Raw genomic sequence first — 68,407 nt, forward strand, 5'->3', positions numbered from 1 at the left:
GCTGCCCTAAGTGATGAGGAGAACGAGGAAGGCCATGGTGGCATGCAGTGGGTGGTGATCAGCAAGGTTCTCTCCCCTACAACCTTGCACATCTTGACCATTGGAAGTGCAATGAGGCCGGCTTGGGGTAACCCGTTCGGTCTCAAGTTTTGGTCTGCCAAAGATAGAGCTGAGAATCTGTTCATCGCGGAGTTCGTTGATCCAGCAGACAAGAAGAAGGCGGTGGAAGGATCGACGTGGATGGTGGGGCGCCATGCTGTGGTGCTGCAGGATTACGATGAAACCCTAAAACCATCCGATGTCAATTTTGAGTGAATGGAGATGTGGGTGAGGATTCTAAATCTCCCTTTCGGCTGGATGAACGAGAGGAGGGGTGCTAGGGCTGCGGGCCTCATTGGCAAGGTAATCAAGCTGGACGTGGATTCAGATGGCAATGCAAGTGGACCATTTCTGCGCGTATGAGTTGCAGTGGAGATCGACAAACCTTTGCACAGGGATGTACTACTCAAAACGAGTAGGGAAGCGCCACCGGACTGGTTTGAGATCCAGTTTGAAAACTCCCCTTTTACTACTTTTCGTGTGGACGAATGGGGCATACCAAACTTGAATGCCCAACCCAGCAAGGAAGAATGCACTAAGGAAGCTCCCTTATGAGATGAAACTCCGAGCACCAGAAGAGAAGGTAGGAAAGCTGCAGAGTTTTGGCCAAGTTGCTGCGGAGCCTTTTGGCAACTCAATGTTTATGGAGTAGTTGTCGTCCTTGCACCACAGTTCAGCCGAAAGGTTGACAAATGATGGTACAACCAGGAGTACTGAGATGGGAGAGGAGGCTACCTCACCTTTAAAACCCTCATAGGGGGGCGGTGGTGGTAGGGCGGAGGACCAGAGGCTGATGGCGGCCAAACCTTTTTTCTAGGAACGCACAGATGCGAGGAAGACCTTTGTACCATGCAAAAGGAAGTCAAGCGGCAAAGGAGGGGCTACTCCAGACCTAAACTTGCCGGCCATTGAGGTAGCTGTGGTGCCGGTCGGGCTGGTTACTGACCGCATCGCTCAACTTGGAAATGCTTTGAACCGGGTTGAGGACAATGTCAAGGTACAGAAGAAGCAGAAGACTACAAACAAATCTCATGCAGGATCGCACGGGTCGTGGACCACAACCCCCACCGGGCACAATGAATCTGTTTTGCGTGAACTGCTGGGGCTGCGGGTAACTTGAGGCGGTTCAAGAGCTCCGCGAAGTGGTGGAGCAGTATAGGCCTGTGGTGGTGTTTCTGTCGGAGACTCGGTTGAACAAGGAGCACGCGATGGCGTTGAGATTTTGGCTTGGTTTTGCTAATGCCCAAGTTGTTGGTGCAGCTGGACAAAGTGGAGGTGTAGTGCTTTTCTAGCGGGGTGATGTCACGGTGGCACTATAGAGCATGTCCAAATCGCACATTGATATGCTTCTGTCGTGTGCGGTTTTGAATGTGCAACAATGGAGGTTTTAGTTTTTCTTATCTAGCGCGGTAGCTTCAGGTGAATTGTTACACTCACAGTCTGGCTATTTGGGTTCTTCAGGTGAACAATGCAGTAATTGGTGGGATAGCCATTGATGTCGAAAGGTTAAAAGGGATCCAAGAGCAGAATTCTGAGGCAAGTCTTCAGCAAATAGTCTGAATAATTCCTTACATTTTGCAAAAAAAAAACGTGTATGCTAAGATATGTTGTGTTAACATGTTTTCTGCAGGAAGATTTAAGAACTTTTGTGGATGGTTACTTGGGAAGTCTGCAACAAAATTATGAGCTGGCCAAGGAGTGTCTGGATGTAAATTTTAACGGCACAAAGGACGTTACGACTTGCTTGATCCCCCCTTGCTTGATCCCCCGTGCTCCTGTCCAATTCAGGAAGGGTCGTGAATGTTTCTTCACGGGTTACTCAACTTAAGATAACCTTAAGCACCAACCAAAACAAAAACTAATTGCACCAAACCAGACACTGAAATTTTCGCAAAAATATAAACTTGTGCAAAATTTTGAACAAATTCATTACGCAATCCTGTTCCTCTACGAGTTTTATATCAAAGCAACAAAACGAATAACGTTGTGCAATGCTTTTCTTTTCCCGGTTCATGTCAAACGAGGGGGTCATTAACGTGCTAAGCGACATCGACAACCTCTTAGAGGAGAAGCTCGACGAAGTAACCTGCGCCTTCCTCTGACCGACTTCAAGGACGGGAACCTGGCCGCCCGCGGCTGGCTGCCACCGCCGGTGGCGTCGGCCTACGCGGCGTCCAAGGCGCTGGTGAACGCCTACTCGAGGCTGCTGGCCAGGAGGCAGCCCTCGTTGGTGGTGTGCTGCGTCAACCCGGGCTTCGTGAGGACCGGCATGAGCTACGGCATGGGACTCGTCTCCGCGGAGGCGGGGGCCAAGCCGCCCGTCGTGCTCGCCCTGCGGGACGAGCCGGGTGACTCCGGACTCAACTTTGAGCTGTTTGACGTTTGCGACTTGCGAGTTCCGAGAAGGGTGTGGTGTGCTGGCATGTTGGGCCGTGACAGTCTGCTGTTTTTAATAAACACGGTTTAGTTTCATACTTGTGTTGTAAAGAAGCAAAAGAAACATGATTGAGGGCTGAACACCTGAAACAGTCGTGTAAACTGAGAGGATGGATCGAACTTTCGGATCTCCTTTCAGATCCCCTTTGCGTTGCTGTGTTGCTTGGAGTCGGAGAGCGCCCGTGCTTGGCCACGTGTTGGTTACCACGGCGAGCCGGCCGACCATGACGATGCCGCGCCCGGTGCCGGTCGCGCGGCCACGGCCACGTCAGCTAGAGCGGGAGGCACGGGCACGGCGCGCCAAGGGCCGCGTGGGCCGAGACTACCGCGCGGTCTCGGACTTTGAGCGGCCTACGGTCCCGTGCGCTCACTGTGGACGGTTCGATCCCGCAGCCGCCGGGCCATCCAATAAAGATTAAAGTTTATTCGTGTGGCATTCGAATATTTAGATACTAATTATATGGATTAAATATATGCTAATTATAAAACCAATTGCACAGCAAACTAATTCGTGAGACGAATCTATTAAGCCTAATTAATCCATTTGATAATGTGATGCTACAGTAACTATGTGCTAATCACAAAATAATTAGGCTTAATAGCTTCGTCTCACGAATTACCCTCCATATGTTGCAATTAGTTTTGTAATTAATCTATATTTAATACTCCTAATTAGTATCTAAATATTCAACATGACAGGGACTATAAGCATGCATTTGATTTTGGGACGACGTGGGTCGGGTCGGAGCCAACCCCTCCTTTTGTGGGTTAGAGTGAACTCAGCTCGTGTTTGGGGTGAGAGGGATGGTTTGGACCCAGTCTTTTAAGAGGTTAAGAAGGTTGGGATAGATGTCCTTTTAACACCGTTAGTTGTGAGCTCCACCTGTCATTCTCTTCTTTTTTTTCCCTCACTTCCATCTTCTTCCTCCTCTTCTATCTGGCTCCTTCCCGGCCGCCCCCACGCTGGCCCCCGCCTCCCCAGCCCAGCCACCCCCGCGCCATCTCCTCCCCGGCCACCCCAACGCCGGCCCCCGCCGTCTCCTCTTCCACGCCGCCCAGCCTCGTCCCCGCCCGCCTCCTCCTCCGCGCTATCTGGCGCCGCCCCTGCCTCCCCGGCCGCCTCTGCGCCACCCTGGCATTGGTTGCCACCTCCTCCCCGCTGGCCTCCTCCTCCCCGCGCTCGCGCCAGGCCGGTTCCACGCACGCGCGCGGACGGACAGACGCGCTCGCCGTCCATGCGAGTCGAGTGCGTCGCTCGTTTTTTGGAGGGACGCACTCGACCCACATCTACGAGGTATATTTTTCTACTGGGTCTGACTTAGCTCCACCTTCTTGAACCAAACATGGGTCGAAGTGAGTCGAACCCGTTCCAACCCAATCCGATGCAGTAACCAAACAGACGGTAAGAGCACGTCCAGGATACGTGAGTGGCCGAATCGCCAAGACAACTCAGCAAATATATACGTGGAAGAGAGAGAAAACAAGAAAGAGAAGGCACTCGGCGCTTGCATGAGCGACCAGCTGAGCGCGTCCTCCAAGACGCAGCAGCGCTGCTGGGTGGTTCATTTGCTCCAGCTTCTGGGGCCCTCGTGTGCATTTTTTTGATGGAGAGATGAGATAGCAGGGTAGCTGACGAGTGGGTCCATATAAATAAGAAAGTATGTGTTGGAATGTGGGAAGAGATTGGACTCTAAACTTATTTTTTGATGACTTGACTTGGCTATGAGCCAAGTTTATTGGACCTGCTCTAATGTCCGACTCGAACAGTCGAACTCATGTGGGGCCCAGGAGTCCAGTTCGTACTCAGTTTCGGCGAGACGTGGCGCAATAAAAGGCGAACCCCGTGCCTTCTCCACACGTACCAAAAAACGATCAAAAGAGCGGCGTTGCGTGCCCTAGTTCAGGAGGAGTGAGGGGGGAGCGCCGCCGGCCGCCGCCCACCGATCAAGCTAATTAAGATGGACAAGCAAATGGTCTCCACGTTCATGGAGATCACGGCCTGCGAGTCGCAGGCTTACGCCGTGCAGCACCTCGGCTCGTGCCGCTGGAACCTGGACGAAGCAATCAATCTCTACTTCAACTCCGGCGACGGCGGCGGCGCCGGCCCTTCGGCCGTGTCCGCCCCGGTCCCGCCCGAGGAGGAGGTGGCGATGAAGGAGGACGACGACAGCTACGACGCTGGCTTCGGCGGCGACGACGGCGTGCGCGCTCCTATCCCCTCGTGCGTTGAAGCATTGTACGAGGACGATGCGTACTACGGCAACCACGACGCCCCCTACATCGGGTTCGGGGAGGAGCCGTATCCGCCGCCGGTGCCGTCGTTTCATGCGCAAGCACTAAGTGAGATAGAAGCGACCGGGTGGGGAGTCGCGGCGAAACCCGGCGAGATAGCAGCGACCGGGTGGGAAGAAGCGGAAACCGGCGATGGCGGACACGTCGGAGCGGAAGACGTCGACAGCGGCGAGTTCCACGACGATGCGGAGCAAGAAGATAGCAGCAGCAGCAGCGAAGAGGACAGCAACCTAGACGACAACATGAGCTACAGTGACAACGAGGTCGACGACTACGGGTTCGAGATGGACGAAGACGACTCGTCGTACTACGCCTCTATAGAGGAAGACGGCACGGAGGATGCCGGGGAGCAACCACGGCCGGCGCAGCCGCAGCAGCAGCAGGACTCGCTGCACGCGCTGTACCAGCCTCCGGTGGACCTGATGTTCGTCGGATCCTTCCACGACGCCAAGGTACGCGCGACGAGGGAGGACCGGTTCCTGCTGGTCAACCTGCAGACGCTCATCGGCGCCGGCCACTTCCAGTCGATGCTGCACAACCGGGACTTGTGGTCGGACGAGCAGGTCAAGAATGCGGTGAAAGAAAGCTTCATGCTCTTCCTGGTCCAGAAGAGTAGCACGAGTAGCTTCCATTACTTAGACCAGTGCTCGAAGGTGTGTTCGTTCTACAGGCTCGAGGACGACCAACTGCCCGCCGTGCTGATCCTGGACCCGATCACGGGGCAGTTGCTGAACAAGTGGAGCGGCCCCATGACACCCGACGAGTTCATGGAGTACGTTGATGCATACACGAAAGAGAAGCCGAGCACGATGTCCGTGCCCAAGTTCGTCAAGAGGACATCCGCGCCTGCGGTTGCAGCTGGCGAGCAAGAACCGGCATCTTCATCTGCATCGGCCGCTGCAGCCGTCGAACAAGAACCGGCGGCGACTGAGAACTCTAAACCTGAAATTCCTAAGAACGCTGCCCCTGCCGGTGCCAGCTGCAGCGAGCAGGAGCCTGTACCGGCGCCCGAGGCTGAGCCACCCGCCGAGATGGTCGATGACGACGAGCCCATGGAAGGCGAGAAGATGTACAAGCTGAGGATACGGTTCCCCGACGGCAGCATGGTCCCCAAGGAGTTCGGCTGCAGGCGGAGGGTCGCGTCGCTCTTCGCGTTCTGCAGGTCGGCCGTGCGTGGCGGAGGGGAGGCGGCGGCGGAGCAGGCGGCGTTCCAGATCATGAGGTTCGCCGGCCGCGGCTTTGAGGCGGTGCAGGCTGGCGGCGCGACGTTCGAGGATCTGGGCCTCAACTGCGCGACCGTGTCGGTTGTTTTCGAGCCGTAGGCTTTTAGTCTTTAGAAGGGCAAATGATAATAGTCGACGGTGAAAGCTAGTACTTTGGTTCAATTAATATGCCCCGATGCATTGGCAGTACGATGAATTGTTTCGGGGCTGCTACCGTCCGTACATCCGATCCGGGTCGCTGGCGTCGAATGGCTGGGAAGTAGAAAAAATCCCACTACAACATGCGTCACGTCACATGTTACATGCAACATGTATAGAATAAAATTTCTAAAAATACAGTTCAACACATAAAAAGGCCCATGGCAACATTTGTGAATTTTTCAATCAACGTTTCATTGGAAAAATTCCTTTAATCCAAAACATCTCGCAACACCTTGTACAACATCATACATCATCTATTGCAACATCTCGATTTTGCAGTTGCAATATCCCAAACCCAGAATAAAATCATCATCAACCTTCGTCAAAAAAATCATCATCAACCATGCAACATAAAAAAAGTCACTGCTGTAACATATCAGATTAAATATTGTAACATCAAAAAATTGAACATAGTATAGAACATCTCAAAAATCAATCTTGCAACATTAGCCAACACTACTCAAAACATCTCAAAATACCTATTGCAACATCACAAAATCTTAATGCTACATGGATGATTGGTGCCTCTCATGGTGGAGTCTTCTTCCTCCTGGAGCATGATAGTGACCACCATGGAGTCTTCCCCGCGCCTGCCGCCCGCCGCTACCCTCCACGCACATAGCAACCTATGCTCACTTCACTAGCACCTACTTGCTGCCACCGCCACCAGCCTTGCCACCACGTGCCTCTGCCCACACGTGACTCTTTACTTGCTGGCTGCTGCCGTCGCCGGCCTCACATGCCGACGGCCCCACCGCTCGCGCTTGTGCCTGCCAGGCTCATGCGCCGCCGGCCCCGCCACGCGTCGTGCGTGGCCTGTGACGATGAGGCTCCGCGGCGCACCGGTGGCCCCTAGCCGCGGGGGAGCGGCGGCTGGCGCTCAAGCGGCCGCACGACGGAGCAACTCCCTCCGCAGCGGAGCAGCTCCTCCAGCCAGCTTTGGAGAGAGCTTTGGAGAGAGGGAGATAGAGAGAGCTCGTGTGGATAAAGAAGAAAGATCATGGGAGAGAGATGGGCAGCTATGTGGTGGATAAGGATAGGGTGTGGTGGATAAGGTTGAGTGGTGAGACCCGTGTCCGATTTTTTTCCCTCCGCTCGGATGTCTTCATGGTAGCATTACCGGAATTGTTTTCTGCTACATTTGTTTTCACTGTTATTCTTTGTGATGAATATTTATTTACCGGAATTGTTTTCTGCTACATTTGCATATTGGTGAGCACGGAGTTGCGCAGAACGCAGGATCAGAGACTGCGGTGTTGCTGATCTTGTTGAAGAGTTTGACTTTTCCCAAAGGACCGAGCAGAGACGTTGAAAATCTAGTCGAGTTTCCTAAAGTTTGGAACGTGGCCCACGTTACGTTTTCAGGATCAACCAATGCGCGAGGAAAGCTACTCGAGGTTGGCAAACTCAACTTTGGGAACATATGCGATGCGCTCATGCATGATGCTACCCTGGCCTTGAGACGAGACACCTCGGCGGCCTGGAATCAGCCTGCGCGCTGCCGGTTCTAAAACGTCAGACGGTCAGAGGCTCAGAGATGAAAGGTTAAGTGTGGCTAGAGGGTGTTTGGATTTTTAGTTTGGACTAAAATTATATCACTTCGGAGGCTAATTAGGAGGATTAAATATGAGTTAATTATGACTAATTCCCGAGATAAATGTATTAAGCCTAATTAATCCATCATCAGCACATGTTATTGTAGCACCACATTGTTAAATTATGGACTAATTAGGCTTAATAGATTCGTGTTGCAAATTAGCCTTCATCTGTGCAATTGATTTTATAATTAGTCTATGTTTAATACTCCTAATTAGTATTTAAACATTCAACGTGATAAGAATTTTAGTAGCGGCACCCTAGTGCTACTGACCCGACATCCTCTGGTCAACATGAGCTTTGCAAACGACCATCAGTACATGAACGAACCACCTGTCTGCTGCAAAAGTGCAAATGCAATCGTTTCAAGCCCAACCCGCCCGTATATATGCACTCGACTACCACTGCTCTTCTCCTGCGCCGGATCAGGCAAGATCATGGAAGAAGCGATCCCCAAGCCATCAGAGAAGAGGTGCGGGAAGAACACAACATAATCAGTCTGATCAGTGATCAGCAGCAGCTGAATACTGCATCTTTACTCCCTGCTGTCTTGACGTGCCCTTACCTATCGGCTTGTTTCCTTGGGGTCAGGGTCGCCCTTGTCACCGGCGGGAACAGGGGCATGGGGTTCGAGATATGCCGGCAGCTGGCGTCCAGCGGGCTCGCCGTCGTCCTGACGGCGCGGGACGAGAAGAGGGGCGCCGAGGCGGTCGACAGGCTTCGCGGGCTCGGGCTGCCGGACGTCGTGTTCCACCAGCTGGAGATCACGGAGCCCGCCAGCGCCGCTCGCCTGGCTGATTTCGTCAGGAACAAGTTCGGCAAGCTCGACGTATTGGTATCGCTCTCTTTCTCGGCTAACGCTGCCATGTACAAATGAACTACAGCTAGTCTCCCGTGCCTGTTACTCCTACTTCTGAAGCTCATCTTTGGTGTGCGTGTATGATTAGTTGCACGCTGGACGTGTTGCTCTAATAACTTCTTCACGTGCTACAGGTCAACAACGCAGGAACCATGGGGGTCACGATGGAGGTTGGCGAGGCGGCCGTCAAGGAAATAATGGTACGTGTATAACTGGACTAGCATGTTATTAGTCAGTACTTTTGGTGCTAAACACTGAAGAGCATGGTTTGGTTGCATCAAAACAGAGTTCAGGCAAGGACCAGAACGAGATTGCAGAATGGCTGAAGCAGCGGACCACGCAGAGCACTCAGCAGGGAGAGGAGTGCCTGAGAATCAACTACCACGGCACCAAAAAGGTCACCGAGGCGCTGCTCCCACTCGTCCTATCCTCCGCCGATGGAAGGATCATCAATGTCACGTCAGCGTTTGGGCTGCTCAGGGTATGTGCCCTGATACGACATCACAGATCATGACACTTGGAAGAGAAATATATAATCTACGAAAGAATCCAATCTCGATGCATCCTGCTCTTTCATTGGTCCAGTTTTTCAGCGGCGAGGAGCTCCGGCGGGAGCTGAGCGGCATCGACACGTTGACCAAGCGGCGGCTGGACGAGCTGTCGGCGCTGTTCGTGGAGGACTTGAAGCGCGGGGAGCTGGGGCGCCGCGGGTGGCCGGCCGACCGGGTGTACGCGGCGTACCAGGCGTCCAAGGCGCTCGTGTGCGCCTACACGAGGATCCTCGCGAGGGAGAACGCCGGGCTGCGGGTCAACTGCGTCCACCCGGGCTACGTCGAGACCGAGATGAACTGTAACACGGGCAACCTGACGGCCGCGGAAGGCGCCAGCGTCTCCGTCGCGGTCGCTCTCGCCGAGCGGGGCGGCGTGACCGGGGCTTACTTCGACCGCACGGAGATGGCATCGTTTGTCTAAATCCTGGAGATTAGCAACGTACTGTTACACGTATACTCCGTCCATCCCAAATACCTATTCATGTTAGTTTTTCTAGATACACTGATATGCACCTAAATATATATTTATGTTTTGTAAAACGAATAGTAATTTAGGACGAAGGGAGTATCTTGCTTTAGTATGCATTATTTAATATTCCCTCCATTCCAAACTGTACGTCGTTTTTTATTTTTTTAGATTCATAGATATTATTATGCATCCATATCACTCGAATTTTGTACCCTCCAACCTTAACCTGATGGCTCCTATTGTTTCTCCCTCTTATATAGCCACTCTTCTCTTCTTCCTTATAACACTTCTACCATGCCCTCACTCTACCGGGGCCGCCTCAGTCAGTGGCGGGCGCAGAATTTGGACTATGGGTATTCAAAATTGTAGATGGCAAGAAAATTTTTTGACAGCCTAAATTATAGTTTTATAATACAAAATTAAGTGGTAGTATCATTGATTAATAAAATTGATCACAACTTGAAATTGTCCAGCTACTAATGATCAACATATCAAAGTGCATTTTGCAAGTTGTTGTGCTAATTGCTATCCCAATTTCAGAAACAATTGGAAATGGCGAAATGCTCACCTCAATTTGACAATTTCACAAACAATCAGAGAATCAGGACCAATGGAGAATGGACCAGAGCAGGACATGCCGACGCGGTCAGGGATGGGGAGTTGAGAAGTCTCTTGGAGTCGGGGACGGTGGTCCAGTAGCGTCAGCCTGGCGCCGGCCGCCCGGCCGTCCACTCGTCCCAGTCTAGTAGGTGGCGGCGTGGCGCGGCTGTCGCGGTGCCGCCGCGTGGCGGCGTAGGCCTCCGAGCTCCGGCGCAGTGGCGCTCTGCCCTCCCCCTCCCCGCTGCCAAGCTCCGCCCTTGGCCTGCCTCGCCGGCCTCCGGGCGCCACCGCCGGCGGTGGCGGCTAAGGCTAGGGTTGAAGGCTTGAAGCAGCGCCTGGCCTAGATGTGGCGTGCGCGTGCTGTGCCTGTGCGCCTGTGTGGCCTACTGGCCTGGCCTGTGCGTGCAATAGGAGGATGGGAGGCCGAGTGGCGAGTGGGCCGAGTGGTGAGTTGGGCCAGGAAAGGGAACGTGGCTCTCGGTGGGCTTTTTTGTTTTGTTTCACTGTGTTAGCTTCTTTATTTTTATTTTTCCATACATATACCTAAAATACACTATATATATATAAATTTTTTTTAAAAAAATAATGGGTATTCAACTGAATACCATTGAATACAAGTGGGCCCGCCCTTAGCCTCAGTCATCTGTGATCAGGGATCACCTCCCGCGCTGTGCTAACCTCTTAGGGTGCGTTTGGCCGAGCTCCCAAAGTCGATTCTCTGCTGATTCTAGCAGGAGCTCGACCAAACAGTTTTTCAGAGATAAGGGTCTGTTTGGTAGAGCTCCATCTAATTCTGATTTTCTATGGGAGCTGATTCTCTTGTAGAAGTGATTCTATGGCTGAAAGTGATTCTTTTTTATTCTTTATCATAAACTCTTAAAATAAGGATGGAGAATGACTTCACAAAATTAGGAGAATCTACTTTTTTCCAACTCCCAATCTCTTAGTTCATTTCAAAAAATCACTTCACATAATCAGCAGAGAATCACTTAGGTACGTTTTGCAGAGCTCCAGAGATGATTCTCTTCTGATTCTTGCAGTAGCTCTACCAAATATTGTCCGAGTAGAAAAATCGCACAAGGCACTAATTACATTGAAATTTAAATAAAATGGGTTAATCTGATGATGAAATACACTACTCTCTAGAAAAAAACTCTTTAGCAAGTTTACAGAGAAAAGCCAAATTACTTATATAAAGGTTTGCCTAAAAAATTATACCTATATAAAGATATAAAACAACTAAATCGCTTAGTCAACGAGCATACGAGTGTTTGAAAACACATGAAACACGTAGGTGTTCAATGGTAAGAAAGTGACTTGTGGCTAGGTATTTGAAAAACCGCCCAATGCGCTGATTTTCTGTAATTTTCCCAAAGCAAAAAAAAAATCACATATATCATACGCATTTCAAAGGAGAAAAAAAAGATCACACAAAACGACAATAGCACATACATTTCTCTCTGTCAGGCCGTTAGGCTCTCCATCATCCGAGCAACTCCCGAGCTCAGGCATAGGTCGTTTAGATCCCCAAATCCCCTCCAAATCCAGTTCAAATCACCTCAAATCGATCGCAGCGGAATTGGAAGCGGTGGTGGTTAGGGCTGCAACAGTGGGTGACGGCCGGTAGGAGTAGCGGCAGGTCGGGCAGTGGCTCAGCCGTGGCCGGTAAGCGGCGGTCGGGGCGCATCCGGCGGCCACTTGAGCGCGAGATACTGAAGGAGCCGTACGCGGTTAGGCAAGGGAGCCGGCGGCGAGAGTGGGAGGACACGTAGGCGAGCTGGCCACGCCTCGCTCCCTGCGGCTTGGATGTGCAAAGAATCCTTGCGATCCATCTGGACCTGATTGGTTTCTTTCATTTTCTAATTATAATCTCAGCTTTGCCTATAGGGTGGATTTGTTGTTTGGATGTTACCAAAGCTCAAATCCAAATATTTCCTCCTCTCCGTTGACCAGCTCTCCAGGGGCTGGTCTAGGAACAGGGCAAGGGAGGTGCTGACTAAAAGAGTAAATGTAAACCATTCTGTTAGATTTTTTTTCTTTAATCATACTTATTCAAATTTTAATCAAATTATTGTCCATGGACCAGTTCTCCAGGGGCAGCTGTTCGTTACACATGGACGGGATCGCACAAAGCCTACCAGGAAAAGAGTGAGTATTTTCCTTCTTTAATTACAGACATGCTTGGCAATTTGTATTGAATTGCATTTACAGAACATACAAGGGTACCGTGATGACTCTAGTACAGTTTCAAATTCCCTCTTTGTGTAACATATAATTTGTATGTGTATTCGCGATATTTGATAATGTCATAATTCTCCATTTTTTCCCAGGATTGCCTTGGTCACAGGAGGCAACAAAGGAATTGGGCTGGAAATATGCAAGCAACTGGCTTCTAGTGGAGTCACGGTGGTCTTGACAGCGAGGGATGAGAGGAGGGGCATTGAAGCAGTTGGCGCCCTTGGAGCGCTCGGGCTATCCAACGTCGTGTTTCATCAACTGGAGGTTAGTGATCCGTCGAGCGCTGCACGTTCAGCTGATTTTATCAAGGAGAAGTTTGGCAAGCTGGATATACTGGTGAGTGGTGAGTTTTAAACTTTAGCTTTCTGTGATCTATGCATGGTACTCCGGTGGCCTGTAATACACTGAGGTAACAAATGGTATAGTAAAAGAAATACAATGAGGAATATATTGTTGTGTACTAGGCCCAATGTCTACTTTTAGTTCCATGCTAGAAACTTTGTGAATCTCCAAAATGATAGTAGGATAATCTGAATTTTTAACCATCGGAATACAGACGTTTCAATTCATATGCTTCTTGCATCTTTTAAATATCCAAGATGCATATGCTATTTACCCAATATCTGCTTTTAGTTACAGATTACAAGCATATGCCAACCACTCTCAGATCACAATTGTGATTACCTTCCTGTCACTGTACTGCATAAAAGGTCGCTTTTAGGTAATTATAAAGAAAAGGTGCTACATATCCTTAGCAATTTTAATGGGGTAAGGGAACTTTAAGGGGGCTACATTGGATTTGCTAAAGTAGATCCCCAATTAGAATATGATGACCAGTGAACACCACAATTTGTTGTCCAGAACTGTAGAAGCACATTTACTTTCAGTAAAGATATGAATTGGAACTTACACGTCAGAAGTATCAGAAACTGCATGTTCTTGAATAAGATGTCCAGTGAAGTGAAAAGATTGAGTGAACTGATGATAGTTTCACCTACAAGCACAGTAATGGTATGGGAGCTGCTTGAATTGGACTATATCATTTACTGCCTTGAAACCAAATGAAACTGTCACTGAGTTCTGGCAGGACTATATTGACTTGCAAGACACTTCCATTTTTGAACTTAGTTTATGAAACCAAATTATGATTTGTCATTTGAAGGCCGAAAATAGTTTATGGATTAATGTGGTTAGTTCATGTGAGATGTTACCAGAGAAGCAGATCATAAGTTAGTGCTTACTTTGATTTGTGGCAAGGGAAAGCAGTGGGAATATTGGTCTGGTTTCATCAAGCAGCTCATTCGTGGTTCTTTTTTTACTTATTCCCAAATCTACTCCTAGCCAATAAATTAATTAAAATAAGCATGACTAGGTGGCCAACAACTGACAGATGTGAGAGTTTTGTAAGACATTTTTTTGTCAGTCCAATCATAATACTTCATTTAGCCTGTACTCCCTTTGTTTGCAGTGTTTGTTCATATTTCTAGCTCAACTTTTGCAAATGCGAAATCTGTAGAGAGGGTTATCATAGAATGACCGATCATTTCCAGTGAACTTTTGCTGACTAAACATGTTTCATCTTGAAAACATCAGGTCTCGTATCCTGCAAAGTGAAGAACAGACAATAAACTTACTTGGAAATATGTCTCCTGTTGTAGTGCAAACTGAATAGAAAAGGTACTGTTAACAACTTCAGATTATTAAAAATTCTATGCAACCCAGCGGAGGAGTGGGAATTTAATCTTTGAAGGAAAAAATGCTTATCGAATTAATCTATTAAGATCAAATACTTTGAAATACATTCACCATTCAAAACAAGAGACAACCAATATCAAGTTGTGCCTAGAGGTTTGCTGTCTGCTTGAACTAACAATAATATGTTTATAACTTGAAATAATATTCTTACTGATCTTTATAGATTATTAAAAAGTTTACTGATCTGTTTAAGCTAACTATAATCCTTTGATAATGTTCCCCGACAGAGCCATTTTACGTGTGCCACCATGGCTCTGGTCCTGGGAGAACTTTACCAATGGGAACTGAAGGAAGATATTGGTCAGTGGCAACCATCCACTGAATGAAAGCACGAAAGGTCTACTGTCGACAGTGACAATAGCAACATGATTGATTTGAACAATGGCCAAGAGACAATAAGACCTTCAAAAAATGCTCTCTTATATATAGAATAAGCTCCAGCTTCAGCTAAAACAGAACCATCTTGATCACAGCAAAAAGACCCCCTGATTTCTTGCGTGTGCAAACTGCAACTCTAACTACAGGCGCCCACCTGCATTGTTGGAAAGCATCAAAGAATACCCTGAAGAAGAGGACAGCAATTCATACGCTCCCAACTGCTTTCACCCATCTATTTACGCTCCAGTACTCATCGACATACCAGTTTAAATAAAAAAAATCTGAAGTTGGCCGGGAAACCAATAAGTTCAGCTTGCAACTAGATACACATCCATCATCGGGCAGTCCGATGCGTTTGGACAGAACAGAACAGTAATGGCCATACTATCGTATAGGTGATCTGACATTTGAAAGCTGAAAATAGCTTCAGGATTGATGTGGTTAGTTCATGTGAGATGTTATCAGAGACTCAATGATCAGCAAAGCGACATAATTAAGAAGATGTGATGATCAGGAATTTCTGTGTTTTTTCAGTAACTGAAGATTCATGTGCTGATTTCATCTTGCATCATCGGTCTTCTTCTTTTGCAGGTCAACAATGCCGGAACTGTTGGGACGACAACAGAGATCGGCAACCCAGAAACCTTTTGGCATGAGGTAACTTCCCAGCAATACGCACTTATCATCTAACCTTGTTCCTTCAAAGTTTTAATATACATATTTTCCAGGAAAACAGAAGTTTCACTAAAAGAGAGCACCTAGTATCTGTTTCTTATTATTTTTCGTCTAGAAAATAGCTCACACGTTTAAAGGAGACATTTTCTTTTTGCATGAAAACAGCTTGCAAGCATTGATCCCGTGGAAAGGCTTGAATGGATCAGAAAGCGCACCACGGAGCCTCATGAGAAAGCAGAAGAATGCTTAAGGACAAACTATCATGGGATCAAATTTGTCACAAAAGCACTGCTTCCTCTCCTCCTATCTTCATCCCATGGGAGGATTATTAACATGTCATCTCGTTATGGACTACTGAGGGTAAACTTCCTTTAGAAAAATGACAAGTAGCCATCTTTAAAATAGAATAAAATACAGTATCTACATTTGCATCAACAACTTAATCCCATCGTTAAACAATTGCAAAACACTATTCTTTCTATCTTGCTCCAGTTTTTCCGTGGTGAGGAACTTAAACAAGAGCTCAACAATGTCGACAACCTATCTGAAGAAAGACTTGATGAGCTGTCAGAATTGTTCCTCAAGGACTTCAAGGATGGCCAACTAAAGCCTCGTGGATGGCCAACGGATGGAGGGTACAGTGCGTATAGAGTGTCCAAGGCTCTTATGAATGCTTATTCCAGGATCCTTGCCAAGGAGCATCCATCACTCTGTATCAATTGTGTGCATCCTGGCTATGTCCAGACGGACATGAACTTTCAAGATGGAGATTTGACGGTTGAGGAGGGCGCAAGAGGACCTCTTATGATGGCCCTCTTGCCAAAGGGAGGAATGACTGGCGCGTACATATACTGCACAGAGGTTGCATCCTTCATGTAATGCGTGCAAGCTACTCGCACCATTTTGTTAGAAAAGAGTGCTGAGTAGGCAGTAGCACTAAAATTTCATGCAGCTTTGCATTTCCACCGGAACTGATCTTACACTTCTGTACAAGAAAAGAGTTATTAAGAAGGTTCTCTTGACTATTCGTTACATGGTTACTGCTCCATTCGTCCCAAAAAGAATGCAACTCTTACGTCTCGAGGAGTAAAATAATTTCAAATTTGACTAAATTTATAAAAAATACTAACATTCACGTCTTCAAATAGATTTTGTATGAAAATATATTACATGATTAATCTATTGATATTTATTCCGTACCATAAATGTTAGTATTTTTTTGTAAATTTAGTCAAATTTAAAATTGGTTGACTTTTCAGAGTTGCATTCTTTTTGGGACAGAGGGAGTACTTCACTATACGTGGTGGCTTTTGTCGGTTGTCTGTGCAAAATCAAGGTTGCTACTGTCTATCAGGAGAAAACTTCCCTTCGGAGAGAATGCTTTTGGCTTTTTTAAAATTCCTTAGACTTCTCAGATTTTTATCCACTTTTGACTATTCAATGCATGGCTCTATGCTGGTGAATTTTTTCTGTTGTTTATGCAAAATCAAGGTTGCTACTGTCTACTGGGAGAAAAGACGTTTACTTTCGTTTGGAGAGAATGGTTTTGGCTTTTTTTTTAATTCCTTAGACTTGTCTCAGATTTTCATTCACTTTTGACTATCAATACATGGCTGCTACTTCGCCATACGTGGTGGCTTTTTCTGTTGTTTATACAAACTCAAAGTTGCTACTGTCTGCTTGGAGAAAAGACGTGTACTTTCGTTTGGAGAGAATGGTTTGGCATTTTTTTTATTCCTCAGACTTGTCTCAGATTTTCATTCAGGTCCCCAATTTTTCAAACTGCAAATTTGAAGCATTAAATTGGTCCTAAATTTTCAGATAGAGTATGGACCAGACCGAGTACCTTTTTGATAGGCCATCGACACCGTTAACAAATATTTGACAGTTTTGCACGGCACGTGATTACAGGGTGGTCAACTTTTCTAGGATTGGGGATACCAATGGCGCGTACCTGTGACGGTTGGAGACTCGGAGGAAGGGCACCACGTTGGTGTGACGGTGACTCGCGTGATCCTGCTTAGCAGAACCGGTTCGGCGTTTCTTAGATCAGGCCTCCTTCAGAAAGCTAGAATTCTTTCTAGCAAGATACCACTAAGCACATGTGACGGAAGCGGTGACGTCGTCCCGGCCCTACATGGTGATGTTCAGCGGGAAATATTTTTTCTTTCAGATCATCGAGGAATAAAACTTTCAATGGAAAAGCCATGTATAGGTCAAGAAGATGAAAGCGATACGACCATACTGCCAGAGTGCCAGTGACGAGAGGGGTGACCTCAAACAGGCAAGCAGAGCCTCGAAACATGCAGACCACCGGCACCTATATATGTGGACTGGATCCTCCAAGTTCAATGACCCAACTCGCGTCTCATCCACTCTGTAATCTCTACTACTCACCTGGCTTTTAACATCATCTTGGCGCAAGAATCAGCTCTCCGTTATTGCACATGGAAGGAAACACCGGCAACCAATCTGTTAAGGAGTGAGCATCAGATCTCTTTGGCAGTAGCACTATATAAGCAACGTCTAATTCATTTATGATTTTTTTTCACATGCCATTTGTGATCTTGATGTGTCGTTTTTTCTCTGTTTTCTAGGGTCGCTGTGGTTACAGGAGGGAACAGAGGAATCGGGTTGGAAATATGCAGGCAACTGGCTTCCAATGGAGTCACGGTAATATTGACAGCAAGGGATGAGAAGAGGGGTGCCGAAGCAGTCAGCATCCTTGGCACGCTTGGGCTATCCAACGTCCTGTTTCATCAACTGGACGTCAGCGATCCGTCGAGCGCTGTGCGTTTAGCTGATTTCATCAAGGAGAAGTTTGGCAAGCTGGATATATTGGTATGGACGTATTCTTGCACTGCAATCAATATATGTATAGTTCATACATGTGCTATATACAGAGCTTGTGATGGGGATTTAATTTCTGATTTTAGCTTTGCATTACTGGTGCTTGTCGGTTTTATGCTTTTACAGGTCAACAATGCAGCAATTGCTGGGACGACAAGTGAGATTGGCAACCCAGAAACTTTTCGGCAAGAGGTTAGTTAAAAGAGAAATTTTAGTATGGTAAAAACCAGTAACTTCTCAGCATGCAATCCTCAAACTGAGTTTTAGTGTACATATTTACAAAGAAAAAAGACAAAGTTTTACTATCTGAGAGTAGTACCTAACTGTACAAGAAACGAATATTTTTTCTTGTGTGGAAATAGGTCGCCGGCATGGAACTCAAGGAGAGGGTTGATAGAATCAGAAAGCACATGACGGAACCTTACAAACAAGCAGAAGAGTGCTTAAGGACCAACTATCATGGGACCAAAGCTGTCACAAAAGCATTGCTTCCTCTCCTACGGTTCTCATCCCATGGAAGAATCGTTAACATATCATCTCGCTATGGACTGCTCAGGGTAACTACCTACAAGAAATACAGTTATCTTAAAAACTCATCTATCTTTAAAATATAATCAAATTCATCATTTATATTTGTAAATGAGGATAAGTTCAAAACATTGCAGAATAGAACAATAACGTTTCCAACTTTCCATCCTGCTCTAGTTTTTCCGTGGAGAGGAACTCAAACAGGAGCTCAGCAACATCGACAACTTGTCTGAAGAGAGACTGGACGACTTGTCTGAATTGTTCCTCAAAGACTTCAAGGATGGCCAAGTGGAGCGTCGTGGATGGCCTACGGAAGGAGGGTTCATTGCATACAAAGTGTCCAAGGCTCTTATGAATGCTTATTCCAGGATCCTTGCAAAGGAACATCCGTCGTTGTGCATCAATTGCGTGCATCCTGGTTTTGTCCAAACAGACATGAGCTTTCAAGTTGGAGATCTCACAGTCGAGGAGGGCGCAAGGGGAGCTCTCATGATGGCGCTGGCGCCAAAGGGAGGCATGACTGGTGGTTTCTTGAACCGCACAGAGGTCGCGCCATTCGTGTAATATGCTTGCAACTACGTGGATCATTACAGGCAGTAATATTGGTAATCAACCGGAAAATGATGCTATATACGGCATTGGTGTGGTGCTACAATTCTTTGCAACTAATGCATGTTATTTGTGTTTATGTATGTACCTCCCTCCAGTCACAAAAACTTGACGTTTCAGAATTCAGACCAGCAAAGCAGTTTATTTTTTACTTCCTCTGTTCCAAATTGTAGGTCGTTTTAGCTTTTTTAGGTTCATAGATATTATTATGCATCTAAATATAGTGTATGTTTAGGTGTATAATAATATTTATGAACCTAGAAAAGTCAAAACGTATAATTTGGAACTTGGAACGGAGGGAGTAGTGCTTTTCTGAACGTCAAGTACTCAAGCATTATTGACTGGAGGTAGTAAACTAGTAATTATATATTATTAGTAAGGAGTTTAATGTATGGCACTTTTGACTGTTCAAATACTTGGACCGCGCTTGCTACTTTGCTATGTGGTGTTTCTTGTCAATGTAAAATTAAGCTAGACTAGCTACTTTAAGAGAAGAGATGAACTTTCTTTTGAATAGACTGGTTTGGTGTTGATCTTTTTTCCATGTACGTATTTCTAGTCAACTTGATAAATTGCATTCACTCTTTTACATAAGTAAAGATATTAAAAAATAGTGTCTAAAAGATCTTCAAAAAAGGTTATGGTAAGCCTCCTCTCTTTCATCAGTCGTTTTCATGGGACATCAAGCAAAACCTCGTGCAATGGAAAGAAATGGACTAGGAATGAAGAAGAATCTTAACACCAATACTCTCATTTCATCATCATGAATCGAGAGCCTCATCATATAGTACAGAATAAGCAATTCAACATGCATGTGTTACAATCCCAGACTGACAAAAAAAACCAAGCTGTCAGAGGCAGAACAAGTGAAGAACATATATTTGCAAACTACTAGCTGAAAATTGAGGAGATCGCGTATATAGGGATGGTTCTATTTTTCTTTGCTTCACAGGTAACGGTTGTTCTATGCCGCTTGTGGGGGGCGCTTCCTACTCCGCCACCCCTGCATCCGCCGGTGCCTCCGGCGGCGCAGCCTCCGCGGCCTCGTTCTTCTTGGTCTGCGCCGTCTGGATGAGGTGGTTGTAGCTGCCCTTCTCCTTGAACAGCTGCGAGAAATGGATCTTGCAGTAGAGGATGCCGTTGAGCGCGGCGTAGGAGGAGGTGGTCAGGATGCAGCCCCCGTGCGAGCACTTGAAGCAGCTCTTGTGGTACGACTCGCCTTCCAACGTCATCTGAACACAAGATGATGAGGTGTGCAAACATTAGTTGTTGTTGTTGTTTTCATGGGATGAGGACTGTAGGAGAGGAAGCAATGCTTTTGTGACAGCTTTGGTTCCATCAACTAATGTTTTTGTGAGGACCAACTACAGCAGGCAAGGAGCCGGCCTGAACTTTATATTGAAATGCGAAGTTGTTGCATGCGTATTTGTGAGGGTAGGGTAAAAGAGAGGGAGAGATTTCATCAGATAATGAAACTGATTTCTTTTACAGATCTTTGACAGCCTGATATCATGTGCTGCTTTGTCAGAGTAACAGAACATCATTTCTGTACCTTTTCTAATGGATACACAGTTTTTTGGCACGCTGCGCATTTATCTTGAGTTCCAGAGAATGCAGACGATAGCTTGCTCGGTGCTTTTGCCTGAAGAAAAGATTCGATTTCGCAGTGTAAATATTATTCAACTACTACTGATGATGAGACCAGAAATGATTCTAGAACTTGTGAAATTTGAATAATCAGTATAAGCAGAATTTGCTGAACCGTACCTGGTCGCTCTTGTTCGAAGACCCACCGCCTGAATGACACAAGAAAAAAATATCAGAATGCTCGAGAAGGTACTCTGTTATAGCATTTGGTTGAATTGTTTTCTGATTTCTGTTACGGCATCACCTTGGAATTTCTTGGAGAATGTCCCTGTCTCCTTGAAGAGCTGCTCAAAGTGGGTCTTGCAGTACAGGACACCATCCATGGAAGAGTAGCTGCTGATCTATAGGGGATGCAAGCGTACATTTTTTAAAAGAACACATAAAAAGAACTGATTCTTTCTAATAATGCAAATGTACTAGGACAGAGTTTCGGCCATGTATGCAAACGTACCGAGAGGGTGCCCTTGCAGTGGCTGCACTTGAAGCATGTCTTGTGGTAGGAGACGCCGTCGGCGGTGAGGAGGTCGATGAAGTGCACCGTCTTGTCGCAGGTTTTGCACTTGTCCTGCGTGCCGGTGAAAGACATGGCGACCTAGCTGTCAAGACGCCGGCGAGCAAAGCCTCTCTCCCCCGGCTCCTATGCCTGGCTTGCCTCTCGTTTCAGGCACCCGCGTCCCCGGCCGGCTGGCGACGAGCAAACGAACGACGCGGGTGGAGGAGATAAGAGAGGTTCGCTGGATCCGGAGAGGAAGAAAACGTTGACGTCTCGCGAACAAGATGGAGATGAATGCTTTAAAGGACAGGGCGGGCGTGAGCTCCGGAGCAAAGATAGGAGGTGCGAGGGCTGTAAACCGCACGGACAAGGTCAAAGCGAAGCTTGTTTTATTTAGCTTGGGGACAGGGTGGTGATGCCCTCGTACGTGCCATCTGTGAGAACCTGCCTCCTGGGCGTGTCCTCCCTCCTATTCTCATGGGCGTGTCTGGACGGACGAAATGCTCTTTGTTCATTGTAGCCTTGTACAGGGGGTGTGCGAGCCACGAAGACGACGTGGTGAGGTGTTCCCGCTGCTGCCACCGCCGGTCGTGTTGGGCGGTTCTTCCCCCCGTTTCTTTATTTTGCGGCAAGATAGGACAACGTTGGGCCGAGCGTATGAAATGGCCCTAACAAGCCCAGTAATCTTGTATGGGCCGCCAAATGAACTCTCATAAACTTTTTATTAGATTTGCGAGTTTTTGCTAATGGCCCGGTCCTATCCACGGGCTCTAATTCAGCCCCAAGATTGCCTAAGAGAAACCTGCAACGATTTTGTAGCATGTTGATTTACTTACTCTCCCTCCATTCGCTATGTCGTTTGTCCATTATAACCTTAGACCAAAATGTTCGTTCACTGGCGGATGAATTATAATTCTCATGGCGTATGTATGGACGGTCATTTCGTGTTGACTTTGCCTGGAATAGTATTTTCTTAGTTGGGTGAACATGGTGTGCTATGAACAAACATATTGAGAAACGGAGAGAGTATTGTGAAACGGTTTTATCTAAAATACACTATTGAAACAGTTTGGTTAACTGGGTTTGAGACGATACAAAACCAAACTTATAAATGGAGGCAAATTCACTAGCTTGTCATGCACTCTCCCAAACTAGAAACTATGCATCCCTATGTGTCATCGTCTTCAATGATAACCGACGTGCTCATCAACAAATGAAACATCTATGATTTTATCAATCTCAAAATCTGTTAGTCTAGCATCGCATAGACGTTCGTAGAGACAAGGTATGCATAATGCTTGCGTCCATTCATATATGCAAAAAAAACTACACAGCTGAGGCTTATATCTTTTTTTTTTTTGAAATTGTGGACCCGACAGAGATTGCTGGGTTTGTCTTAATTAATAGAGAAGAGAGTTACATGCCTAGGTCGGAAAAGCCACAAAAGACGAAGACTGTACAGAAATTAAAGCGAATTTGCTTTTACAGAACAACCACTCCTCGATGTGGCAAATATCGCCCAAGTGTCGTGCCCCCGCTAAAATCCAACATCATGTTTCCTCCTTGATTTTGTGAAAGAGTTGGTCCAAACTTTTAAACTTCCGCTGAAAGATTCTTTCATTGCGCTCCTTCCAAAGTTCCCATGACACAAGGATGATAAGGGATCTTAGACCCTTAAGAGGCGCACCAGGCATAGACCCTAGTTGCGTCCATCATTCGGTGATAGATGAAACATCAAACCAGGCCGGTCTGGGTGGCACGTGGGTGGCCATCCATTCAAAAATTTTATCCTAAAGTCGAACTGTGTAGCGGCAGTTTGCTAGTAGGTGCAGCAGTGTTTCATTGTGCGTATGACAGAGCATACATACTCTTTGATTCGGTCATCCTCTCGTAATTAGTCGATCTCCTGTCCATAGCCTATTTTGGAAGGCTAACCATGAGAAGAATTTGCACTTTAGCGGCGCCCACGTCCTCCAGATAAGTCACTCCATGTCGGATGGTGCTGAATTTTGGAATTGTGCCCTATATGCTGATGCCGTCGTGTACTCGCCGTGTCGAGTAAGGTTCCATGTGATAGAGTCTGGCACGTTCGAGTTTAGTGGGACTGCTCTCGTTCGGTCCCAAAGGATAGTGAATTCCGCAAGTTGTGTTGCCGATGATAAATTGGCCACGTTTATGTCGGATATCCATCTGTCGTTCGCTAAGGCGTCCTTGACTGACTTTTATTATTTCTTGAAATGTTATATACCGATGGCGCAATATGTTTCGGTGCCTCCCCCTGTAACCACACCGATTCCCAAAATTTGGCCTTCTCCCCGTCTCCTAGAGTGATGGTCGTTGAGGCCGCAAACAAAGCCTTATCTTTTTCGCTGCACGGAGTTGGCATGCCGGCCCATTGTTTCCATGGTTCCTTCCATTTATTCCAAAGCCAACGGAGTCGAAGGGCTCTTGCAAACTTTTTTAAGTGTAGGATCCTTAATCCACCCAATTTGGTTGGTTTGCACGCTGTTGGCCACGCCACCTTGCACTTTCCACCAGCAATTTGGTATGTGCCCGTCCATAAGAAGCGTTTCTGTCGTCTATCAAGTTCCTCCAGTACTGATGCTGGAGCATTTAGGGTGGAGAGGTAATAAATCGGTTGTGAGGATAATACAGCCCAGACTAGAGTTCTTCTTCCCGCTAGGGTGAGTAGTTTGTCGGCCCAGCTCGCTAAACGTGCGTTTGCTTTGTCAGATAAACTTTGGAAATTAATCTTCTGTAGCCTACCCAAGGATAGAGGTAGTCCAAGGTATTTAACCGGGAAGTTGGTTCTAGCTGCTGGGAAGGAAGTGAGGATGGTGTTTAGGTCGATCCTGTTGTAGTGTATGGGCGCCACCGAACTTTTTTGAATGTTGGTGCCTAGTCCTGTGACGCAGCCGAATTTATCCAGTAGCTCCTTGGTGTTACGAACATCGGCTTCTGTCGGATTGATGAAGATTACCGCACCATCTGCATATAGCGAAAGTCTTAGGCGAGCATATTGGCCTCTCAGTCTAGATAAGGCCCTCCTTTCGGTTTCTAAATGTAGTAGTTTCTGTAGTGGGTTGATTGCTAAGACGAATAGCAGGGGTGAGAGCGGGTCTCCTTGCCTAAGTCCCCGACCATGCTGAATGTCCTCCCCAGGCACGCCATTCATGAGAACCTTAGATGTGGGTGTGCTTAGTAAAGTCATCACCTAACTTCTCCACCTCGGGGGGAAACCCCGACGCTGCATGAGGTCTAGTAGGTAATCCCATCGTATGGAGTCGAAGGCTTTGGAGATATCTAGCTTGAGCATGAGGGAAGGGGTTCTCGAAGTGTGAAAACGTCGAGTGAGATTTCTAACATACATGAAGTTGTCGTGAATTGCTCTTGTTTTAATAAAGGCACTCTGGCTCTCCGATATCAGTGTGTTCATAAATGGTTGGAGCCTTAGGGCCATCATCTTTGTTATAATCTTCGCTATAGCATGGATGAGGCTTATTGTCTAAAATCTGTAATGGAATCCCCTTCCTCCTTTTTCAAAATTAGCACTATGTTGGCCGAGTTTAGCATGTCGAAGAAGTCATGGCGCAGGCTGTGAAAGGCATTGATCATGGCCATCAGACCAACACTTATAGAAGAAGTTTATCATAAATCCATCTGGTCCCGAAGCCTTATCTTTGGGCATGAGTTTGAGCACTTTTCTGACTTCTTCCTCTGTGAATTCTATGTCCAGGGAGGAAAGGTCGATGGATGGCCAGGAGAACAACTCCCAGTTGAAGTCAATATGTCATGTTGGTGGCTGTCCCAGGACGTTAGCGAAGTGTGTATTAGCGATGTCGGCTTTATCCTATTGCGTTGTCGCCCACCCGTCATCTTTCCGGAGCTTGGTGATGAAATTCTTCCTTCTTCTGGAATTCACCTTCAGATGGAAGAAGTGAGTATTTGCGTCTCCCAGTGATAGGTTGGTTATTCTGAAGCATTGTCGCTTTCGTAGTCGTTCCAAGATGGTAAGCCCCATTTCTCTTTTCTTTAGTTTTGAGCGTAGGGCTGCCTCGTTGTCAGACAATGTTCGAGATTCTTGCGCAATGTCCAGTTGAAGTATGACAGACTGTGCCATGTGAAATTGTAGCTTTGATTTTGAGAATAAGTTCTTGCTCCATTTTTGCAAGGCCAGCGACGTCTTGGCAAGTCTGAAGTTTAATCGATGCACTGGGTTTGTGTGAGTGTTCGAGGAGGACCAAGCATCTTGGACCACTTGTTTGAATCCTGGCATAGAAAGCCAGAAGTTCTCGAATTTGAAGTGGCGCGATCGCAGCGGGCTTTCTTAGTTGGATAGCAGCAAAGGGCAGTGGTCGGAGTGCGAAGAGGAAATTGCTTGTAGCACATGCGTCGGGAAGGCCAGGTCCCAAGCATCATTACAGAAGACTCTGTCTAGCCGGACAAGGGTTGGGTTGCATCGTTCGTTACTCCAAGTAAACTTCTTGTTCTGTAGATGAATTTCTTTTAGGTTGGAACTATTTAGCATGTCTCGGAAGCATCGCATATTATTGATGTTTAAGTTGGTGTTGTTCTTGTCGCTAGCCCTGTAGATGAGGTTGAAGTCACCCAAAATTATCCACTTCACACCCGGGTGTGGTGCTAAACTTCTTATTTCTTGTAAGAAGAGTGGTTTGTCACGTCCTCTCATTGGGTCGTAGACCACCAGCAACAAGAATGATATCACCGTCGCTCTTATGGAGACGGTAGCAGATAGTGAGAAATCACGCTTGGTGATCGAGTTGATGTTGAGGACGTCGCTATTCCAGAGAGTCAAGATGCCACCCCATGTACCTGAGACTCCTTCTGCCGGCAAGAAGGTGCAGCCACGTAGGTTGTATCCTCCCAGAGAAAAAACTAGACGGTCATCGATCGAGGATAATTTGTTTCCTGTAGACACGCAATATTGCACGACACAGAAGTGAGGACTTGTTGAACTATTTGTCTACGCGCTTCGGAGTTGAGTCCTCTAACATTCCAACATAAAATCTGAATGTCATTCGCTGCCATTTGTAGACAATAAGTAGCGTTGTCGTTCTGGGGAGGTAGAAAACCAAGTAGCAAAGCATGAAATAGTGAAGATTAGCTTAACAGGTAGCAAGTAGATCACAGGGCCTACAATACCACAAATAGTGAGTGAATGGAATTGCAGCAAGTAGATTACAGGGTCTAAAGTTCCACAAATAGCGACCGAATGGAGTCGGCGAAGTTTGCAGTACTAGAGAAATGCAGCTGAAAGCCCTGCACAGAGGGCTGCATTGGGCAGGCAAATCAAAGACCGAGGATAAAAACATGGTAGAGAAAGTGCTCTGTAAATTCTTCAATTTAGGCATTGTTGATGTCGTCATGCGCTTCCATCGCTTCTGTGCCTCCTAGCTTGATGAGATCGTGTAACAACCTAGTTTAACCCAGCCGATTTTAATCTTAAGACAAGCCCTAATCTGGTTGACTCAGTCTTCTTGAGCTATATCGGCTAAGTCTGGTTTTCAGCCCAACCTAGCACCTTAGGGAGGGTTTATCTTTGGAAAGTGAGCAGGACACCAAGAAAACCCTTCATAAAAGTTGGAGGGCGAAGTCCCTGCTTTAGCTTTGAGTGGACCTTAATCCAATTCGCCTCCGAAGGTTCCCAAATCTGCAGCTCAAATCGGCCCCGACCCTGAAACCGGCAAACTGCCGTTTTTCTCTAAGTCCCGAAACCAGTGTTCTTCTGAACTTTGGAGGTTTGGATCCCCAAATCCACTACGTTTTTGGACTTGGTCCAATTTCAAGAGTTGGACCTTGGCCTGAGTTCTACAACTCTTGTTAAGAGAGTCAGGTGGTGTAGTTCAGATTTTGGGAGGTCAAGGGACTGGAAGATGGACCCAGAAAAGAATCCCACGGACGGGCCAAGCGCGCCAGAGCAAGCGCGCGCCCTATCTTAGAGCCTCTCCGCCGCGTGGCGTAACCGTGCCGACGAGCGCCGCCTCGCCCAGTCGGCGGCCGCGACAAGATGGATCAGCACGCCCCTTTCGCAATCGCGCGCGGAAGCGCCCTGCAGACCTTTCCGCCTCGTCCCGTCTCGCCCGAGATCTCGCCGGCCGCGCCAGGAGCCCTGCCGCCGCTGCGACCGAAGATTGGCCGCTGCCGCGCCAATCCGCCTCGCCTCCTGCGCGTATCTCCTCACCCGGATCCCCGGCCGCGCCCCAACACCTTCCGATCTTTCCATCATACCTCAGTCGCGCTTCCCACGCGCGCGCCCCGCGATGATACCGTCTTCGCCAACCACTGCACCGGCGGTGACAACTCCTTTCCCCCGACTCGTCAGATCGTAAGTTTTTCCCGATCCGACTGTTTTATCTTGTTCTCTATCAACAGAAGCTTGGGAAATTCATCTTAATTCGAGGAAAAATCCGAAAGTGTGAAATCCTCTTTCTGAGTAGAATCCAATAAAATGGGTTTCACACCCTTCCTATAGTTTTGCTACAGTTTCTGGGCTAAACCTTACAAGTGTTATTGAAATAACCTGTAACAACTCTACCTAAATTAAGTGCTTTTAACCATAAACCAGTGGTTAATCCCTAATTAAAGAGGTAAAGTGACCATTATAACCCTGAGAAGCTCTTTTTGGAGTTTGAAATAAAACTTGGAATTTTATATACAAACTTAAGTTTCTTCCCAAATAAGAGTTGTAAAACTTTTTAATTCAAACAACTTTTATTAAAGGTACTTTGACTAATTCGGAGTGGAAGGAAGTTAAAAACAACAATCAACAGAAGAATACTAAAGAACTCTAAAAACCTCTCAAGTCCTGGAATTCGAGTTTTCCTCCATCTTTGCAAGCTTTTATCTCACGAATTCCTATCTAAACTCAATTCAGGCTCTTAATGAAAGTTGTAGTACCTTGAGTGCTTTCCAACTTTGTTACACTCACCCAAATCCAAATCGGGACAGAACCTGTTTAAAACCTCGGTCAAAGTGAGGTAAAATAGTCAACTCACCCCTAATGCCTTAAAATCCTAAATTTGGAAAACTGAGCAGAGTACACCTCTTGGCGAGGGTGTTCCTCCAATTTTCTGAGCTAAGCTCAAGAAATACCCTAAATAAAAGTTGAAGTCCTCAGTTTGTAGAGCAACTCTTTCATTAACACCTTGGTCTAATTCAACCTGGAAGCTGCCCAAAAATCGACTCAAACATAGCTAAGTCCCTGAAATCCTACCTCTCCGGCCAAATTTGACTAAGTCTGGAATTCCAGATTTTTAGCAAACTTTAGCACGAGATATCTTAAATTCCTTTCACAATCTAAACCGACACCTTAAACAAAGTTTGAAGAACGTCCAGAGTTGAGCAAGTTTGTTTAAAAGAGTTTTGGAAGTTGTGTTGAAAAATCTGGAGAAAGATCTCCCCAAAGCTGGTCGGGCTTGCTACCCGAAGGGAGCCTCGACGTCCGCACGCCAGAGCACGTTCGCTCATGCACCGCGTGGCCGCCGGCCACCGGCAGCTCGCCGACGCCCTATCACCGGCGCGACAGCGACAGGGCGAGGGCCACGGCGCCTAACCCGCGCCTGCGATAGGACGGGGCGAACGACGGGCTAGCCAACCGCCGGCCGCGCGCGTGTCGTCTTCCTCCTGCCACGGCTCTGCTCCGCCAACCCCGTTCCACCCGTCCGCCGGAGCAGCTGCTACGCCAACGGCATCCCGCGCCTCCGCGTGCTCGCCCAACCCCCACGGTAGCCCTCCGTCTCGCCCGCCCGACAGATCGGAAGCCCCAGGCGCGCGTCGCCCAAGGCCAATCGCCGCCGGAGACCACCCGGAGCTCCGCCTCCTCTGCCCAATGGCGCCGCTGGCTAATGGCCGCCTTGCCCACGCACCCGCCGCTCCCGGCCTTATCCCTCCCCCACCGAAGCCCCACCTCGACCCTCCGCTCCACCACGGCCCTATAAAAGGATCCCCCTCACCGGCAACGCCACCCCTTTGCCACCGCCCGCACACGCGCCACCGCTTTCTCCTCTACGCCGCCGCTAAGCTCCCGTGGAGCTCACCCCTCCGCGCCACCCCGCACTCCAACGACTTCGCCGCCCGCTTCGTCACCTCTCCGCGCACGTCTCCTGCACCGCCGCAAGCCAAGCTCCGCCGCCGCCACTTCGTTCCGCTCCCCACCGGCCATCTCCATCGCCCTAATCCTGCCAAACCGAGCTCAGGTGAGCCCCCACGCCCTCCCGGCCACTTGTTGTCCCATCATCGCCGGCAAACCACCGGGAATTTTCCCGCCGCCGCCGCGCGCGCCCCGGGGGACCACATTGCTTCATCCCTATTCTTTCCAGGGGCCTGGGCGCACAACTCAGGGACTCCTGCATAGTTTAACCTTAAACCTAGGGGCTAGCTTGCAAGTCTGCCACGGCTTTTCTTTTAATAATAGGCAGAAAAAGGCTTTAACTTTGGAAATGCCCAGTAAATCGTAGAAAAATCACAAAAATACCAAACCACTTTTGTTGGCATACTTGATCTGTCTAGTTTCTAAGAAAAATAAGTTGGCTCATGTTACTATGGTAAATAATATCCTATGCTTTTAATCCTTGTTTGAGCCTTTTAAATCCTAATAAATAGAGGAAAAGTAGGAAAAATATGAAACCAACTCTGTGATGCTTGTTTATATGTGTAGAAGCTCAAAAAAAATGGTTAGGGCTCTAGTCTAACACTTTAAGTCACTGTTTTGACTTTAATTTGGTAATCTCAGTATAAATCTTCCTTTTTGCATAATAATTGTTCCAGAGCTCAGAAAAATGTGAAACTAGTTGGATTAATTTTGTTTTGCTGAGAAGTTTGCAGGAAAAATGTAAAGTGTTATGCAAATCATAAAGAAAAGCACCTTCCTCATTAAGCATGTGTAATTACAAAGGAAATAGAATAAATAGTTAATCTCCTCCAAAAATTTTGAAAATTCACCAATGCTCATGTAACCCACCCTAAATACACTGGTTAAGTTTCACCCCCTGTTGCACAGTAACTTTAAAGATAGAAAAAGTTAAGTTCATTTTACCTTAAATAATGAAATGCATATAACTTCTTTTTAAGTCATTGCGTTGGCCCTCAAACTTTTACAGTGATATAGTAATGGCTTAAAAGAGGTGCTGTAATTTTATCAATGCCTTTAAACTACGGTTTGACTATGAAGTCATTTTGGTTAATTAATCCACCTAAAAGAATAAAAAGGAAAACACCAACTCTAATACAATAAATGAGTGGAAATTGGAAGAGGTACATAAAAACATTCAGAAATAAGTAATTAAGATAATTGCACCCAAACCACCTAAACACGACCCTTCACTCTCTTTATGCAACTCTAAAATGCGAGAAACTATATATGTACACAATCGCCATTCAACCCAAACTCAAGTTTAAAGCGACCACTTCCGTTGAAGTTAAAAGAAAGTAAACCTTGCCTTGTTATGGCTATTGTAACTCTTGTTTTCAGCCATGCCTTGTGTCGTTGATTAAATGCACGAGTCCAACTAAATGTTTGCATGTGCATGTCGTATAGAAGCAAACTTCGCCGACGGAACTTACGAGCTCCACCCGGCACCGGAAGAAGACCCCGCTGTGGAGCTTCACCCCTTCTAAGGCGAGCCCGAACTGGAGCAAAACCCCAAGGACCCACTAACTTTTCCTGAAGACAAGCCCCGAGCATAAATTCCTACCTTGAGTTCATGCAATATTATTGATTACTTGATTGCGTATTTACGTTTCTAGGAGTTGTAATGAAACCTTAGATGCATAAACTTAGTACCTTGTTTGAATACTAGCTGCTAAAGTCACGTAGTTGCAATGCTTAATAGGTTCCGGTAAAAGTCGAGTGATTTCCTGTCACTCACGAGTTATAGGAGTTGAATGTTTTATTTATGTTGTAACTATAAGGATGACGAACGGGGTCGGGCTTATGTTCGATACTTGGTGGTTTTCCCCGTCTGTCTAGATGAAATTTATCTAAGGTCGAAACGTGTCGGCGTTCGTGATCAAGTGTTTGAAAGTACTAATCTCATACCTAGTATGGGATGGGGAAGCCTAGTACCTGATTGAACTAGGGCGTGGCATACCCTCCGGCTGTCCTTGGAATGTCGTTCCCATGGTACATCATGTGGGTGCAAGTGCGGTCATAGTACGGCAGAGGCCGGGATTATGGAGCATTGCATGCCAAAGGCAGTTGGCCCTGACACGTGCCTAAGGGATCGATGGGGACGACTGACAAATGAAGCGACCCTTCGTGGTGCGCGGATGTCGTGAGATTAGGTTCACCATGCATGGTTAATAAATTCGAATCGATTCATCTGCCTCTCACAGTTTGGGACTACTTGATCGCTATTCTGCATTGAGTAACGATGAAACATGATTACAAGATTAAGTTGATGCTTGTTATTTAACTGCTTGGAAATCATGCTTGTTTAGTATAAGTTGCTAATCTAGACTGGATAAAGAACGTAGAACTTGAGCTAAAATATTGAAAGTAAGGACCGACTTTAGACGCTTTTGGCAAAGAAACTCCAGAGCCAGAAAGCCTTGCATGTCTAGGTCTTGGTAGAGCTTTTCGCCCGATGGGTCAGTCTTGCTGAGTATTAGTTGCTCAGCCTTGTTGTGGCTTAATATTTTCAGGTGATGTCAATAGTGTGGTTGCTGGTACCACTTGGCCTACCGAGCTCCCTCCGGGCTGGACAGTCGAGTGGGATCCCTCCTCGGACGGCGAGGGAAGGGATTTTTGATGTCATGATCGGCTTCGTCGTGATGTCATGTATCGACGTTTAGCTTCCGCTTGTTTTATTTGACTTTTCAAACCTTGCAACTTATTTTGAATTTCAGAACTCTGATGTAATAATTCGAGAGACTAAGCTATGTGATGGAATGTTGTAATCTCTATGCTACTCACCTTCGCGTGAGCGATGCTTCTCGATCCTGTTCAGGTGGTTAATCGGATGAAATCCGATGGTCGACCAGGTTGACTTGCTTAAAGTGCATAATCGCGTGTCAGGCGACTTCAATGCATTTTAGTCAGGTTAATTTGGGCGGTTCCGCCACATAACCATCTAAGCGTCTGACCCTTGCATTGCATTCCGTGTAGAGCTGAACCTCGCCGACGGCATGTACGAGCTGCACCCGGTGCCCGAAGACGGAGCTATAGCCGACCTGCCGCCTGCAGGAGCTGAAGCCAAGAGCGTCGAAGATCAGTTCGCTTCCACCCCGCTCGAAGGCAAGCCTCGGAGCATAACCCAATCTTTCTAAACTTGCACATGCCTTCATTTGTATGTATGTGCATTTACATTATAGGAGTTGTTTGAAACCATAGATGCATGACTTAGTTCCCTTGATCTGAACACTAGTATGATAGGCCAAGTAGTTGCGTTGCTTAACAGGACTCGGTAAAAGTCGAGTGATTACCTGTCACTAGCGAGTTATAGAAGTTGCTTGCTCTCCTTTTTGTTATAACTATAAGGACGGTGGACGGGGCAAGGCTCTGTGAACTATTTTGGTGGTCGGTGGATTGCCCCGTCTGTCTACATGAATTTGGTTAAGGTCGGAAAGTGTTGGTGTTCGTGATCAAGTGTTTGAAAGTACTAATCTCATACCTAGTATGGGATGGGGAAGCCTAGTACCTGATTAAACTAGGGCGTGGCTTATACCCGTGCTGTCCCTGGAACGAGGTTCCCATGGTGCATTATGTGGGTGCAAGTGCGGTAACAGTACGGCAAGAGGTGGGGACTGTGGAGCATTGCATGCCAAGGGAAGTTTGGACCTGACATGCGCCTGGGATTGATGGGGACGGTCGACACAGGAAGCGACCCTATATGGTGCGCGGATGTCGTGAGGTTAGGTTTGCCATGCATGGTTAAGAAATTCGAATCGATTCGTCTGCCTCTCACAGATTGAGACTACTTGATCACTATGCTACACTGAGTAAAGATGGAACATGGTGATGATGTGAACCTTGATGCTTGTTATTTAAATTGGTTGGAAACTATGTTTGCTTAGCATAAGTGGCTAATGTAGACTAGTTAAAGAACTTAGAATCTGAGCTAAAATATTGAAAGTAAGGACCTACTGTAGTCGCTTTTGGCAAAACCAACCCCTTAGCCAAAGAGCCTTGCGTGTCTAGAAGTTGGTGGAGTAGTTTTCCCACCGGTCGGTTAAGTCTTGTTGAGCTTAGCAGCTCAGCCTTGCTTGTGGCACATCTTTCAGGTGATGTTGAAGCCCCTGAGTTTGCTGCTGTTGGCACTTGGCCTCCCTAGCTTCCCTTGGGTGGACGGTCGAGTGGGATCCCTCCTCGGACAGCGAGGAGAGGGATCATTGATGTCCTGATCGGCGTCAGCAGTGACATCCGACCCCGGCACTAGCTTCCGCGATTTACCTTTTCTCCTGCTTAAGAACTCTGTAAAACTCTGATTTTCGGAACAGTGTTGTAATAAATTATTGAACTGGTCTAATCTTGGATGGTCTGTTGTATTCTCTGGAACCACTCACCTTCGTGTGCACTCTACTAATCCGGTCCTGAATAGTGGTTCTATCGGATGAAATCCGACGGACTGCCGAGTTAACTTTATTAAAGCATCTGATTGCGTGTCAGGTGATTTAACCATGCTTTAGTTAAGTTAATTCGGGTGGTTCCGCCACAGATCGTTAGTTGCCCTAGCGATGTCGTCGTCATCAAGATGGAACAGAGCCGCCATGGCCTTGGTAATATATTGCGTCATGGGGCCTTGAAAGGTGGCGACGAACTCTCTGATGGCTTCCTCCACCGGCGTGATGTCATCTTTGATGTAGCCGAGGCGGCGGCAGAGGACGTGATTGGCCTTCTCTTCGGTGGAGAGGTGCCTGATCTTGCTGCAAGCTTGCCTCTTGCTGCGGCGTAAGGTTGCAATCTCCACTGGTTGCTTCTTGAGGTGACGTCCTCTCCTCCTGGCACAGCAGATGGCTGTTGGAGGAGCCCCTGGTCCAGCGTGGAAAACAGTTCAGCAATTTCTCCATGAGATGCAGGTGAAGTAGTAGTAGCCGGAGATGGCGGAGGAACCTATAGCATGCGGTCACCGGTCGTGGGAGCCCCCTGCACAGGAAGCACATCTTGGTCGCCCCTTTGGGGCCCTTCCGCCATCGGTGGTGCAAGTTGCTAGAGGTCATCTACGCGGGCAGCCTTGGGGACTCCCTTGCCGCACGGGGGCGGGAGCAGGACCTGGGTGGCGCAGGGTGGTCGTGCTGTCCCGTCCGTTGGCCCGGGCTCCTGGACAGCCAGGGACATCTGGGCATCTACCAGCCTAGGCTCCAGAACATCCCCTTAATCACGTGGGAGTGGGGGGAGGGGGAGTCAATGTCCCCGACCATCAGCAATGTCGCAGTCTCCTCCCGATCCACCTGTAAAAGCGCCAACACCCTGTCAGCCTCCCCTGACTGGGTTGCTCCGTGGACACGGATGATGTGGCCGGCGTCGTTGTTTCCATCAGCTTGCTAGGTGATGTGTTGCCGCTCCGTGCTGTACGCGGGTGCCGTCGTCCACCTCCTGCAACCTAGCAAGGGTGGCATCAACCTCCTGGATGAATGGAGACGTAGGAGGAGGGAGAAGCTTCCGCTTGATACGGTAGAAAGCATGACGTGCAGCAATTGTAGAACTTCTGTTCGTTACCTTGGGGCATTGCTTGGACCAGGCTTCTTCCCCAGGGGTGTCAGCCATCTATGCAGCCTTGTAGAAGAGTTGATGAAGAGAACGTGGCACGGGTGTGGCGTGCACCGAGCGCGGCGTGGCCTACAGGTTGAGGAGCTTGCTGGCTGCCTCCTCCATGGTGGCTACTTTGAGGGAGAAGAGCAGCATGAGCTCCCTCTGACTGCGCGCTTCTAGGTCCTCCGGCATCGTTGGCTTCTCGTCATCATTGGCGTCGTGTCGACGGCGCCCACCATAGGTGCCTGAGCTCCTGCTCTGGTGTCATGGGGAGCGTGAGCACTCTCTGCGTGGCGCATCATGGTGGCGGCTGTTGGTGTCGTGGCGCCGGGCGTGGCCACGGTGACCGCGTGGCCATTGATCGTGGTCGTCGTTGTCGTCATCATAGTCATTGTCGTTGTAGACGTCGTGGAAGCTTGGGTGATCGTCGATGCAGTCACGGCGCACACGATCACGCCGGTCCTCCTCCTCCCGCTCATTCCGCCTCTCCTGTACGTGTGGTGGGGGGGTGCTGGAATGGCTCGAAAGAGGCTGTTGGCACCTGGTCGCCGTCCCGCACGCCCCAATACCACGGGAGGCGCCACTGCTCTAGCTTACCCACAGCAACATCCTGGGTCATCGTGATTTGTGGACACCTTAGAGAAGTCGTGGACTTCCCATATGTGGATGATGACCCAGTGTTTGATACCTCGCTACAACTACTAGGGGGTGTTTCAGTAACCTGCACAAAGGAAGATGAAGCATCCAATGCTCTAGTAGTAAAGATTAGTCACATAACCTTCAGAATCCTGTTGGGGTCGTCCATCCACGCCCACAACTCGATGCCACGAGTGTCTATTAGATGTAGCAGGTCCGTGTCGACGCACTGGAGTGAGGAGGTGCGGCCGACGATCCGTTCGACGAGCTCCAGCTGTCAAGCATGCCTCGGGATGCCGTCGAGAATGAGACGCACTCTATAGAAGAGCGTCGCCCCAAGAGCGCCCGTGAGGCTCCACCATGGGCAGACACACACCTCCGCACCATGGCACTTGAACTTGCCTTTAGCGTTGACTTCCTCACAGGTCCGCCTGTTTTGGAAGCAGATAAGAAACGCTTCTGGTGGTGCCGGGTGATGTCAACGTCGCCCGAGCGCAGCCTAAACTCCGCAATGAGAGCCTTCTCCAGGTGGCGCGCAATGGTATTGGGAGGGACACGCATGGCCCAGGTGACAAGGGCGCATCCCTCCCAATCATGCAGCTCGCGCTCCAGCTCGAAGGAGGTGGAGACATGAAGTCGGTATTCCTCTGGCTTGAGCGCCGGGTCACCGACTCTGAAGTTCTTCATCTTTGCAGGGTGGCGGAAAGAAGCAGGAGGTGACAGGGAACGCCGGCTTGGTGATGGGCTTTGCTTGCTGTGAGGCGCGGTGGAACGGTTCTGTTGGCACGGTGGAGACACTGTCGGAGCAGAAGAATGGTTGGTGCGGAGGGTGGCACGGCAGAAGGAGTGCTTGTGCCCCTGCTGGAGACAACGGAGGCAGCGAATGGGGTCCCTGCACAAACGGATGCGGTGGTCGTGGGAGAGATAGCGGAAGCAACGCCCCTTCGTGCGGAGGAGGAATTCAGCTTTGGATAAGGGGGGGGGGGGGGGGGGCAGTCTTCCTTCTTGAAGCTTCCTGTGCTAGGGGAGCAGCGGAGGTGGGTGGGGGAGGATGGCGCTATCTTGAAGGCTCAGCGCGCATAGGCGGGCTCTCCGGCCTCGTTTTGCGCCTCCAGCGCCTGACCACGCGGGTCCAGCCTGGCTCCTCGCCACCCTGCACCGTTGTGGCCGGAGCATGGTGCGGAGGCACAGGGCTCGATGGCATGGCGTGGTGCGAGGAGCCATCTCTTGGAGCATTGACGCCGTGACCAGGCAGGTAGGTGAGCGGTGGGGAAAAGAAAGCTCTGCAGGGGGTAGTAATGGTGGATCTTTCGGTGCGACGCAGCGGATTCGCACGGCCCGTTGAGGTGCCGCTGACAGAGGGGGGGAGTGATTCAGCATTGTAGACCCTGTGGTGTGGAAAGGGTACCACGGATCTGAGGGGGCGAGTAGCGAATCTGCGGGGTGGATAGTGAGGGTCAGAACTTGGACTGGGAGGAGCTTGCAGGGCGTGGTAGGACGCGTCCGCCAGACGGCGTCAACGTAGGACGGCAGATAACAGGTGGAATCGAGCGTGGCAGGAACGATGAGGTCGTTGGGGTGGAAGTGGGCGACGGATCTGGGCGGCGGATCTGGTGGGGTGTCTCTCCAGAAGGAAGCGGTGGGAGAAGCGTGGGTGGAGGAAGGGAGCGAGGCAGCAAGAGAGGTGCGGGGGGCGGACCAAGAAGCGTGGGGCGAAATGAAAATAGGTGGCTGGGGGTGGCAGAAGAGCTTGGGTGGTGCCGCTAGGGCTGGCGGCGCCGGGGCTGGTGCACGGAGCGGCGCTAGGTGAGGGGAGGCCATTTTTTGTTTTGGTTCTCTTGGTCTCTTTGTGCTGAGGCTTATATCATTCTCGTGCGATCATTGTCTGGAGAATACTATTATCAGTCCAGTACAGATCACCAGTTAGTCAAAAAGAGTGCTACGTCAAGAGAAGAGATATCACATCTACCTGAAAGTATAAGAGAGATCCCAGAAGGAAACGACGCCAGCTAACCAGAGCCTATCAACCAGAGTGTGGGCAAAGATTTCTACGTTCGTCATAATTTAATCCTCGTACAAGAACTTTCCGTGATTAAAACGGCCTACCAGTTAGTACAGGAAATTGCTTGTTTCTACCAGCAAAGTGATTAACGGCCACGTTTGCATTTCATAACCGACAGCTTGGGGTCTTTGCGTAACTGTAAGCAACAGTTGTGTAACTTTCTGGAAACCTTTTGGGTCGTCCAAAACTCCAAATGTAAGCACAAGTCGTTAAAAATAATTTTCCGGACGGGTAAAACTGAACTGTCTGGCTAGTACCTGGTCACTGTTCTCTCTGACTCGGCGAGAGGTACATACCACCCGGTATTTTGTAAGTACGCCAAGGTAGTCGGTATATATACAAAGGTGAAATCATTTTCTTTGACATGGAGAAATAAAGCAAGAGAGATGTATACTGGAGTCGGTAGAATCACCGGCCAGCGACTGGAAGCAGTAGACAAATCATTCCTTCCATCAACTGTGTTTAACAACAACTACTTGATGGTGTGTAATACCCTCTCGGTCCGTTTCAAAGCTTACTATAGTGGAGATTTTGTTCACCGCCTGACGTTTTGCATGCATGATATCCTCATACGTTTTGCCGTATAGTACTATCTCATAGTTGATTGTAGTGTGTTTTGTAATGGCCCTAACCGTAAGAAATATGGGGCAGATGAGATGAGAAACAGATTAATTTATCCTAGCTAGTCACATCAGCTCTTTCAGAGCGCAGTATGCATGGTCCATTCAGTTTCCAGTACGAGATACAAAACCAAACAACTTGGCTGAGGCCGTGTTTAGTTGGGGAATTTGGGAGGTGCCAAATTACTGTTACAGCACTGTAGCACACTGTAGCGTTTCGTTTGTATTTGTGAATTATTGTCCAAATATTGACTAATTAGGCTCAAAAGATTCGTCTCGCAAAGTACAACAAAACTGTGCAATTAGTTTTTAATTTCATCTACATTTAGTACTCCATGCATGTACCGCAAGTTTGATGTGATGGGGAATCTTCTTTTTGCATAGTGTCAAAGTTGGAAGTTGGGAGTAACTAAACATGGCCTAACTAAACATGGCCTGACTTGAGATGCTGCATCTCGGTCCAAATAATATGCAGCATGCATGGTACGAATCACTCTTCATCTCATTAACAACTCCAATTATGGGAGCGTTTAGGTAGAGCCTGCAATTCCAAAGTCCGAGTGGTACTGCAGCGGTCAGCGTCGCAGTTGTTACTTACCTACCCAACCGCCCGGTTCCGGTACTAGGTATACACATGCATATTCCAAGATGATCTAGAGATTTAACAAGAGACCAGCATTTCTTTTTGGCTTTTTCTAGTATCCTTGCTATTACCATGCTGGGCGCAGAATGCGATGGTTTGATGCACTGGAATTTTCATGGAGTTGTGCAGTAACTTCAGGAGCATCGATGCCTCACGACCTGCAACACATTTGGTCACACAGGGAACACACACAAGAAGTCAGATGGAACAAGCAAAGTGTCACCAGGTCGACGTGGGCCAGGGATAGCTTCAAGGCACGGTCGTCCTGCTGGTCCAGGCCGCTTGCAGTGCAGCACGACTTGAGATAGCTGCTGCTACAGCAAGAGTCCTTCTCCCTCCCGCCTGTCCATCTCACACATCGCAATGGGTCGCGATGGATGGAGTGCAGTGCTAGCTGGGCCACACGACGGACGGAGATCGTCGACAATAATTGTTGCTTTGATCGAGCACGTCGCAACACTAAAAAAATCACTCGGTTCTTCTCTTCAATGAGTGTGGTTTGAGACCGTACCTCGGTGAGACAGCACGCAACCTCTCAAGTTTGTCGCTCGTTTTAGTTGTGCGCCACCAATCATCGGCTACAGTCGCGAAAGAACCGGCTGCGTAATGAGGTTTGCCTGTCGCTGCATTTCAGGCGAGGCGAGCTGCACCCACAATCTTTCTGCTTTTTTGCGGAATCTGGAGAAGCTATAGTGCATCCATTCATCCAATTAATTATTACAGAATTAGTACGGAAGAAAATGAAACCAAGATTGCAATTGAGAAGGCCATTTCAGCTTGACTATCACCTACTGGCGCAACTGATCAGTACCATAGATTCATCGACTAGAGATAGGCAAGGACTTGTGGAAGACCACAAGAAAAACATGTACTAGTAGTCGGTGGATACTGAACAAACATGGCTGAAGTTTTGTTTTACATGTCTTTCGTTCCATCATCTAATAAAGGTACTGAACAGTGAACAAGTATGTATAGATAGATAATCATTCTGCATCATATATAACAGCCAATTACTAGTGGTCAATTTGGACGAACTTGAGATTATTTTCTCCCTTGCTCATGACAGGCGCGCAACTTGTTAATCTGCACAGTCATGCATGAGCAACGCAAATAGCACCTTGTCCACAAGCTTATTAGGTGAGAAATCAGCAAATTAATCCGACGGCCGGGGGCTTCAGAGTCTGTCGTCTTTATTAGGTGAGAAATTTTCCTACACACTTGCTGGTTAGAGGCGTGTATCTCTGCATGCAGCAGTTAATTTTTAAAAAATAGTTACATGCATGGACTAGCAATTCTCCGTAGAGAATGCCCATTTGGTTTATCAAAGCGTGGCACCTGATCCACGAGCTTATTGTTAACTTCAATTCAAGCACCAGTCAGCAGATCCAACAGCTTCATGATTCGTCGCTTTCCCCTGTCAAAACCTTGCATGCCGGGGAAAAGATGCGTGGGTCTCGATCTCAACCGACGACGACAGTAGCATTCCACTGTGTTTTCTTGTTATACAAGTTGGAACACGCACGATGCATTTGCAAAACTCTTTTTTCTTTCCTTATTGTGCTCGTGATCTCACTCTACATAGAGAAAAGGATGCTGGTATGTTTAGCTCGTTGTCCGCATACGCACATGGGAGACAATAGCCGGCAGAAAATGTGTTCCGTAACAGATTATTATTGGTGTTTAGATCCAATAACCTACCGAGAGAGGTGCCTAAGGTAGTGTTTTGGTTAGTAGGGCTTGTCGAGATCAGGAACTCGAAGGTGAACACAGACACACGATTTAGACAGGTTTAGGCCGCTAGATTGTGTAATACCCTACGTCTTGTGTGTTGGTTGAATTGAATTGTTTTGGAGAGGGTCCCTACCTCGCCTTATATTGCCGGGGGTAAGATTACAGGTCAGTTGTTTACAATAATACTAGTCGGATTCGACTAGGCGAGTCCTGTTCTGATTGCTACGGGTGTTTTTCCTCCTCTAATCCTCGAAGACTAGTTCCTGTCTTGCATGTAAACTACGTCGTCTTGCGCCATAACCTTCATGTCATATACGTCTCAGTGTGCAATCCACTATCCAAATCTTCTATTGGGCAACTATTAATTCTGATCGTTAAGAGTATCGTTCAGATTGTGATAGTATACTGCACATGTCCATTTCTAAAGATACCTCATGCTGATACTCATTTGCATGTCTTGCAAAGAGTAGTACAAAACTACAAAGGAGTAGCTCAACATGCTCCAAGAGGTTTGCTCCCTGCAAATTTTGAAGAATAGGTGTTCAGTACACGGACAAAATTCTCTGAATGAATGATTTGGGCTGGCGTCAGTACGTGTATATGTATGTATCTAGCTTCAGTGTCAGTATATTTCCATCAGTGGTTCGGCGTTGCCATCAGTTCAGTTAGCTCTTGTCCTGGACGATCTGGTCATCGAATGGTCTGTCTGTATGTGTGTTCGTTGTCTTAGAGTATACTAGTTTGATACGGACACTGTACCCTACATCTACGTCAAGGGCTCGCTGGCCCATTAGCTGCCTGCCAACGCTGGATCCATGGAACGGATCCTGCTGGAGTTCGCGTGTCTGTTTCAGATGTTGTTGCAATTGAAACCTCCCCGGTTGACTCTGCAATCTTATATAAAATCAGAACAAATGAAAAAGAAACTGGCGCTTCATCAGTCGCTCCACCACCAATATCTCAATCTTTCGCACAAATGTGGTCACAGATTCACATTTTGTTTAGTCTTCGAGATAAGATACAGATTGATTTAATTTAGTCGGCTTTCAGTTTTGGTGGGGATTTTAAGACAAGGACTGAGGTAAACATTGAGTTCTTTTCTTGACAAAACATATGGTCCTCGTACTCGGAGTACAATATTTGCGGCATGCTTATAGTTAAGTAGAGATATTTGTATGGAAACAAGGAATCTGAAGTGTGATGGACAAACGGTATTGCACCATTGGTAGTCAGAGAAGTCCACGACTAACCTGAGTTAAGGTCCCGTTTGTTCTTGAGGAGCTCCTAGAATTCCTGTCACATCATATTTAGATACTAATTAGGAGTATTAAATATAGACTAATTACAAAATCAATTGCACAGGTGGAGGCTAATTTGTGAGATGAATCTATTAAGCTTAATTAGTCCATTCGTGGCAGTTCAGAAATGATGATAGGGAAGCTTCGATCTTGTACCATGCATTGGCTGCAAGTACCATTCATTTCTATAGCTATCTGTAGCCGCATCTTTGAAACAGTGTAACGATCAAACTCTATTCTGCGGTTGTACTTGTTCTCAAAAAAAGAAACGCAGAAAGGTTAGCTCCAGTACTATGTGAGAGGCCACTTCGCATGCCATCGTAAACTAGCTAGCTAGCAATCATGGATGAAAACTTCACTAGAGTGGGATGGGCTTTGTTCTCAGGAGCAATCATGCAGTAGTGGTGGCTACTGTACATGTTGTTAACATGCGATAGTGGAAGGTAGTGGTCATATACAATTCCAAAGTAGTTGAATTATTATATATACAACTTGATTTAACTCTGCATGTGGGGGGAACAAATGGTTTACCCTGCTATTGCCAGTGATAAACTGAAACATGTTTGAGCGGTTGATATATGTCATTAATTAGTAAAAAAAATACTAAGCACGGTCCAACACTCATCAGCCACTATTCAGATTTTTGTGACTTCTTTGGTTTGTGCAGATACGAACAAGATATAGGTGGACAACAAGTACTATCAGACAGGTACAAAGCACATAACGAGCAGTCCACTTTCCACCATGTCATCACTTCCTTTCACCGGAAAATGTCCGCGTGGTGGCGATACGACGTGCTACGTACACTGCTAGCAACGTCGGGGCGAGGCACGGGAATCTTCCTCGGAAAGCGTTACGCGCTAGAAAATAGAGGAAGGGCGTTATCGCGCGTTCCATCAAGTAGAAAAATCCAATGCATGGGCGGGGCCACGCTGCCCCTGCTGCGTGCTGATGACAGTGCGGCGGCTTATACATCAATACATCACCATGGCACGACCTCCCCAAAAAAATTTTCCCCCACGCAGGTTGTCGCCGAGCACGGCGGACGTGTCTGCACACACTCTAATATTGTAAGAGTTGTTAAGATCTCAGAGCGTGCATGGCTGTGCATCAGGCCAATCATCTCAAACTTTCATGGCGTGCCCATGCATGCATCTACGTCACGGTGAGCACTGTGCATACGTACCGCTTTATCTTACCGTCTGTGGTTTAGTTGGACGGGAAACATCAAAGTTTAGTTCTCGCGGATGGCATAAAAAAGGGAAATAATTAAAGTGTTTTCTGATTGCCATGATCATTTCAAAAGCCAGAAAGGATTATGAAACTACACGGGGTAGCATACAAACAATGCACGACCGGTTCGTGCCGCACTTTTTCTATTTGATGACCAGCTGGCCGGGCAGCTAGCCCCATGCGGGCACGGACGGGCGACGGCCACGTACACACCGCATCCCCCCATTTGTTTGGACCCCAAAGCCCAGATTATTTGCTGGGCGCCGTGCAGATAACCCCCCTTTTCCTAACCCCTGACAGCCAGGCACCATCCAATGATCCAATTCCTCTCCGGAGTCCGGAGCCGAGACGAGACAAACCGAAGCATCACAGACGCATGCGCGCCGTGACATGGACCAGCGGAGTCGGTGACGGCACCGGCTGGGAAACGGGCGCCGCTCATGAGTTGGCCTGGTGTGCGCTGCGACCCCCATGGCCGGCCGGCGGCTCGCCAGGCTCCGCTAGCTGGAGTCCGCTCGGGCCCCGGGGCGCTGCGGCTGCCCACCTATCGGTCTCCCTCCCCCCACTACGTTCCCATGCATTGACCCGGCCAGCGGCCCCCGCGCGTCGGTGACGGACGCGCCCGCGCCGCGCGGCACGGGAGGACAGAAGAGAGCACCCGCACCCGCGTCCGCGTGCGCGCGGACGGGGGAAAACGCTCGAAAACCCCGTGATCTCGTGGACGCTTCGCACCCCCGCGTTTGGGTTCGTGGCTGTGTCCGCGCGCGGTGGTGGGCTGGTGGCAGGTGCGTGCGAACACGTACCGGCGTACGGCTCCACCCCCGGCCGTGCGCGCGTCGGCGGTTCCGATTGCCCCCACCTAAAACACGGACCCGGCGCCGAGGACTTGGGGCGCCGCGCGCTTACGGGCACCGCCGCTTAATGGGGTGGCGCGCACCGGCGCGGGTACACGCCGGAGTTGGCCAGCGAACGGAAACGGGTGGGGTGGGCGCGCGACGTGCCGAGGCCAACGGTCCGATTTGAAACCAAGCTTGCAGCTCCAGCCGTGGGCGAATTGAAACTATCTGGCATGCCGCAATTGCAGAGCGTTGAAATAATCAGGGGACATACCCGGCCGTGGCTGCAATTTGTGCCTTTCTTTTGGACTTGGTGCACGCCCGCGTTGAATGCAGGGCAAAGGACTCGCCGTTTGTGCGAGGGAGTCATCTCTGCCAGTCCTAGGCTGGATAAGCTGCCGGGTCCTGTTACATTCTTGGCTTCTGTCTGAAGCAACTCGATCTCTTTCCGCTGTAAAGGAAAGGGAAGGGAGCAAAGTCAGATAAATACTATTTTGCTTTTTAGACCCTGCCGCGCGCTTTACAAGCAAATGAGGGGGGAAATGCAAAAGCGCGAAGAAGAAATGAAGGATAATCCAGGATGATTCTGGGCTAAGCGCTACAGAGCCTACAGGTGTCCTCGCATTTACGGTGGATGCCGATTGTTACCGTTTGATATGGGGGTAGCAGACGCGCGTAGTAGCTGCCAGTCGTATAGAAAGCGACCCACGTCGAGTATGGAGAAATTTAGTCAGGAAAGTGACGGCCTCCGGAGTCGTCATCGTCACAGCCTCACAGGCGCTCCCTCCAGCTGCTACGTCACCTCTACTTGCAAATTTTCCAAAGCCATTGAGTGTAATTGCGGCCAGTACTTACTTATTCTGCACTTCAAACAAAGGCCGTCATCTCGCAGCTGGCCTGGGTTAGTAACTTGGTACCGGATCACTTGAGCGGTTGAGCCTCTCCTCTGCTCGGCTCGTGTTCGTGTGCCGCCAGCCCCGTGACTAATTCCAATTTTCCAAGGTCTTGCATCGCACGCTGCAGGCTTAATTATGTCTCGGCTAGCTGTGAGTACTGAAGGCCGATGCAGAAATTCAGAGAACGCTAATTAAATTGTCCTACCAACGTCTCGATTTTTTCCGTAATGCGACAGGCAAGTAACGCGAGGAAAATCTTCCTCTGATGACAGCGCCTTTTGTTTGTTTCGCAGCCAAAAGAAAGAGGGCACGGGGGCGTTGTTGGCCTTCAGCTTCAGCCTTCAGGGACTGTTTCGTGCCTATAAAAAGTCCTACCAACTGCGCGTCCTGTTGACAGACCCCAGAGCGCTCCATTCCGAAGGCGTGTAGCAGAAGCCCCTCCTGTAGCGGCAGCTGCTTTCCCTCCCTCTCTCTATCCTCCCTGCCTCCCTGCTCGGAGTCGCGCGAGCTCGTGGCGGTGGGCATCCTCCGGCAATGGGGTGCAAGGCGTGCGACAAGCCCAAGCCCAACTACCGCAAGGGCCTGTGGTCGCCGGAGGAGGACCAGAAGCTCCGCGACTACATCCTCCGCCACGGCCACGGCTGCTGGAGCGCGCTCCCCGCCAAAGCCGGTAAGACCAACAACCCGCCGCCGCCGCCGCCGCCGCCGCGTGCGTCTGCATTTCTGTCGAGTGCGAGGGGAGCGTGATTGGGGAGGATTTGGGTGCATTGCATCCGGAATTCAGACCTTGAGCGGCGGCAATTGCCAATTGCAATTGGGGTTTTGGGGTGAGGCCAAGAAAAGAACGGAGTCGTTATCTGAAGGGAGGAATTCCTCTTGCCGGCTCACTCTGCGCTGGCCGCCTCTGAAAAAGAAAGCTCTGTCGCCTGACGTTTTGTCACATGTAGCAGTAGTACTAGTTTCATCTTATCATAAGCAAATGCGCATTGGTCTCAGAATTGAGCTTTGTTCTTTGGCATGCAGGGCTCCACCGGAACGGCAAGAGCTGCAGGCTGCGGTGGATCAACTACCTGCGGCCGGGGCTGAAGCACGGCATGTTCTCGCCGGAGGAGGAGGAGACGGTGATGAGCCTCCACGCCACGCTCGGCAACAAGTAAGTTCGCGCCCCGCGCACTGCAGCTTGACGCCTCCCGTCTGGTCCTCCACGCCCACGCAAATGATTGAGACGACACACAGTTCTCCACGTTGCCCTGCCTGGCCCCCTCCCCTCGCTTTTGCTGGCAAATTTTTCGTCCACACTGCTACGTACAGGTAGCTGCCGCGCTCCCTAATCCTCCGATTGTCCCTGTCCCTGCTCGGCAGCGGCCGAGCTGGCGGCCGCTTCTGGAACACGCGGAGGAAAACTGTGGGAATCGAAAGGGAAAACCGGTAACGACGGGGGGCCTTTTTCCCCCAGTGGAGTCGATGCTGACGTGCACGCTCCACGACGCTGCATATTCGAATTTCGGAGATCTTTTCTTCCTCGCTAGTCCTTTCCTCCCGCTCCGAGAGTGCACGTTGCGATGATTAGAACGGCTTTCTTTGGCGTAATATTTGTTTATTTGAAAAAAGTGTGGACCTCTTTGGTGGCGCAACAGGGACAAGTTGGGCCGGCTAAAATAATGCGAACTTGGGAAACGCTAAATGCCATACAGTCAGTGTGGAGTTGCGTCCGGCAGCAAGTTATCTCAAACCCATTTTCTCTTCTCTATTTTCATTTCATTTATTTTTTTTTGACGTATTTGAGTTCCTTTTGCTATCCGTTTTGTTTTATTGGCTGTATGTACAGGGAATCGAAGTAGCCACACCGTCCGTCCCCTTTCGATTCGTAGCACAGCGACGATGAACATGCCGTCGGCGGCTAGCCGGCTACTTGGACCAATCCGTGTTGGCCTGCAAGATAATGAAAACAGCTGCTTTGACAAATCCGAGCTGGCACGTAGCAGTTAGTAGGCTCACGAGAAGATTATTAGATTCTTTATTGGGGGGGGGGGGGGGGGCTCGCAATTATGCCCACCAAAAAAATCAAAGGCCCGGTGGCCCACGTGAATAGACTACGTACACGCTTGTCACTTTCAACCAAGTGACACATTTTCCTTTAGGCCATCGATCTGCACGGCGGGAAAAAAGCGAGAGGGGGAAACAAACCTCAGCTCGTAATGCAAAAGCTGGGTGTTTCCACTACACTAATCCCCACCGACAGAAAAGACGACAGGAGCGGCTTGGCTTGGTTTGTTGACGCCGATTTTCGGGCTCTACTGCAGGTGGTCGAGGATCGCACGGCACCTGCCTGGCAGGACCGACAACGAGGTCAAGAACTACTGGAACTCGTACCTCAAGAAGAGGGTCGAGGGCAAGGAGGCCCCGAGCACGGCCGCGACCAGCTCCGGCGCCGATTCGGAGGACTCGCAGTGCGCCAAGCCCGGGGACGGCGCGGCGCAGGAGGCGCCGGCGGACTCCGGCTCGTCGGAGCCGCGCGAGTCGTCGTCGGCCGACTCGAGCTGCCTCACGGGCCCGCCCGCTGCCTGCAGGCCCCACGCGCCCGTGGCGCCGCCCAAGGTGATGTTCGCGGACTGGCTGGACATGGACATGGACTGCATCGTTGGTGGCCCGGTCGCGGCGGCACCTGGTCTGGACGCTGCGGGCGTGGTTGGTGCGAGCCCCAGCACGGGCGGCGATCGCAACCATCGCCACCACCAGGTGATGAGCCAGGGGTCCGTGCAGGTGGATGGGCCATCCGGTGTCGACGATGTGTCCCTGCACGGGTTCGGTGACACCGGCGCCAGCTGCTGGGAGTTCCAGGAGCACTTCGACAGCATCGATCAGATGAGCACCACCGGCTTCTGCGACCTGCTCTCCATGAGCGAGTACTTCGGGCTCAACTAGGCTCGACACGGGTTGGTGGTGATCGTTGGTGAAGGGATTGCGTTCTTTTTTAAACTTTTGTTTAGAGGTTTCGGTGAAAGGCTTGTTTGTGATTGTAAATTATTGTCGTGTAGTACGTATAGAGGAATTTAAAAAGCAGATAAAGTCAAGAGCTACGGCGATTGTTGCTACCGTGTAAAATATGGTCGTGTTTGTTGCGGTTTGCTTTGGAGAGTACAGCACCGACGGAATAAAAGGAAAAATTAGGAATAGAAGAATGTTATAAGGGTTGCACGCTTGCAGGTAGCTATTGGGCTGCACAATTTGTGTTTTGTTAATTCGAAAATGGGACATCATCTTTTTGTGACTTTCTCTTTCTTTCTTTTCTGAGTGGTGGGAGCTTATTTCTTATTGCAATCATCTTTAACATCTACGTAAATCTCACTTTCAGGGGCCCGCTTTTGAGGTGACTAGTTTTTTTTTCCTCCACTTCGTCGGCGTCGGGACCTAGTCTTGCATCTGTTATGTTATATACTGCACTATAATATCGTATACTCCCTCCGTCCGGGAAAGAATGCAACTATGGGTTGCGTGCCATCAAAAGTAGCTCACGTTTGACCACATTTCTAGTGAATACTATTCATATTTATGACTCCAAATTAATTTATTATAAAAATACATTTCATAATTAACCTAATGCTATTTATTTGATATCATAAGTATTGATACTTTTTTATCTATAATTGATCAAATTTAAGATACAAAACTATGACACTGTGCTAGAATTGCAATCTTTTGCGGACGGAGGGAGTACATATTTGTATTAAAAACACTCTTATCATAACATGACTTTATTTAGGATAAAATACATATTTTTGGAAATAAAAGTCCGCATGCTTTTGGGCAAAAATAAGAATAGTATGAAAGATCAGTACTGAGATGTAGAAAATGGATAATTAAACATTGATGGATGTGAAGAGTGGGGGTGTTAGGTCGTTTGATTTTGTTTAGGATTTATGAATGATCTTAATCTCTCCCTTTAACTTATGTTTGGTCGATCTGACATCTACAACTTCTTATTTTAGTGTCAAATTATACATGAGCAGGAGATCGGATTAAACAATCTTTGAGATGTTGAAAGCTACACTAGGTACTATCGCGTTACATAATATGGACAGATAGCTCTATGATGGTATATAGAATCACACAAGAGTTGGTGTAAAAAAACGGTCAAAAAGAAGATATAAGGAGATTTTGTGCTTGTGAAGTCTTAAAATGGTGGAAAGGAAGGTAAAGAGGTTTTTGCCAAGGGCGGGTGCTACCACTAAACGCCTATATGTCATTCTTTTACTAATGGCTGAAAAAGGAATATGCATAGTTTTTTACCAAGGGCACTTGCTACCACTAAACACCTTGATGCCGTTCTTTTCCTAATGGCTAACTACCCGTTTGTTCACTCAAAAAATATTCACCCGAGACAAGAAGGATATTTGTTTCCTACAACAGTCAATGACTTTGTTTTCGCTAACTCATGGATCGAGCCTAAAAGTCATGCAATAATGCCAAAAAAATCAATCATGAGCAAAGAACATGTTCAACATTTTGCCTATCATAATAATACAAATGATCAAATGTAACATGATGCACTGTTATTTCTTTAGCATTAATTGCAGTCTTCAACCCTAGGAGCTCATGCTACCTTTATCAAATGGGTAGCTATCCAAAGCTCATATAGCACAGTCACCAAAGCCTCTACGCATTACTAGAATTAGCTCCTTACTACGCAAGTCGATGCCATCCTACTATAATCGAGCACCTTGCCACACCGATTGATGCTCTATGTTGGAGCTCTACATTGAAATCGAGCTCACCGCCCAAATCAAATCACACCGTTGGTAAGACCAACCTCATCAACCAAATCAACACCTTATTATTGAGATCGACCTTATTGTTGCCAAAATATCTTAGGATATTTAGTAGGGTTGACCCCTGAAGCAAGTTACTTTATTTCCAACTCTATCCAAAAACGCGAACTATTACTTGTGGTAGAGATAATGGAAAGGAGTTGTCCGAATCATTTGTTGAGTCTTGTTGGTTCAGCTATCAGGACATTCCATATTCTCCTGTCTCACCCGAAAGCACTTGCTTCAAAAAAGAAGCACTTACCAAGAAATCCTGTTTCAAGGTTGTATGTAACTAGCCAACTACTTTTGACAAACCTCTAGCTGCATGTGAGATTATTTATTTTTTGCATTTTCATGATTGAAAGAAGAAGAAGAGTGATTCGTAGGACGTTGCTAATAGGCGAGTCTGCATTGCTTTCTTGGTTAATGGATGCAGTTGTACTTCCCGCTAAGAGCATGTTCAACAGTGTAGACGGCTGTTGTCTGCAAATACATTAAATATCGCACATAGATAGCAAAACAGACAACTTCTATAGTGATTTGTCCGTTAGCTTGTATGTATAGAGTTTAATCATACATGGACACATAAATCATGATGATGAAATATATTTTGATCTTTGTAGATTTTTTCGTTGCTTGTTTAATAGAATGCAACATACATAAAAATACAACCAATTAGAAGGACTGCAACCAATTAGAAGGACTGCAGTGTAACTTTTTGTTCTACTTCGTGCCCTTCTTTTCTAACTAAAAGACCTCATTGTGATTTCCATATCTATTAAGGGCCATGTTGTAAAATGACAATAACATCTATGACCTGTCTTCTCCCAGTGCTGACTCTCATCTCTCATGCCTTCTCTCCCGAAACCATAGAGCAAGCATGGCCCGCAGGCAGACTGGACGCAGCATCCAGTTGGGATCACTGCAAGGCACGGCGGCCCACGTGCGACGCTACAGCATGCAACCAACTGATGGCAGCAGGGCAAGGCGCATCAGCCCTCGTGCGGCATTATAAGTTGCAAGAAGCAGCCGACAGGTGGGCGGCTATGACAGCCCTAGTAATTAAGCAACTAAATTAGAGAATCATCAAAGTGATTAAGAACCTAAATCAAGTAATCAATAGGGTGATTAAGAAGCAAATCAAAACTAACTCCAAATTGCTGAGAGTTAAGGTCCAAAAATATCTCAGATTTTTGAACCAAGTGTTAAACTCCCTCCTGTTGAGAATCACTGGTGAAGCAAATAAAAACACATTTTATATAAGGACTTAAATCTTGATCAATATACTGGTGGTAGCCCTTCTCAAGTTGGACACCTTCCACTCACAACACTTCTTCTGATTTTGAGCAGAGGATGTTCGAAAATCGAGTAGACGATCGGTCAAATTTCAAATCTGATTCTAGAATAGCTTTGACCGACGTTCCACCAAAGATCCTACCATCCTATCCCCAACTTCGTCGAGCTTTTCCTTGTTGATCTTTATAAAAGTAATAGCACATATCTTGTTCCCGAACCTTCACTTTTGGAAATTAAACCACGTAGTTCGAACTTGGTGTGAGAATACGCGCTAAACCCGACACCTTCATCACGACACGCATCACGAGCACAATCATGCATAATTAAGCATCACGAACATCCTTTTGTGCATAGTTGGTCATTATAAGCATCATTAGTGCATAAATGAATGTTTTGGCCATGAGTTGTTAGTACCCAAAATTTTATATTTATTGGTGAAAAATCAAATTTGTGAAGAAACCCTAATTTCTTCCATACCACCGTGCCCCCAATTATTTTATTCAAATATTAAACACCATTTAGTGATTTTAAAATATTTTACCAAATTTTTTAAAGATGTTTTCTTGTGCCAGAAATTCATTTAAAGTTCAATTTTAATTGTTTTGTTTTGATGATTGTGTGCAAACCATAAAAGCTCTTGGGTTGATTCTTGTGGCATTGGATTTTTGATGATTTTACCTTTCCAACGAGTATTTTTAGAGAATTTTTGGACACCTGTAGCTAGGTCGTTTAAGAGAGCAAAATTGAACCGGAATATTTTTGACGAGAGCCCACATGTCAGTCGCCTGTATCTCTTTCTTCCACCTCCAGCTCTCCCGTTGGCCTATAAGGGACGAGCTCCACCTGGCCGGCGCCCATGGGGGCTTCCCTCCCCTCCAATCCTTGCGCACGGGGGTGAGTCACCTCGCCCGTGCTTATCCTCTCCGCTCCCTTCCTATTTAAAGACCGGTTCCCCTCTCCTCCAATCCTTCATGAACAGACCGCAAAGCTCCATTGTTCCCCACATCTTGTCCGGCCAAATTCATCGCCATGGTGCGCTCCCGGCTCGATTCCTCGCAGCCAGAGCATCCCCACGTCGTCGCGCATCCGTTTTGCCGTCTCCCGGCCACCCTCCCTCGCTGGATGGTCCTCCTCACGGCGAGCTCCCCCACCCCCCCTCCGCTACCTCCTAAAGGTTCCTGTTGTGCCACTCCTCCTCGTTGCCAGGCCCTTCTGGTGAGCTTCCTATCTCCGTGCGCCGCCCCCTCTCTCTCCCAAGCCACACCCCTTCCCTTCCCTCTGTTCCTGGCTGGCCCCCAAGTGCCAGGCGCCTTGTCTGTGTCCCGTGCCTGTGATCTGTTTGTGTGGGGGGTCTCGTTGGAGAAGAAGGAGAAAGGTTAGGGGGTTATGGGAGAAATCCAGGGACCTTTGCGCAATTAAATTGTAGATCTAGGAGCTAGATTGCAAGTTTGCCTTGGTTTTCTTTATTTCCTAGATCTAAAAAGGTTGCAACTTTGGAAATTCGTAGTAAACTGTAGAAAAATTGTAAATAGCAAATGAGGACTTTTTGGAATCCTTCTGAGTATATTTACACAGTAGAGTCATAGTATGATATGTGTTAGTGGAAAGTTTCTGATGTTTTTATTTATCCTTGCAAAGTGCTTTCATAAATCCTTTCAAGTTGGTTGGATGCATATTTTGAGTTATAGAAGTCCAAAGATTGTGATTCCAGTTGTGTTAGTCTTATGATGACACTCTCTAGCTAAGAAAAAATATTGAACATGCTAGTTGCGTACTGTTTTTATCATGTTTTGATTTAATCTTAATAAATAGGCAATTTTTAGCTTGTTTTGCTTGTCATTTTCATATCTAAAGTTATGGTGCTCCAATTGCTGTAAAATCTTTATGGTAGGCTATTGATGCTATATGTGTACTGTGGTAAAAATTTCATATAAATTAGATGCAGTATGATTGACTTATTGATTTAACATGTTTATTGCTTCATAAATGACTTTAAATAAGTTATAATTTTTATGTAGGTGTAAAAATTGGAAATGTGGTTCCACTATCTTTGTATGATGTCGTTCTACCATAATAAAATATAATATGGCTATGTATTTATAGAAAATGATGACCTTTAGATTTATCTTGCTTTTATATGTTTTCTTGCAATAGCAATTTGTCTTTTTTCATAGTAATTAATTATAAAACCTGAGCATGTGAGATTTGTACAGCAGCCATGTTTTGATAACATCTATCATACATAAAAATCTCAGTTCCAAATGAGATGTTTGCCACATCACTTATAATTAATATATATGTTTACTATATAATTGGATAATGAAAGTTTGCTAGTAGATGCATATACTTAAGTCATGTGAAGCTTTTCATAGTTATTTTTACGGGGTACATATGATGCTAAGTTATGATAAGTAGTGGTTAAGTTTTGAATATAACTCATATGTATGCTCTCATGTTAATATAACAACTAATGATTATGTTGCTTATATAAGTTCTTCATCCTTGCTTTAATTGTTGCTTAAGGTGTATAGGATGTTTCATGTTACCTAAAACTAATGCTAATTAACTATATTCATAGTAGTTGTGAGCTACGTGTTTAACTTATGCTTGTGTTACCTTGTAAAAAAAACTAAATAAAGAACCTTGTTGTATGTGTGCTGAAATAGCTGCTAGAGCAGTTCTGTTGTCGCAATATCTTCATGATTCAAATGATGTTTTATGTAAATATGGTGAATACAAAAGTTGTAGGTAACTTCATAATATAGCTTTTGTTAAATTTTCATAACCATAAGCCTGATGGTTTAGGATCTATAGATTTTACAAGTTCATTATCAGGTTTTGCGTGCTCTATGTATAAGTCTAAATGATTGTGTTGTTTAACTTAGCTAAGCTTTAAATCATGTCTTGGAGATAATAGCAGAAGTGTAGGGTTTTTCATGAGCTTTCTAAATTATTAAAGATCACCCCTTTTGGTGGTCTACATCTCCATTTATGAGTTTGTGAAGTGGATGACAGAATCTGTCCTAATCTGGACAGAGATATCTTCTTTGTGATGTTTGACCTAGTTAACTTTAGAATTAGCTCATGGTGTTTATAACAAAGTTGTGCATGGTTTATTAAGATTTCTAAAAAGTCTAGAACCACCTTGTTGTGAAAATTAGAACTCAACTTATTGCTGTTTGAAGTTGTATGTTAGTTTTCTATCCTTGTTTGTACAGATCTGCTTATTGGTTCGTTTTCAACTTGTTATTTGTTGAATCAGCTTTTGGTGTTAATAGCAAAGTTTTATATAATTTCATTAAATTTATATAAAGTTTAGGATCACCCTTATTGGATGCTTATATCTCTAGTCATGGTTAAAACAAGTGACTACTGTACTGCTGTCTAGATTCTGTGTATGTGCTTAAATTATTAGCGTTAACTTGATGTTGCATTGAGTGTTTGTTAGTTATCTCATATCATTATTAGAGTTAAATTGATCTACCTGAGAATTTTATAAATGTGTTATATAATGGTTGTCAAACACTTAACTAATAAATGGTCATGTATGCATGTTGCTACAAAATAACCTTGATGCATAGCTTCCTAGAACCTTAGTGATGTTGGTGTGTGACTTGCTTGTGTATGAGTGGTTTAAAAACAAATGTAATGTACTTTGATCACCTTTAACTTACTGATTGTGTGATGCACTTATGTATGCCATGTTGATAAGCAACATCACCCTAGTTCTTGTATGATGCTAAGCTTAATTAGCTCTGAATTGTTAATTGCTTGCAATAGCTTGACTTAAGTTCACTTGTGTGCCATGCCTAATGTACTTCTATAATAGGTTGTGTGGTGTATAGTTAAATAACTCTATGTGCCTATGTCTTGAATGATCTTATGTTTGCCTTGAATGCTTTTGTGTGATGCATCTTATTTTATCGTTCTTCGTATTCATGCGTTTGCATCTTGCATCTCATCTAGATACGCTAGATAAACCACATGAAGGACGTGATGATGGAACCGAACTTGAAAACGGTGTATGGTGGACCTACCCCGAAGATGGAAGGACTAAGCAAGTGCCGAGATGGGAGATGCTTGCCAAGCGAGTGTTGTCTAACAAACACTAACCTACTGTGGATTTCAGGCAAGCCCCGGAGCATATCTTAGTTTTCTAAACTTCTACAATGAATTATGTTGATTATGATTGTGCATTTAAATTACTAGGTGTTGCCTGAAACCTTAGATGCATGAACTTAGTACCTTTTTGATCTGAACACTAGCATGATAAGTCGTGTAGATGCAATGCTTAATAGGACACGGTAAAAGTTGAGTGATTTCCTATCACTCGCGAGTTATAAGAGTTGTTTGTTTACTTATATTACAACCATAAGGACGATGGGCGGGGCAGGATCTTGTGAACTATTTTGGTGGTCGGTAGATTGCCCCTTCTGTCTAAATGAAAATTGACTAAGATCGAAACGTGTCGGCGTTCGTGATCAAGTGTTTGAAAGTACTAATCTCATACCTAGTATGGGATGGGGAAGCCTAGTACCTGATTGAACTAGGGCGTGGCTTATACTCCTGCTGTCCCTGAAACGAGGTTCTCATGGTGCATCATGTGGGTGCAAGTGCGGCCATAGTATGGTAGAGGCCGGGACTGTGGAGCATTGCATGCCAAGGGAAGTTTGGCCTTGACATGTGCCTGGGGATCGATGGGGACGGCTGACAAGTGAAGCGACCCTTCATGGTGCGCGGATGTCATGGGATTAGGTTCGCCATGTATGGTTAATAAATTCGAATTGATTCGTCTGACTCTCACAGTTTGGGACTGCTTTATTGCTATTCTGCACTGAGTAAAGATGGAACATGATGATGATATTAATGTTGATGCTTGTCTTTAATTGTTTGGAAACTATACTGGCTTAGTGTAGGTTACTAATTTAGACTGGTTAATGAACTTAGAACTTGAGCTAAAATGTGAAAGTAAGGAACAACTTTAATCGATTTTGGCACAAATAAACCCACCGCAAAAAAGTCTTGCATGTCTAGGAGTTGATGGAGTAGTTACCACCTAACGGGTAAGCCTCGTTGAGTATCGTATACTCAGCCTTGCTTGTCGCTATCTTTTTCAGGTTTGCTGTTGTTTTGGGTGCTAGTCTTATTTGGCTTACCCAGCTCCCTCCGTGTTGGATGGTCAAGTGGGATCCTTCCTCGGACAACGAGGACATGGGTCATTGGTATCATGGTCAGCTTCGCCATGGTATTGTGTATCGACGTTTAGTTTCCGCATATTTTTCTTCTGTGTTGTTTACAACCAACTCTGTTTGAATTTCGAAAATTTTGATGTAATAAATTGTTGACCTATATTAATTTGATGGGAATGTTGTAATCTCCATGCCCACTCACCTTCGTGTGAGCAATGCTTCTCGATCCTGAGTAAGTGATTTATTGGATGAAATCCGACGGATGATCAAGGTGGCTTGGTTAAAGTGCATGATCGCGTGTGAGACGAGTTAAGTGCATTTTAGTCAGATTAATTTGGACGGTTCCGCCACAGCGGCGCGGCAAGATGCGGCGACCGGTGGGATTTTGTGGCTATCCCTACACGCCGCACTGAATCGAGGTGAGTCGTCGACCGATTCTGCAACGGGAGAAGTCATGACAGTATATAATATGGGAGCACGAGCTATGGCCGTCGTCTTGCGAGAAGACGATACAATTATCTTCTCTCGTTTAATTGTGTACATGTACGATGGATTTGCTTACCAGATGGTATATAAACAGCTTCATAGATACTGTTGTACGTGCTCTAAAGAGATCAATTTAGATCCGTTTGACGTCAAAATTATCAGCCTAAGCTTTACTCCTGTTCGCTTCAGCTTATTCAGCCGGCTTATCAGCCACCAAACAGTATTTTTCTCTCACAACAAATCAACCGTTTCAGCTTTTCAGCTGGCTTATATGCTGAAGCGAGCAGGCCCATAGTTGTCCGATTCGAGTCTCTGCGCCTAAGCTCAAGCGTCCCGTGCCAAGTAAGTATTTTTTTGGGTGCCCAAGCAAATTATACAGACGTTGGGGGTGTTTCTGCAACGCTCCTACGCAACGGAAACTGAGGAAGTTGCCAGGGCCATTCTCGTAATTCCTCCTCCACTAATCCTAGCCCACCGTTGCCCTAGCTTCGACGATCCGGCGACGCCCCCCTCCTCTCGGCTCTCGCTCCTTCCCCACCCACGAACCCTCCTGGAGGGGCAAAAAAGGGGTTCGAATTTGCTCCTGATCCAAGCGCCAGGCTCCTAGATTCCGCCTCCCAAATCATCTTCCCGATCCGATCTGCCAGTTCCCCTTCGATCCCGCTTCCCCCAGCCGATTCCTGAGAAGATCTGAGTCCTCCCCGCGACCATGGATCCGCGCGCCAGGTACCCTCCGGGCATGGGCAACGGCCGCGGCGGGAACCCCAACTACTACGGCCGCGGCCCGCCGCCGCAACAGCCGCAACAGCCGCACCACCAGCACCAGCAGACGTCGGGGGCGCACCACCACCAGCAGTACGCGCAGAGGCAGCAGCAGCAGCATCACCACCACAACTACAATCACCAGCAGCAGCACCACAATCACCACCAGCAACAGCAGCAGCAGCAGTGGCTGAGGCGGAACCAGATCGCCCGCGAGGCCGCTGGCGCGGCCGGTACCAGCGAGCCGAAGGCCCTGGCGCCATCCACGGCCGCCGATGGCGTGGATTCTAGGTGAGACGATTTGAACTTAGGGCTTTGGTGATAGCGTCGTGTTGCCCTGATGCGTGCTGCTCTTTAGTTGGCTGGACTTAATTCCCTGGCGAAATTGAACGGAATGCAGCTTGACTCATGCTATCTATTCGCGAACCATGATAACTAATTCTTCATTAAGTAATCTTGTGGTTTATAATGCCCAATCACGTGTTCTGATGCCACATACGTTGGGATGATTAAAACTAGGGTTTGCTGCATTTCAAGTTTGTAACTAAACTAGGTCTGTAGTATTACCATGTACCGGTAGCTACTGATATTTCCCAATTGTTTGATTGATTTATTGTTAATGTCGCCATGATTATTAGCAGTCACTCTTGTGGAGATAGTTTTTCAGCAACTATGTTTGTCTCTGTGCAGTTCGCAAGATTGGAAAGCCCAATTGAAGCTGCCGCCTCAAGATACACGCTACAGGACAGAGGTAACATGGCATTTCAAATTCCCTCCTGCTCTTTCACATCTAATTTGGATGCTAAGTATCACCCTAAACGTAGAAAGCATTCAGTTCTCTTCTGCACTTTGCCCAGTTGTTGGTTGTTGTTCTAGGAAAGAAATTGATGCAGGCTCCATTTTTGGTTATCCCAGTAAGATTCATTGCAGGACTAAGGGTGCGTTTGGTTTGGAGACAAGAAGGGATGGGACGGTGCCGTTCCTATTTTTTGGGATGGGATCATCCCGTCTGATGTTTGGTTGAGAGGGATGAATTCATCCCAGTTTTTTGTTTGGTACGATGGATTGAAAACGAGGGACGGATGGCTCGGGTAACACCGTTAGCTACATGTGTTTAGTGGGACCCACATGTCATATATGGGCCCACATGTCATCTTCATTTCTTTTTTTTTCTCCTCATCCTTGTCTTCTCCAACCCGCCAGAGCTCCCGAAGGCCCAGGCTGCACGGCCCCTGCTCGCCCGTCGGAGCTCCGCGCCGCCCCCGCTCGCCCCCGCCGGAGCTTCCTGCCGCCACGGCCGCGCCGCCCCCACTCGCCCCCGCTCGCCCCCGCCGGAGGTCCCGGCCGCGCCGCCCCCGCTCGCCCCCGCCGGACCTCCCGGCCGCGCCGCCCCCACTCGCCCCCGCTGGAGGTCCCGGCCGCGCCGCCCCCGCTCGCCCCCGCCGGACCTCCCGGCCGCGCCGCCCCCACTCGCCCCCGCCGGAGCTCCCTGCCGCCCCGGCCGCGCCGCCCCCACTCGCCCCCGCTCGCCCCCGCCGGAGGTCCCAGCCGCGCCGCCCCCGCTCGCCCCAGGCCGCGCCGCCGGAGGTACCCGCTCGCCCCAGGATGCGCCGCCGGAGGGGCCTGCTGGCCGTGGGCACCGGCCGCGGCGCCGGGGGCGCTCGCCCCGCCGGCTGGACCCGCTTGCTCCGGCGGCCGCTCGTCCCAAGCCACGCCGTCGGAGGTCCCTGCCGGCCGCCGACCCTGGGCACCGGCCGCGCCGCTGGAGGACCCCGTCCTGCCGGAGACGAAGCAGCCCCGCGCCAGTCTTGCGAACGGAGAAGGACGGAGCAGACGGCGCCCGAAGTGGGATGACTCTGTCCGCTCGTTTTGGCCGGACGGGGTCATCCCGCATCTTGGGAGCATATTCCCATTTGTAGACCGTCCCGTCCCTCGTGACTCCGAACCAAACACTATCAAATTTGGGACCGTCCCGTCCCGTCCCGTCCCGTCCCCGGTACCAAACACACCCTAAGTCTTTGTCCACTGTACTGTTTAAAAAAATTAGCGCAGTTTAGTTTTCGTTTTTAATGCCTTACATCACACAGTCACAGTGGAATAGTAGTTCTGATCCCAGACATTTCTGAGGGGCCTGAATTTGCAAAGTATTCTTTGACATCCCAGAGTTACCTTCAAAGATACACATATTTGTGTAGTTATGTCACATGGGTGGTTGATAGTAGCTATTTTTATTACTCGGATCCGCTTAAATTCATCATACGTATTGGTGCTGATGCCAAGGAAATATGATTCAACCATGCAATGGTATATTGGCAATAGGAAGTAGTCTTGATTATGCATTTGCACGGTTTAACTCATAAATGTTTTGCTGCCCAGATTTCTACAGAATAAGTGAATAACACATTTTTGAAGTTCTCTTGGACAGTACATATCTTTAGTTTTTTTTCCAAAAGGGAAAAAAGTTCTAACCGGCTATGATTGGATTTTCATGTTCTTATTTTCCCTCTTCTTGCTTTACCACCTACACTGTTGGTTTTTTATGGAGCCTTATGTTGCTACCACTCTTTGCACTGATTTATTAGTTTCTTCTCCTTTTCTTTTAAATTTTGTTCAGGATGTTACAGCCACTAAGGGAAATGAGTTTGAAGACTACTTTCTCAAGCGTGAACTCCTGATGGGGATATACGAGAAGGGATTTGAAAGACCCTCTCCTATCCAAGAGGAAAGCATTCCTATTGCTTTAACTGGTAGTGACATTCTTGCAAGAGCGAAGAATGGAACTGGCAAGACTGCTGCATTTTGTATTCCTGCACTGGAAAAGATTGATCAAGATAAAAATGCTATTCAAGGTCTGTTCTAGACTCTGGAACTAAATTTGATGTCAAACGACCTTTATATGGTCTTAAAGGTGTACCTTTGCCCATGTTAACGTGATAGTTGGTGTACACTTGAGCTTGTGCACAGTTGCATTGTTATTTTTTTTTCATTATTCAGGTCTCTTTTTTTTTTCTGTGTGGCTGTTCTTTGATATTTAGATGTAATTTTCATTCATTTTTTTTTTCAGCCATTGTTTATGAGAATGCTTGAATAATGCCTCTGTGTGATTTGCAGTTGTTATATTGGTTCCCACAAGGGAATTGGCTCTACAGACATCGCAAGTTTGCAAGGAGCTTGGTAAGCATTTGAAGATCCAAGTTATGGTTACCACCGGTGGGACCAGCTTGAAGGATGATATTGTTCGTCTGTACCAACCTGTACATTTACTTGTTGGAACACCTGGGCGTATTTTGGATCTTACAAAGAAAGGTATTTGCATTTTGAAGGACTGTTCAATGCTTATTATGGATGAGGTAATTTATTTGAACCTTTGTCTAAATGCTATTGTATTGCTACTTACATAAATGGCCAGTTTTACTAGTCTTGTGCTACATGTTATTCAGCGATGTATCTTGCCACTTTAATCCATTAATGTCTAAAATAACCTTTTCGGAAGGAGATATTCTTACCTATTAGATTATACTTCAAGCTTTGTTTAAATGCTACGTATTTCTACTCATGTAAATGACCCAGTTTTACCACTCTTGTGCAACATGTTATTCAGCAGTGTATCTTGCCACTTATTTATTTCATGTCTAAAAGTACCCTTGCGGAAGAAGAGTTCTTACCTATTAGATTATTCAATGTCACGCTTTTCATTAACAACCAACACTAGTGAGTAGTGACCACCAAAACAAAAAATTATAAAAAAAGCCAGTGAACCTTTGTTGGAGTTGCACCCTGAATATTTCACCTAGTGTTTAATTATTTTCCTGCCCCTATCTAGACCCGGATTCCACCCTGAACTTGCTTATCATCTAGCTTTCTTTTGCAGTTCAACGTAGAATGGGATTTTTTTGAAAAAAAAAATTCTGACAGGCGAACTCGGAATATTAGATCTAACCCATAAGTAGCAGGGCTCAGTGTTAGCTGCAAGATGGTGGTGCGGTTATTCTTGGAACCAAGCTGTGCATTGTGTCCGTCATTTGGACTCTGTTAAGTTTGTTGCATAAGTTGTGTAAAAATAAGAAATAGTAAGGTGACTAGAATGATCCTGAAAGATCATGCGTCTAGGTGCTAATCCTTTAAGAATCAAGTATGAAGCTGTGGGTCTTAAAAGACAAAAATAGTATCTAGTAACTAGAAAATTTTTAGTACCCTGTTATGCCCCATTTAAGTTGCCAATAAACTTATTTTTAGACTTCTGTTTGATTGTTTCATTATTGGAATTTGGTCCTTTGGTCTTGGCCTTTCCCCAAAATAATACTCGTCTTATTTTCCAGGCAGACAAGCTTCTCTCTCCTGAGTTTCAACCTTCTGTGGAACAGTTGATTCGCTACCTCCCTGCTAGCCGACAGATTTTGATGTTTTCAGCAACATTCCCTGTGACTGTTAAGGAGTTCAAGGACAAATATCTGCCTAAACCTTACGTGATTAACCTTATGGATGAACTTACACTGAAGGGAATTACACAGTTCTACGCGTTTGTTGAAGAAAGACAGAAAGTTCACTGTCTTAACACCCTCTTTTCCAAGGTTTAGCTGATGAGCACATATATCATTTAATGATGTTTATTTGACTAGTCATTTTTGTTCCCTCATAAGTCATATAACTTACATGTCATTCAATTCTTGATTGTTTTGGTACAGCTTCAAATCAACCAGTCAATAATATTCTGTAACTCTGTAAATCGTGTCGAACTATTGGCGAAGAAGATCACAGAGCTTGGTTATTCTTGCTTCTATATTCACGCAAAGATGCTGCAAGACCACCGTAATAGAGTTTTCCATGATTTCCGTAACGGGGCATGCAGGAACCTTGTTTGTACTGGTATGTTGTTAATTTTCTTCTGGACTTGCTCGCACATAGGCTTTTCCCCCTTGTATATGCAAGCTTGTTGGTAGTTCAATGTCAGTTTTAATCATTCATTTCCCTCCCTGTCGTCAGATGCCATTCGATAGCATAATTCTGAACCATCACATCCTGTTAGGTTGGTCCATAGCACAATGCACACTAACACGCAAAAATCAATGTGAAATAACCATCCATACCCCTACTGAATGGCACGATATAACAAGATTTTCTTCTTTCAAAGCAACTTGGGGTAGAGAGGGGAAACATTACTCTTTTTTTTTTACTATATACTCTTTGTTTCCTCAATAGATAAACATTTTGAAAGGCTATAGAGAAGCATAGTGAAACGGAGGGAGTGCAACAAGATCGCTAACCTTTCTACTAATTTAGTTCACGCAGTGAAAGTTGAAATGACAAATCCGTTCCATGTTGTCAATTCTGTTTTGGCATATTTTTGTTCTATTAATTGGTTGTTATAATGTTAATGTGTAAGATTATTAAGAAATACATGAATGTCATGCATTCTGTTAAACAAAATGCAAAGGAGTGTTCATAGAATATTCTACTAGCTTTTGGACTTAACTAGCATGTAGGTAGATTTGTGCACTGCTTGTTTCTGTTCTAAACATTTCTGTCCGTTTTCTTTTGCAGATCTTTTTACAAGGGGAATTGATATTCAAGCTGTCAATGTCGTTGTCAATTTTGATTTCCCCAAGAACTCTGAAACCTATCTCCACAGGGTAGGATTGAACAAACTGTGCCTTTTACTTTTGTTTTCATAACCTGACATTTAAGTGTGGCATGAAATTATGTTGCTCATGACTGACCATCTGTTTTGGCACTTTTGAGGCACTTTAAAATAAAAAATGCTTGCCACTTATCATGTTAACGGCTTATCCTTGTTGATACTTAGAAACCAAATATATGACTGTTGCATTTTACTGTTGGCATCCATTTCTGGCAATTTTAATGCTCCTTTTGGCTTGCCAGGTTGGTAGATCTGGGAGATTTGGTCACCTTGGTCTGGCTGTGAATTTGATCACCTATGAGGATCGGTTTAACCTGTATGCAGACTTTCCACTGCAAGTTTGTTGACCTCTTCTATTCCACACTTTGTTCTGACTGTATCATTTCTTGGAACAGGTATAGGATTGAACAAGAGCTTGGGACTGAAATAAAACCAATTCCTCCTCAGATAGACCAGGCTATATATTGCCAATAATCTGACAAAGTTTCCACCTTCATTCATTTCTCCAGGAGTAATAAGGAGACAACTTTTGTAAATACCAGCTCATCAGGTAACCTTTTTTTTTCCTTAAAAAAATGGGTTTGTCGTCTGTCTCCATGATCCATGAATCACTGGTACTTCTTTTAGTATAACTTCACAAAGGCCTCAGCGATGCTGTTTCAACCTATCTTTTTGCATGCTCTATAGACTGGTTCCATGATTTTGTTGCCAGAACATTTAAAATTGTGTAAACTCTTTGATGTAATTTACAGTATTGAGTTGTATATTGCTAACAATTTTTTTTTGTTTTACAGTTTGAGTTGTATATTGCTATCATTTTTTTTATTTTATATAAGTACATGTGGAAGTATTAAACTAGGTGCTTTTTACTGCCGGCTAGGATGTTTTGACCTGCGGTACTACATGTTATTAGTTTCGCTTTAATTTTTTGGCCGACATGATACTTGGCAACTGAGTTCAGACCTAATCTCCAAGCAGCCACTAACTTTTTTAACTTCTTTACACATTTAATATCTTGTCATTTGCATAGCAGCAGACCTACACATTGTTGTTGTAGATTATTTATTCATGAATTTAAATTGTTCAAATCTAAATTCAAACTTGAAAATTCTAACATTGTTTCCCAAGAATTCTATTGCTGGAGGTAATTTTAAAGCATGGCACCCATTTGGTTTCCACCCTGACATCAGAACTCACAAGATTTCAGTTGGTTATGTTTTATGTGTTGGGTGTGTTAAGTGTGTGGGAAGAGCCAGTATCCAAAAGCTTAGTTGACCCTCTGTTATGTGTGCAGATTTTATGGTGTGAATTCCTGTGGCGCATCGAGACAATTTTATGTTGGTGGATGGCGTGAAACGAGGCATCCAACTTTTCTGAAAACCTTGTTATGCTGACACTATTATGGCTATCTGAGGGCGAACGTCCTGCCACATTTAGGCACAGAGTAGTGTATATTGCTAGGTGCCTGTTCCTAGGGCCGTCGTGGTCTAGTTTCTTTGTATTTCTCTTATTTTTCGTCAATCTGTGTCTTTAGCTGTTTCTCACAGGACATTTTAACCCTGTTGCTGGTTCTGGGCTTGTGGCCTGTGGGTGCAAGCGTGTTGCTCAAGTCCAACTTGGGGCAATGTGCCGTTGATGGGTAATTGGGTGTGGCGAGTTGGCCATTGAACTTGAGGTCTGAAGCCTGAAAGTAGTCGCCTTCAGGTGAGGGTCGTGAAGTGGAATACAAGTTTGGAAATAATATGTGGTACGCTGCATCATGCATGCAGTCTTTCCCTTGCAGCCATGCCATTTGGCTTGGTGCCATGGTCGTCATTTAGATTCTGCCGGCCTTTATTGAGCATGTAATTGTTGGATAAAACGTTCTTCACTTGTCTTGTGCTGAATTGATGTGTCAAGCACAAGCAACTTGTCCTGGTTGTGGGTACTAAACTGTGGTACGCTGCATCATGCATGTTTCTTGACGTTACTATCATAATAAGATACTTCGGTATTCCCCGTTGCTTTTGGACCTGTTTGCGTTATTGTGGTGGTGATATATACTGGGCCATAGGTGCTCTGGTTTGTGGAATCTTAGAATAAGTTTGTTTATTTCATCATTTTGAACAAGGTTCTGGGGATCATTTTCGGCGCCTTGACAATAAAGCCGTTTTCGTTGACAGGGATGCTTGCTTATTTAAGATGGTTAATGTCAGGTCGCCTTTTAATCAAATCTGTTTATGTATTGTTTATAATTTTGGCTTTTCGTCGTCGTGTGACATGATGGCCGGTTGGATTCCTCTTAGCTGTGGAGGTTCCGTATGGTTCCGTTCCAAATTACGACTCCCTCCGTTTAAAATTATAAGTTATTTCAATGTTTCGGAGAATCAAAATTATAAGTCATTTTAATAGTTTGGAGAGTTAAAGTATCTTAAGTTTAATCAAATTTATGCGATAAAGTACTAACGTTCATGTTACCAAATAAGTATCATTAGTTTCTTCATTAAATATATTTTTATAGTATATTTATTTGGTGCTATAAATCTTTGTGATCCTTTTTATAATTTTGGTCAAACATAAAATAGTTTGATTCTTAAAAAAATTGAAATGATTTATAATTTGGAACGGAGTACCTCTTAATTGTGCAGGTTCCGTAATCCCAACGTACTGGTGCTAAGAACACAAAGGGAACATAATCGTAGACAATAAGAGTTGTTGCTTTCATGGATTGCACATTGAATCACCTTCCCTATTTGGACGAGCCATTTTCTCGACAATGTGGTGCTACATTAACCATTTGCTAATGATAAATTAATTAGCTTTAATAGATTCGTCTCGCGAATTAGCCTAGAAGTTCTGCAATTAGTTTTATAATTAGTTCATATTTAGTCCTCCTAATTAGCATCCGAACATTCGATGTGACACGTGCTAAGTTTAGCATCTCGTATCCAAACCGTCCCTTATCCCGGTGAGCTGAAAGTGGCAAAACGGTCTCCCCCCTTGTGACAAGCCTTTCTTTGGCTGCAGTCCGGGCACTGCATGGGGTGGGAGTGGTCAAGCACGCTATCTTGGAAATATTCAGACACCCGTTTGAATCCCAAGGAAGCAAGAAATAGCCTATGCTTCTGCACCCCTTGCATGCACATAGCATCAGTATGGTTTCCTCATTTCTCCTACTCAGTGCCATGTTTGTTTTGAGATGTGAAGCTTTGCCCTGTCTGCCATACCTCTTTTTTAGATAAATTTCTCTGTCACCATGTATGAGGACAGCAGCAGATAGGAGATAGGACCTTGGCTTTCACAGTTTGATGAGGTTAATTTGCATTTGGACTACCAGATGCAACAAATGAGCAACCAAAAGAGCCACCGAATTGTGCTCTGCCATAGGATAGGGGATCACGATCCTTCATGACAACAGCACTATACGCTCTTACCCGAGCACAGGACTACAGGAGGAGATTCTGAACTCTCCGAGGACTTCATGACGGCGAGTTCTCGAGTTCCATTAATACGCGTAATCTCATCGGGAAAGAAGTTAGAGCTTGTTGCATGATTGAGCCAGAAAACTCGCAGCACTTCTGGCTCTCCTCTGGACCATCTACTATCCTTTTGAGAGAGAGAAAAAATGCTACAGCGTGACAGTGTCCATGCTGCAGAGCCTGCACGCACACAAGTACTTTTGTACCGCAAACAGAATTAAAGTATACTGTAGCTCTACCACCGTATGCGTACATCGTCAGCCAGCGGAGAAAAAGAAACCGAGCAGGGGGGAGCAGAGGCGCGGTCCTGTTCCGATGAGCCCGCCGCAGCACCTGTCCGGCTGCGTCATGATGGCGATGCCCCTCGCCACCCTGCGGCTGGCCACTGCAGCAGGCCGGCGAGCAGCAGTGGCAGCGGACGCAGCGAGACAGGAACTCTCTGAACTCCGCATTTACTCCGTCACCCTTGCTCAAAATCCGAGCTACACTCGTAGGCCAGCCCCCCTCATTGAAGGCCACTCCATGCCCTTTACGTCTTCATCTCCGCGTCGTCGCTCGTCGTCGCGTCTCGCGTCGGCCTTGCGCGCCGAATTTGTTTATTATTTGCTCGCCGCAGTGCGCTACACCGCTACTCGTCGCCTCGTCGGCTCACCGCCGTCCCTGTGGACGTGAGGTGCGGGCGGCGTCTCTCTGCTATGCTCACCCACTTGTGTGCGCCGTATTGGTAAAGGACAACCATCGAGTTGTATGCCGGTCGGTGGGAAGACAACTATTTTGTGTTCTCTTATCTTGCAACATCACCAGCTTAAAATAGGTTTCTTCCTCTTACCATAAATAAATATAGATAGCTTAGTTATCTTCGTTGTTACGTAAATTGTAGGTCATTTTATATTTTCAAGAGACATAGATTTTGCTATGTATATAGAGTTCTAAACATAATATAATATTTAGATGCATAGCAAAATCATGTATCTAGAATAGCTAAAACGAAGGGAGTATAAGTTGGCGCACGTTTTAGATCATTTTTCACATTTCTTTCATGTTTTGAAATTTTTAATTGATAGGCTAATAAATGAACTGAGGAAGAAAAAATGAGGGCAACATGGTCATACTATCCAACTCCTTAATTCATGTGGAGGCTAAAACCACTTAATTTGTGATAGGAGTATACTGTTCACAAAAGCACTCCATTCATCCATAAAGAGTACAATTTTGCTATTAAAAATATCCCTAAGATATTGTAATTCTAGATAGGGATAAAAGTGGGACCTTTCCTTATCATCCACGCGCAACCGTCCCACCGACACATCATATCCCCATCCACACGTGTCCTCACATGTTCTTCTTCACGCTGCCTCTCTCGGCTCATGCACCAACCTTTTCCTGGCGGGCAGTCGGCCACCACCGCTCACCACCTGCCATCCCACTCTCATGGTGGTGAACATTCTCTCCAACCATGGCATGAGCTCGAATAGGGGCGCCGTCTGCCTGAGCCGGCTGATCCACATTAGCTCTAGGCGAAATAGGGCCATCGCCCAATGGAGGTGGTGGATCTAGCCTCTGGGCCACGACTACTGGATTAGAGACCCCCACGATGGATCACCTCTT

General features: G+C 46.7%; 8 protein-coding genes across 8 annotated transcripts; 7 read left to right on the forward strand and 1 right to left on the reverse strand.

Moving 5' to 3' along the window:
• Nucleotides 1-315: 315 nt before the first annotated feature.
• Nucleotides 316-2,608, forward strand: LOC101775591. The gene is made up of 5 exons (XM_004955046.1): nt 316-456; nt 1,561-1,635; nt 1,730-1,807; nt 2,213-2,479; nt 2,567-2,608. Exons 1-5 carry the CDS (start codon nt 316-318, stop codon nt 2,606-2,608), a joined length of 603 nt encoding a protein of 200 aa, XP_004955103.1.
• A 1,885-nt stretch (nt 2,609-4,493) lies between these two features.
• On the forward strand, nt 4,494-6,149 carry LOC101775998 (plant UBX domain-containing protein 7). The gene has a single exon (XM_004955047.1). It carries the CDS (start codon nt 4,494-4,496, stop codon nt 6,147-6,149), a length of 1,656 nt encoding a protein of 551 aa, XP_004955104.1.
• A 2,079-nt stretch (nt 6,150-8,228) lies between these two features.
• Nucleotides 8,229-9,981, forward strand: LOC101784079 (salutaridine reductase). The gene is made up of 5 exons (XM_004953194.3): nt 8,229-8,319; nt 8,439-8,682; nt 8,841-8,906; nt 8,993-9,187; nt 9,292-9,981. Exons 1-5 carry the CDS (start codon nt 8,285-8,287, stop codon nt 9,676-9,678), a joined length of 927 nt encoding a protein of 308 aa, XP_004953251.1. The 5' UTR covers nt 8,229-8,284; the 3' UTR covers nt 9,679-9,981.
• A 1,759-nt stretch (nt 9,982-11,740) lies between these two features.
• LOC101784494 (salutaridine reductase) lies at nt 11,741-16,404 on the forward strand. The gene is made up of 6 exons (XM_022822971.1): nt 11,741-12,336; nt 12,413-12,474; nt 12,657-12,900; nt 15,289-15,354; nt 15,538-15,732; nt 15,865-16,404. The coding sequence occupies exons 1-6, from the start codon at nt 12,232-12,234 to the stop codon at nt 16,249-16,251; spliced, it is 1,059 nt and encodes a 352-aa protein (XP_022678706.1). The 5' UTR covers nt 11,741-12,231; the 3' UTR covers nt 16,252-16,404.
• Nucleotides 16,405-17,734: 1,330 nt separating this feature from the next.
• LOC111255795 (salutaridine reductase-like) lies at nt 17,735-19,441 on the forward strand. The gene is made up of 5 exons (XM_022822973.1): nt 17,735-17,854; nt 17,970-18,213; nt 18,349-18,414; nt 18,585-18,779; nt 18,928-19,441. The coding sequence occupies exons 1-5, from the start codon at nt 17,820-17,822 to the stop codon at nt 19,312-19,314; spliced, it is 927 nt and encodes a 308-aa protein (XP_022678708.1). The 5' UTR covers nt 17,735-17,819; the 3' UTR covers nt 19,315-19,441.
• Nucleotides 19,442-20,133: 692 nt separating this feature from the next.
• LOC101785557 (LIM domain-containing protein PLIM2c) lies at nt 20,134-21,811 on the reverse strand. The gene is made up of 5 exons (XM_004953198.2): nt 21,458-21,811; nt 21,251-21,347; nt 21,127-21,155; nt 20,912-21,001; nt 20,134-20,591 (listed from the first exon to the last, which is right to left on the reverse strand). The coding sequence occupies exons 1-5, from the start codon at nt 21,590-21,592 to the stop codon at nt 20,349-20,351; spliced, it is 594 nt and encodes a 197-aa protein (XP_004953255.1). The 5' UTR covers nt 21,593-21,811; the 3' UTR covers nt 20,134-20,348.
• A 23,734-nt stretch (nt 21,812-45,545) lies between these two features.
• On the forward strand, nt 45,546-48,412 carry LOC101785964 (transcription factor MYB4). The gene is made up of 3 exons (XM_004953199.3): nt 45,546-45,832; nt 46,186-46,315; nt 47,466-48,412. Exons 1-3 carry the CDS (start codon nt 45,697-45,699, stop codon nt 48,085-48,087), a joined length of 888 nt encoding a protein of 295 aa, XP_004953256.1. The 5' UTR covers nt 45,546-45,696; the 3' UTR covers nt 48,088-48,412.
• Nucleotides 48,413-57,403: 8,991 nt separating this feature from the next.
• On the forward strand, nt 57,404-65,352 carry LOC101786376 (DEAD-box ATP-dependent RNA helicase 8). The gene is made up of 10 exons (XM_004953200.2): nt 57,404-57,994; nt 58,394-58,454; nt 60,318-60,552; nt 60,815-61,053; nt 62,023-62,274; nt 62,389-62,569; nt 63,245-63,333; nt 63,584-63,657; nt 63,737-63,891; nt 64,636-65,352. Exons 1-9 carry the CDS (start codon nt 57,651-57,653, stop codon nt 63,813-63,815), a joined length of 1,554 nt encoding a protein of 517 aa, XP_004953257.1. The 5' UTR covers nt 57,404-57,650; the 3' UTR covers nt 63,816-63,891; nt 64,636-65,352.
• The last annotated feature ends 3,055 nt before the right edge of the window (nt 65,353-68,407 follow it).

Source organism: Setaria italica, chromosome I (assembly GCF_000263155.2).
Source record: "Setaria italica strain Yugu1 chromosome I, Setaria_italica_v2.0, whole genome shotgun sequence".
Lineage (NCBI taxonomy): Eukaryota > Viridiplantae > Streptophyta > Magnoliopsida > Poales > Poaceae > Setaria > Setaria italica.

Excerpts from the sequence above, each read along its gene's own strand:
- LOC111255795 (XM_022822973.1), top strand. The coding sequence starts at position 17,820 with ATGGAAGGAAACACCGGCAACCAATCTGTTAAGGA. Across the intron at positions 17,855-17,969 it reads GGCAACCAATCTGTTAAGGA|GGTCGCTGTGGTTACAGGAG; the intron begins GTGAGCATCAGA and ends TCTGTTTTCTAG. Across the intron at positions 18,415-18,584 it reads CAGAAACTTTTCGGCAAGAG|GTCGCCGGCATGGAACTCAA; the intron begins GTTAGTTAAAAG and ends GTGTGGAAATAG.
- LOC101785964 (XM_004953199.3), top strand. The coding sequence starts at position 45,697 with ATGGGGTGCAAGGCGTGCGACAAGCCCAAGCCCAACTACCGCAAGGGC. Across the intron at positions 45,833-46,185 it reads CGCGCTCCCCGCCAAAGCCG|GGCTCCACCGGAACGGCAAG; the intron begins GTAAGACCAACA and ends TTTGGCATGCAG. Across the intron at positions 46,316-47,465 it reads CACGCCACGCTCGGCAACAA|GTGGTCGAGGATCGCACGGC; the intron begins GTAAGTTCGCGC and ends GCTCTACTGCAG.
- LOC101775591 (XM_004955046.1), top strand. The coding sequence starts at position 316 with ATGGAGATGTGGGTGAGGATTCTAAATCTCCCTTTCGGCTGGATGAAC. Across the intron at positions 457-1,560 it reads CAAGTGGACCATTTCTGCGC|GTGAACAATGCAGTAATTGG; the intron begins GTATGAGTTGCA and ends TGGGTTCTTCAG. Across the intron at positions 2,480-2,566 it reads TCAACTTTGAGCTGTTTGAC|TTTCATACTTGTGTTGTAAA; the intron begins GTTTGCGACTTG and ends AACACGGTTTAG.
- LOC101775998 (XM_004955047.1), top strand. The coding sequence starts at position 4,494 with ATGGACAAGCAAATGGTCTCCACGTTCATGGAGATCACGGCCTGCGAG.
- LOC101784494 (XM_022822971.1), top strand. The coding sequence starts at position 12,232 with ATGTTACCAAAGCTCAAATCCAAATATTTCCTCCTCTCCGTTGACCAG. Across the intron at positions 12,337-12,412 it reads TGCTGACTAAAAGAGTAAAT|TTCTCCAGGGGCAGCTGTTC; the intron begins GTAAACCATTCT and ends TCCATGGACCAG. Across the intron at positions 12,475-12,656 it reads CAAAGCCTACCAGGAAAAGA|GATTGCCTTGGTCACAGGAG; the intron begins GTGAGTATTTTC and ends ATTTTTTCCCAG.
- LOC101784079 (XM_004953194.3), top strand. The coding sequence starts at position 8,285 with ATGGAAGAAGCGATCCCCAAGCCATCAGAGAAGAG. Across the intron at positions 8,683-8,840 it reads TCGGCAAGCTCGACGTATTG|GTCAACAACGCAGGAACCAT; the intron begins GTATCGCTCTCT and ends CACGTGCTACAG. Across the intron at positions 8,907-8,992 it reads CGGCCGTCAAGGAAATAATG|AGTTCAGGCAAGGACCAGAA; the intron begins GTACGTGTATAA and ends GCATCAAAACAG.
- LOC101785557 (XM_004953198.2), bottom strand. The coding sequence starts at position 21,592 with ATGTCTTTCACCGGCACGCAGGACAAGTGCAAAACCTGCGACAAGACG. Across the intron at positions 21,348-21,457 it reads ACTGCAAGGGCACCCTCTCG|ATCAGCAGCTACTCTTCCAT; the intron begins GTACGTTTGCAT and ends CATCCCCTATAG. Across the intron at positions 21,002-21,126 it reads CTTCGAACAAGAGCGACCAG|GCAAAAGCACCGAGCAAGCT; the intron begins GTACGGTTCAGC and ends TCTTTTCTTCAG.
- LOC101786376 (XM_004953200.2), top strand. The coding sequence starts at position 57,651 with ATGGATCCGCGCGCCAGGTACCCTCCGGGCATGGGCAACGGCCGCGGC. Across the intron at positions 61,054-62,022 it reads CAATGCTTATTATGGATGAG|GCAGACAAGCTTCTCTCTCC; the intron begins GTAATTTATTTG and ends CTTATTTTCCAG. Across the intron at positions 63,658-63,736 it reads TATGAGGATCGGTTTAACCT|GTATAGGATTGAACAAGAGC; the intron begins GTATGCAGACTT and ends TTCTTGGAACAG.